The sequence below is a fragment of the Helianthus annuus genome, chromosome 15 (assembly GCF_002127325.2).
Source record: "Helianthus annuus cultivar XRQ/B chromosome 15, HanXRQr2.0-SUNRISE, whole genome shotgun sequence".
In the NCBI taxonomy this organism is placed as follows: domain Eukaryota; kingdom Viridiplantae; phylum Streptophyta; class Magnoliopsida; order Asterales; family Asteraceae; genus Helianthus; species Helianthus annuus.
In genome coordinates, this window is record NC_035447.2 from 19,308,349 (window position 1) to 19,380,437 (window position 72,089).

Genomic DNA, 72,089 nt, shown 5'->3' on the forward strand with positions numbered 1-72,089 from the left:
GTGCAAGGAGCTCCTGTCGCACCAGCTCCTCCAATCGTTCCTGTTGCTCAAGTTCCGCCTCCAATCAACGCACAAATAGCGGAAGAGCATGATGTACAGCTCATGCAACAAGTACAACAGGTGGCTGATGATGAAGATGAAGTTCTTTTAGTTGCTTCTGAATCCAAAACAGACTCGAGTGAAGAAACAGATTCTAGAAGGGAGATAGAGATAGTTATGTCTGATAAGGAAGAAGATGTCGTTCGACAGCCAGTGCCGATGACCTCTGATAATTTAGCAGCTTTGATTCGAAGTTTACAGGGTGGCGATGGAGACCCTCCATCCATCTCCACTGATGGTATTCAAGAAACAGCTGATGTTACTAAAGAATCAGCTCCAAAGAAATAAAGAACCAACACCGCACCTGACAACACTCTCTCTGGGCCTTCGACTGTCCCTGAGTCCACTCCTACCGTTGATCCTCAACCTGATCCACCACAACTGATGCTTCGAAGAAAACTAATCTAGAGGACACAGACTTGTATGTTTTCAACTTCGATTTTGAAACCACCTCCTCACAGCCAGGCAGTTCAAGTGGTGGTATTCATTTTGAAGCAGAAAGTTCTAGTGGCGCTCATACAACTGAGCATGATGAAACAGCATTTCGATATGCAAGCGAATAGAGACAAGTATTGGAAAGTGACAGCGATAGTGATGAAGATGAATATGCTAAGAGATTCAAGAGGTGTGTAGTGGTGCTGGAACAAGATGCAGAGCTAAAGAATGCTCAGATTGTTTCTCTTCAACAAGACGCTGCATTGAAAGAAGCTCAGATCTCTTCATTACAATCTCAACTTACTAACAGAGATCTCACCATAGAACAGCTACAAGGTGATGTGGGGATGCTAATGTCAACTGTCTATGATCTGAAGGCAAAACTTGAGAAGAAATTTGGGAATGAATTCGTGGATAAAGAAGATGAACAGTTCTATGTGGGCTGAACCAAACAAACTCCAGAGCAAAGAGCAGCAGCTGAAGCTGAATGTGCAGCAGCTCTAGAAGCTTATTTGGCTGCAAAACCAAAGAAGCGAAGCAGCAAGTCCAAGAAGAGACGAGAGGAGAAAGAGCTGGAGAAAGAACAAGACCAACAAAAAAAGAAACAACTGCTGGTGATGAAAAATCAAGATATGAATCCTCTTGATGAAAACTTTCAGCTAAAGGATCCCTCAACAAGGCCCGACAGACTTGTGATGGAATTAGGATCTACTTATTATGATGAAGTGGGGAACAAGTCAGAGGTGGCATGTTGGAGATATGATCCAGACAAACGGATGTGGTTGATTACTCGAAAAAGCGGGCATAGGGAATATTGTGGCAAAGAAAGTCAATTTGAATCTTGGACCCAGATTGACTTGAAGACTCTATTACGTGGCCCTTACTATGACCCAGATCTAAGCAAGAAAGGTAGAGGTTGGGCATTCCACTCGCGTCTTGAAAAGGAAGCGAGGACAAACTTTGCCACTTTGAAGACTGTTGAGCCAACAGTGAGAAGAAATCATGGCGTTCGTGATTCTTTTACTAAAAGGACTGTAAAATCCATCATCTGGCCTCCCACTGATAAAGAGAAGATCATTCCACTTACAAGAAAGTTTGAGAAAGGAATACTGAGAAAATTCAAGTTCTGGTCTTATGATCCTTGTTTGGCAAAGGCTGTCATGATTACTGAAGAACAGTCCATCAGGATCCCTAATTCTTACGACCTGATGAGTTTTCATGAAGAAGACATTTTGGTTCTTACACATCATCAAATCAGAACCAACGAAAAGTATGAAGAATGTGCCAAATCTTGGACAAGTGCTGCTGCCAACATCTTGAGACATTACCTGTTTGCTGATCCTCCGCCAGGTCCACGTGATCCAAGTGTTTGATGCGTCTACTTATCCAATAAACCTAGGGGGAGATTGTTAGGCCCTTAAAGGTTTATAGATAAGTAAATAAGTGGATTAGTAGGAGTGTTGGACTAATGGTTGTATTTGGGCTTATTTGGGTAGTTTTGGGCCTAGGGTTTAGGGAGCATCCTCCCTAATCCTTTTCTATAAATAGTAAGTGTTGTCATAGGTGCATGGTTGGTGATTGTTGGTGAATCTTGTATTTGACAAGATTTGTATGCAAGATTTGAATCATTTGAATAGATAATCATCCTTCTTCTTCATCTCTTTGTTTCTTTTACAACTTGTTTGTGTGATTCCGCCACCATACGAGTTGTGCGATATCATTGTGATCTCGGTTTTGGGACTTAGAGGAAGTGTAAGAGAATGAACTAACTGACTTAAAATAAAAACAAAAAGACACATAGCATTAGCAGATAAGTCTAATCAAAGCTAATAAACGCAATTGCTAAAGATTCGTTGTAGTATAGTGGTAAGTATTCCCGCCTGTCACGTGGGTGACTCGGGTTCGATCCCTGGCAACGACGCCAAAAAACTTGATTTGCTAAATTAGTTTAACGAATATTAACTAAGCTAACCCTACTCTAGACACTAAGTTAAACTTGAGACTTTCTAAAACTAAACTACTAACCGGAAAGTGAACAGATCAACTCTAGAATAGCTAAGTAAGTCCGAATATCGAATCCATGAGACTCTATTAATTACGTTAACTAGACTCAATTGACTTATCTATACGACTGATTAAATTGTTTTTTTTTTTTGTGGGGGGGGGGGGGGGGGTTCTAATAACCTAATGACAATTAATTAAAAACTAACTAAAATTGAACTAAGACATAAACTGAGATTTTGGATTGATTCAGATGATGATAAAGACACTACCTAGGTCAGAATCCAACACATATTCGACTAGCTTTCTATCGGTACTGAAACTATTGTGGAACCAGGAACTAAAAATACTAAACTTAAAGGATGACCTAAAGGACCCTTGACCCTTCTCGAGAAGAAACCTATGGAAACCTAATAAGCTGTTAAAGTACTTGTTTTAATGGATTCCCTCATGAGCCTTCCAAGTATACTAGTAAAGTACCCTTAATTGACAATCTATCTCACAGCGCGAAAGTCAAGGGTAACTAGGGAAACCTGATTCGACTCGATAAGAAAGTAACAGAAGGGAAACTAAGGCGGTCTTCTCATAAAGTACCTAACCCTAGCAATCTAACAACCTATACAGGCCGATAATTTCTCACCTCTCGGATATTAAAATTAGTTGAATACCTAGACCTACTTGATTCACGAGAATAACTTCTATGGATACTACGTGTACGAAACCATAAACAAATAAAAACACACAGTAATTAATCTAACATGAACCTACCAATGAAGAGATTCAATAAGGAAGCATGTGAAGTTAATAAACATGTAATCAAGGAAGAATTAAAACGTGTATACACCGGATCAAAGAAACCAAGTCGCTACTTTACTGATCAACCACAAACATGAATCAAAACCAATAAAAATCCAAACTTTAACGTGTATTCATCATTAACCTATGTAGTGTTATAAGTTTTTAGCCTAGAATCATAGTAGAAACAAGAACAAAACACAATTCATATGCAAAGGTCATTGTTTGAATGATTGAAACAAAGAAACTAAGAATTCGAAGCTGAAACCCGTTAATCTTCGATCCTTATGCTTCGATTCTTCAACCTTGATGATACCGGGCAGTAAATTCTGCAACTTTCTTCCTCTTGAGCTCCAAAAATTGCCTAGGGTTTCTCCAAATTCTTCCAAGATTGTGTTCAATAGTGATTTTGATTTAGTTATAACATTGCAATCCTGATCACATTCCAAATTCGTCCAAGATTGTGTTCTTGTTCAATAATGATTTGTGTTTTAGCCTCACATTGCGCCTGGGCTTGAAAGTCAATATCAGTCAACAACCTCCCTCGCGTGAAGCGATGGGTCTTCCCCTTCCTTGTCGTGCGACGCGAAAGGGTGTTTTCCTGGTTTTTACCACTGTTCAACTGTTCAATCCATTGTGCATGATCCGAGGCTTGGTTTTCTTCCAACTTAGCTTGTTTTTTGCATGTTTCATCTTCATGTATCTCCCGAGACATACAATTTACAACTAGATGTATTTTGCAACATATCAATGGTACATTGGTGAGTTTATTCCCAATAGAGTGCAGTTATGTTCCAAAACAACTGCACTCTAGAGGGATGCGTAGTTACTAGGAAAACACTAGAAAGATGCAGGTTTGGTACGTTGTCATCAAACTAGCACATATTGCTAGCTCCATTAGTGTTCTTTAATGCCTCATTAACCTATAAAAGAGCTAGATAAATAATGGGCATCTTCTATTGTTGAGGAATGGGTTGGGTACAAAAAAGAGTAGACACAATTACAAATTGTTCTATATACAACTAACATAACGAACACTAATTATGTGAGTTAAGTATTCAATTTGGTTACATATGCATCATGCTCATAATTTTGTCTACAAATACAGACTCAAGCAACGCCACAAAGAAGGGACGTCAAGAATAATCAAATGGGAAAACAACTTTTGTAAAGTTGCACGGTAGGGACACATGGCAACTGAAAGCTGCCCATAAAGAACCCAAATCAACAACCAAAACGCTCTTGAAGAACGCTTAACAAAAACCTTTTTTTACAAGTTATGTAACTAACAGGCTCGATGTTAGTCACTTAACTTGTAACCATAACATTTGACTTGCCAATAACTAACAATCTTTTGTACGACTCATGTAGCTAGCATAGTTGATGTGACTCGAGTAAACCTCTTTATGTAACAAACAATTAGCTGCGCAAATATATGAATGTAACACCCGCCGCATCGCGACGAGTAATAATACTAGTTTCTTCTATTTTAATTTTGTTGGCACTTGTTTATAGTACTTAATAGGAGATCCTTGTGTCATATTTATGTAAAACAATCAAATAAAAATAATGGAAATGTTGTCTGTTTCCAATACAAAGATACATAAATAAAAAAAAATATTCAACAAAATCACATTTATGAACAAGAACCAAGTAAAACAATAATTGGTTAACTGAAAAAACAAAAATAAATAATAATTATAATGGTTGGGGTAAAAAAATAAAGTAAATGTGGTTTTTGGTGCTTTTGGTTTTCCCAAAATGAATTTAGAACTATAAAACTATTAGAATAAAAGTTCTTATAGCGTTATTAGTATCAGAAGTAAAACTAAAGTTTATTAAAAACATAATGCTATGATTGAAAGAAAATAAAAAAAAAATGTATAATGGTTGATAAAAAACATATAAAGTAATATATGATGAGTTGAAACCGCCCATTCAACACTCAACAAATATTATTTCATCATACATATTTTCTAAAATCTACACTCAATAAATATTATTTCAATCATACACATTTTCTAAAATCTCGAAAACGTAGGTTGTAACGCTTCGCATTTTGCAACTTTCCTTATTTAGAAAGATTAGTTGTATTTCTATTTTTGGAAACTTTTATTCTCTTTGTAATCATATTTCATTTACTGCCTTATAATCCGAGAATTGATCATAATGAAATTCGTTCTTTATACTTATTATTTATACATACAAACAGTCATCTAAATACATGTTTCGATACTCTTTATACGTTCAAGTACTTATATATGCATTCATGACACTCAAATTATGGTTGCATACGTGTTACATCCTTGAAAATGTGCTAACAATGGAAGTTATGACTTAAGATAATAAGAAAATCAAAGTTCAGGGCCCAAAATGCAATAAATTAAACTTGGGGCTGGTAAAATGGGACGCCACGAGGCGAGATACCCTAAGCCATATCTGTCACGGCCCATGAAACCCCTTGATCCGCAAATTATTGTTTCTTGGTCATGGATTGACCACCTTTTTACTCCCCAATCATCTTTAATCTTCATTAAACACTAAACTCTATCCAACCACTATATAAGCAAGCTCCCTATCACTCATTTTCACTTTCCCAACTCATCTACATTCCTAAAACTCTCTTAAATCTGTTGTAATTGCAAGAACAAGGTAGAATCTTCATCTTTTCTCCATCTTTTCTTCCTCTACAAAGCTTAGAACACCTCTAGGAGTGTTTTCACAAGTTTACCATGGTAAAATAAGGTGGAACGTCACCATTTTAAGGTCCAAACTTTCTGTTTTGGAAGATTATATGGATAACTTTTATGAACCTTACTTTTTCTTCATAAATCGCATGCTCAACATCTCCCTAAACCTACCTATGGTTAAGGGACTTGTTAGAGCTTGATTCTTACAAGTTTAGAGGTGCAAAGACCCTCTAAACTTTCTGTTTTGATAGGGTTTAAGACAACCAACAAGTGTTGAAATCATCCAAGTCTACCATAGTTCATATGGCAAGACTTGTGTTGTGATGAAAGTGTGAACCTTGGAAGCCTTGGCTATCCTAACTTGTTCCACACCTCACTTGATGTTTTATCTTGCTATTCGAAGTAGATTACTAGTCCTAAAGTAACACAACCCCGTCTAGCCTCCATGTCACACCCCAACCGATGGCGGAAACATCGGGATGAGACGTACAAACTGTTCAAAGACATCATAACACTAAATGTGACAATATAATTAAATTTCATTTATTAAAATACCAAAGTTTCATACATAGTCATAAGAAAGGAAATAACAAAACATCAAACATAGATTATTTCAAGGTGGGTTTCTAAGCCATCCTATTTATTTCTTCAAATCTTGATTCATCATCCTGCAGTATGCATTTAAAATAAAGTCAACAAAACATGTTGGCGAGTATACAAGTTTGAATATAGTATAATATGATTAAAATAGTTTAACATGATCAAATCCACGTGAATACATGATTTCATATTAACAGTTATACTCGTAACGATGAATCTATGTGTTCAAACCAAAGTTTAACGCAATTAACATAGCCTAACCCTAGAAGGGTGGTAACATGAGTAACATAGAATAAACCTAACAATACCCATAATATTATGGGAGGGGCGTTACAACCTACAGCGCTGCCATTGTTAGGGGAGGCTTGCAAAGTTAATGAACACATAATCATAAATGTTTAACATTAGCATAACATGATTAACATGAGTCAAATAGATTCACATGAAATGTGGATTGACAGTGCAAAAATGTTTAACATAGTGTTTTTGATATAGGAAATGCATACAGCACCCAAAATGTGATAAAATAGAAAATGGGTCATGTATACTCACCTTAGGTTGCGTTGCGTATTTCTTGGAATAATTAAGAATCAAGGATTTCCCAAGAGAACGTGCACAAGAGAATTACCCTATTAATTTTGAGGATTGGTTAAATATTGGAAATTTAGGGATTATTTAAATAACAAGGCAATTATAAAAATAGCATTAACATCCCAATCATATGTCTCATATTTTGTATATTTAATGAAATATGTGACAACTTATAAATAAATGAGTAAAAATAAATATTGATTGTTATATAATATTATAATAATATTATAACTGATTTTACCAAAGTATAATAAATATTATTACTAAAATGTTAGATTATATAAATAATGATTCCTAATTAGCATGTATTTAAATTAAAAATTCTGATATATATATAGATTAATAATTTTGATTTAAAATAATAAATCTGATTATTATATATAAAATAATATTGCTAATCTAAATAAAATAGTAAATCTATTTATTATATAACAATTCTAATTATATATATATATATATATATATATTAAAAATGTTAATTTTGATTTAATATAAATAAAAATTCTGATTTTTCAAAATATAAATTCTGATTTTAAATAAGTAATAATTCTGAAATATAAATTCTGGAAATAAATAAAACAGAAATAAAAATTCTGATTTAAATAATACTTCTGAAATATAATTTCTGATTTAAATAAAATAGTACTTCTGATTTTATAATATATATTCTGATTTAAATATAAATTCTGATTAAAATTCTGATTTTAAATAAAATATTAAATCTGATTTTAAAAATATAAATTCTGATAATAATCTGATTTTAAAATATAATTTCTGATATTAAATAATAATTCTGAAAATCTAAAATAATCCTAAATAAAATCTGATTTAATAATAATGATAATTATATTAATAATAATAATAATAATGATAGTAATAATAATAGTTATATCTGAATTTTAATAATAATAATAATAATAATAATAATAACAGTAATATAAACGAACTGAAAAAGAAAACGGGAAAACGAATCGAAACGGGAATTCGTACCGGACAATGGCGGTGGCTGATGAACTCCGGCGAAGGCGACGGTCGGAGGTCCGGCGAGACGAAGGTGACGATCGGAGACGAATCGAGTTCGAGTTGTTTCGGTTTGTTTCGGTTTGATCGGGAACGAATGAAAGGGAAAAAAAATGGTTTGGTTAACCGGTTTATATAGAAGTTAGCAGTTAGCAGGTATCGGTTACGGGTAATGGAAAGTCGGGTTCCGGTAAGCAATTGAAGGGACGAAGAAGACGATCTGTTCAGGCGGTTTCTTTTGATTCAAATTCAGCGTATTTAATGACATGATATATGAAATGGTTTCTGGAATGTATAACAATAACGAAGACAGCTCAGTTGGTTAATGCGCGTGTTTGAGAACTAGTGGTCGCGGGTTCGAATCCGGTTCCACGCGCATACGGTTCAAACCCAATCTTTTTTTATTAACAGTTAGTCTGAATTAACTGGGTTAGTCACTAACTGAGAAAACTCAGTTAGTGCTGCCCTTAAATAAACTTAACCTGGTTAGCTGATTTAACCAGGATTTAGCTAACCAGGTTAGTTTAACTAACCAAAATCATCAAAAATCAATAAAACTTAGTTTTAAATATTTATTTATTTAGTTTTAATTATAAATTTACTTATTTAAAATATTAATAAAATAATATAGAAATCATTTTAACCCAAATTTTGATATTTTCACCGAATTAACGTATAAATTCCTAATTTTCGTACGGTTTAGGGAAATCTCTTGGCAACGATGAATTTAAGAGCTGAGATTAAGATGTAATTTCACTGTTTTTACGTGTTTTAACATAGTTTCAACATGTTATCAATTGTTTCAACAATACATAACATTCAAACACGAATATGGATAAAATCATGCATTTTCATTATGATTTCAAGTCTCGAGTACAATTTGGGAATAGAATCAAATACTACAAAGGTACAACTTACAAAAATAGAAAGTACAAGCAGACTTGCCAAAAATGGAAAGATCGAAAATACGAGATGTCACAGTCTCCCCTACTTTTGGAGATTTCGTCCTCGAAATCTTAAGAAGAAGACTGATTCGTGTTCCCAAACTTGAAATGAAGATAACGCTCAAATATAAAGTTTCGTTGAAAACGAAAAAGAGTTGGCAACTACCTCTGAGGTAAGGAAATCACCCCTGGCTCATTGGTGAAGTTGAAAATTCAGAGAAGCTAATCGTCAAGGTAAGGAAATCACTCCTATCTTGATGATATTAGCATAAGATTTAGAACAATCCACATGACACACTTAGTTAACAAGATTAACGTATCACTGGCATGTGAATAAACATGTCAACCCATCGTGTACCGCAATTGAAAGACTTAACATGACCACTAGAGTACGGGCGGGCGCTACTCCTATAGCACTACGCATAGTGCTATACATGTTAAGGTGTGGGTTAAAAGACAAGTTCATCACATAAGAATAACCCAGTGATCACGAATCCAGTATAACATATTAGTATGCATGTATTAAATTGAAATTATATAACGTACAAATGTAGAACACATGAAGAAAATGAGATAGCATAAAAGAGATTTAACGTAAAACATAATAATTGAGGTAACATAAAAAGAGATTTATCATAAAAACATGGATTGTCACGGAACGTAACATAAGACTATTCCAAAGTGAATCGAAATCCTTTTTGAATTAAGGAGGCGTGCTTTGGCCTAATAGACAAACACTCTCATCGAGGAGCGACTAACGATGTTTGTCCTTCCAGTTACTACACGTCCTTAATCGATTGGGAAAATCGAAACTTTGGCGAGATCGAAAATCAAGGAATGGGACTAGTTAACAAGATGCGAGTTTCACCTCTAACTTGATAACATCGTACCCTAACGTGGTTGGTACTTATCAAAAGATAAGGGTCCACTAGAATATGAAATGGAAAACTCCCAACAAGGTTTGGATATCACTCCTAACTTGAGGGTAGATTTCGTGCAAAAATCAAAGTATAGCTGAGTGAAAATCATCACCAAGTGTGGGAATCACCCCTATCTTGATGAATCATTTCGATTGTGTTGTAAGAGTGTCTTCAAAGCTTCCATGTGTGTATTGTGTTAGCCTTAGGAAAGGCTTGTATATTAGAAGTCCAAAAGAATAGAGGGAAGCAAGGAAGAGAGAAAGGAATAATGTCTTTAACAGCAAATAAATGAGAAAGCTCCTAAACTATAGACTAGGCAAAACAAGGCATTCCTAATTCCCTATAGTTATGGCTCTGATACCAATCTGGTATCAGAGTACTCCTACTATAGACTAGGGAAAAGTATAGGAATTCTACCTAATTCCCTATAGTTATGGCTCTGATACCAATCTGGTATTAGCGTATTCCTACTATAGACTAGGGAAAAGTATAGCAATTCTACCTAATTCCCTATAGTTATGGCTCTGATACCAATCTGTCACACCCCAACCGATGGCGGAAACATCGGGATGAGATGTACAAACTGTTCAAAGACATCATAACACTAAATGTGACAATATAATTAAATTTCATTTATTAAAATACCAAAGTTTCATACATAGTCATAAGAAAGGAAATAACAAAACATCAAACATAGATTATTTCAAGGTGGGTTTCTAAGCCATCCTATTTATTTCTTCAAATCTTGATTCATCATCCTGCAGTATGCATTTAAAATAAAGTCAACAAAACATGTTGGCGAGTATACAAGTTTGAATATAGTATAATATGATTAAAATAGTTTAACATGATCAAATCCACGTGAATACATGATTTCATATTAACAGTTATACTCGTAACGATGAATCTATGTGTTCAAACCAAAGTTTAACGCAATTAACATAGCCTAACCCTAGAAGGGTGGTAACATGAGTAACATAGAATAAACCTAACAATACCCATAATATTATGGGAGGGGCGTTACAACCTACAGCGCTGCCATTGTTAGGGGAGGCTTGCAAAGTTAATGAACACATAATCATAAATGTTTAACATTAGCATAACATGATTAACATGAGTCAAATAGATTCACATGAAATGTGGATTGACAGTGCAAAAATGTTTAACATAGTGTTTTTTGATATAGGAAATGCATACAGCACCCAAAATGTGATAAAACAGAAAATGGGTCATGTATACTCACCTTAGGTTGCGTTGCGTATTTCTTGGAATAATTAAGAATCAAGGATTTCCCAAGAGAACGTGCACAAGAGAATTACCCTATTAATTTTGAGGATTGGTTAAATATTGGAAATTTAGGGATTATTTAAATAACAAGGCAATTATAAAAATAGCATTAACATCCCAATCATATGTCTCATATTTTGTATATTTAATGAAATATGTGACAACTTATAAATAAATGAGTAAAAATAAATATTGATTGTTATATAATATTATAATAATATTATAACTGATTTTACCAAAGTATAATAAATATTATTACTAAAATGTTAGATTATATAAATAATGATTCCTAATTAGCATGTATTTAAATTAAAAATTCTGATATATATATAGATTAATAATTTTGATTTAAAATAATAAATCTGATTATTATATATAAAATAATATTGCTAATCTAAATAAAATAGTAAATCTATTTATTATATAACAATTCTAATTATTTTATATATATATATATATATAAAATGTTAATTCTGATTTAATATAAATAAAAATTCTGATTTTTCAAAATATAAATTCTGATTTTAAATAAGTAATAATTCTGAAATATAAATTCTGGAAATAAATAAAACAGAAATAAAAATTCTGATTTAAATAATACTTCTGAAATATAATTTCTGATTTAAATAAAGTAGTACTTCTGATTTTATAATATATATTCTGATTTAAATATAAATTCTGATTAAAATTCTGATTTTAAATAAAATATTAAATCTGATTTTAAAAATATAAATTCTGATAATAATCTGATTTTAAAATATAATTTCTGATATTAAATAATAATTCTGAAAATCTAAAATAATCCTAAATAAAATCTGATTTAATAATAATGAAAATTATATTAATAATAATAATAATAGTAATAATAATAGTTATATCTGAATTTTAATAATAATAATAATAATAATAATAATAATAATAATAATAATAATAACAGTAATATAAACGAACTGAAAAAGAAAACGGGAAAACGAATCGAAACGGGAATTCGTACCGGACAATGGCGGTGGCTGATGAACTCCGGCGAAGGCGACGGTCGGAGGTCCGGCGAGACGAAGGTGACGATCGGAGACGAATCGAGTTCGAGTTGTTTCGGTTTGTTTCGGTTTGATCGGGAACGAATGAAAGGGAAAAAAATGGTTTGGTTAACCGGTTTATATAGAAGTTAGCAGGTATCGGTTACGGGTAATGGAAAGTCGGGTTCCGGTAAGCAATTGAAGGGACGAAGAAGACGATCTGTTCAGGCGGTTTCTTTTGATTCAAATTCAGCGTATTTAATGACATGATATATGAAATGGTTTCTGGAATGTATAACAATAACGAAGACAGCTCAGTTGGTTAATGCGCGTGTTTGAGAACTAGTGGTCGCGGGTTCGAATCCGGTTCCACGCGCATACGGTTCAAACCCAATCTTTTTTTATTAACAGTTAGTCTGAATTAACTGGGTTAGTCACTAACTGAGAAAACTCAGTTAGTGCTGCCCTTAAATAAACTTAACCTGGTTAGCTGATTTAACCAGGATTTAGCTAACCAGGTTAGTTTAACTAACCAAAATCATCAAAAATCAATAAAACTTAGTTTTAAATATTTATTTATTTAGTTTTAATTATAAATTTACTTATTTAAAATATTAATAAAATAATATAGAAATCATTTTAACCCAAATTTTGATATTTTTACCGAATTAACGTATAAATTCCTAATTTTCGTACGGTTTAGGGAAATCTCTTGGCAACGATGAATTTAAGAGCTGAGATTAAGATGTAATTTCACTGTTTTTTACGTGTTTTAACATAGTTTCAACATGTTATCAATTGTTTCAACAATACATAACATTCAAACACGAATATGGATAAAATCATGCATTTTCATTATGATTTCAAGTCTCGAGTACAATTTGGGAATAGAATCAAATACTACAAAGGTACAACTTACAAAAATAGAAAGTACAAGCAGACTTGCCAAAAATGGAAAGATCGAAAATACGAGATGTCACACTCCAACACTTGGTTCATTCCTTCCATGTTGAGACGGCGCACCCAGGTTGATCTTACTTGGCTACTTGATGGAATGTTAGATCGTTGTATTTTCTTTTTCATTCATGACCATCCGAATCATCCTTATGATGATTTGTGCATTGGTAAATTCATACAATGAGGTTAATCTTACCTCCATGCTTGACTTATATGACATCTATGATACTCTTGATGGACTTAGCCTTAGGATTACTATATACAATTTATAAATATATATAGATACATAACTGAAGTCATGATACTAAACGGTTTACGATTATGTGTTATGAACTTAGGTTACTTTATCTAATGTTCTAAGTTTCTCATTTTCGATTCTAATGGGCAAACTAGGACCCATGAAATCACATACAAACTTAGTGTCAAAACAACTACTTAGACAAGATATATTTTATGAAAACATACTTTTTGCAATTTAAATTCCAATCCGAATCCTTTGTCAAAAATCTGAATACTCACACACCTTCATTTCCCCATTCTCAACAACTTGTCAATTCGCGGATAATTGGAAAGCTTTGCAAAATTGTGAGTATAGTCGAACATAGTTTTTCCGTGTTACACTTTTGGGTGCAATATGTTTGTTTATCAAACTTACACAATCACACTTATACTTTATACAAACACAAACATTCGAATCATGCATGCTTGGATACGTTATACTTGATTTGTATTCTTTGGGGCATTCTTATGTGATTTACTTGTCATTAACTTCGTACGAGCCTCCCCTAAACATGTATAGCGCTATAGGAGCAACGCACCTCCCGTAGTCTTGTGGTCATGTTAGTCTTTAAAATAGAACGGTCCTATTGTTGCTACAATAGGATTACGCTAGCGGTAATTAGAGGTTTGACTTGTATAATTGCAAGCCAAGTTTACATTAATCTAGTTATCTATTTTTGCCATATGGATTCGTTCAAACATTTTATTTTATACTTATGCTACTATTAAAACTTGTATACTCGCTAATACATTGTGTATTGAACTATTCTTTAAAACGTATTGCAGGATTATGATGATGACGATGATGCACGGAATCTAGCAGGATGCCTAGAAACATACTTTAAAGTTTAATACATGTTGTATTGTATTTTGTTTCAAACTTGTTGTAATTCTATTCTGAACGATATACTTGATGTTAGCAATGAAATAAAATTCGTTTATTAAATTACTTGTTATATTTAGCGTTATGAAGTCTCGAGAATCTCGTTATCGTCTCACTCCGATGTTTCCGTCATCGGTTGGGGTCTGACAGATTGGTATGAGAGCCATAACTATAGGGAATTAGGAAAATTTCCATGCTCTTGACCTAGTCTATAGTTAAGCACCTTACTCGACCATCCTTGATTTATATGCTAATTCTTAAAAAAAGGTCTTTTTATGTGAATATATTTACCTTCTTATTTCAAAACATATGCCTTTCCTAAGGCAACTTTACACGACCAGGTGAAAACACGAAAACACTCGTATCATACAAACGAGATGACTTCACCAAGATAGGCATGAAACCCACAATTTGGTGAACGACTCTTAATCCGTGTTAATCGATTTTGCACAAAATTACGCCATCAAGTTAGGAGTGAAATCCACACCTTGATGGAAAATTTCCAATTCAAACTCTAGTGGACCCTCGCTAACGCGTCGGAATTAACCTTCTTGACCCGTTTAACTAGTACTAACCACACTTAGGGACGATGTTGTTAAGTTAGGGGTAAACCCGCATTTTGTCAACTAGTCCCACTCCTTGATTTTCAATCCCGCTTAAGTCTCGAACTTTCGATTAACTAGGGACATGTAGTAACCGGAAGGGTGAATACCATTAACTGAAATTTCGGCAAGAGTATTTTATCTATTAGGCCAACGCATGCTTCCCAAACTCATAAGAACTTTCAACCACTTTGGTTTAGTCAAAGTTCCGTTTCGAAACAATCCAAGTTTTAAATGAACCACCATTTTACTAATATCAATTTTATGTTTAACACGATTCAAACTTTTTATTTTCAAAATTTAAATACTTTCACGATGGTTACACACACATCATACTAATCCTTTTTATATACTAATACATTATTTATATGCATGATTTCAAAACGACACCGCAAGATAGACCGTACACATTTTCTCAAAAATGGAAGCATTATCTTCAAGATAGGAGTGATTCCCTTAACTTGATGATTAGCTTCGTTCCTCTCCTCCTTACAACGATTTCACCAACGAGTTAGGGGTGATTTCCTTACCTTGGTGATCGTTACCAATTCTCCTTTCTTGAATAAACTTTATCCTTGAGTTAGGAGTGATGTCCACATCTCAATGGAAAATTTAAAATTGCAACTCGACCACTTTCACGATAACCACTCGATTTGAAACTTATGCTTAAACCTTTTATTATTTTGCCAAATTTTCTCATTTATGCATAAATCTCAAACTTTTTTAGTATATCAAACGTGTTTCTTACCCTACGAGCTACTTACGTAAATTACTTACGCGAAATTCCTAATTATGCTTTAAATGTTTTCTTAACTGATTTTCAAAAACTTATGAAATACTACTGACCAACCTATTCGGTCTAATGAATCTCTTGCCCAAGATTCCCACATTTCGTCCAATCACTAAAGTACGCTCATATTATACTATCATCCTAACGATATTTTGTTCCCAATAGGGAACCAAAGAAAACTTTCTCTCATGTACGTATAAATCTTGTAGATGTCGCTTTGTTAACCTCGCTTAGTTGATAAAACATAATTAGCCCATAAACAACCTAACCGACAAACGTAAGTGACCAACCATACACCCTCGAGACTTCGATTTTCCATAACATATCCTAACTTAGTACTAGCTCTCCTACCGGAAAAATCTATTTATACCTTAACACATGAATATCTTACAATCGTCACCTACACTCACGACATAAGAAACCCGATACAAACCACACCTTCCAATGCCCATGACTGTTAACCCACTCGTACACCGTACCATTAAACACCAAGCATCATACATATAGGTATTTAGTCGGAACCAGACACTTTACCATCAACCTACCATTCGATCAACCAACCACAACAATCTTACTGGCCAAACTAACTCCCAATACCTACACTAGACATAGTAACCCTATACCTACACGACTATACCAACGAAGTGCGACTATCTATAAGTTCATTTTGCTAAAGTTCTTTTCAAAACCATAGTTTTTCAACAGGAATTTTCGAAACACAACTTTTTCATTTCCATACAAAGTACTTTCAATGAAGCAAGTTCACTGTTTTAAATCTTTTTCGAACATCACTAATACACAATTATAAATCCAAACACGTGGGCAAGGAAACTTCATAGGAACAGACAATCTACGACATACGCGAATCTCAATTTTTGAAACAAAAGTTGCATTTTCTTCTTACAAACCACCACTCGCATAACAAATTGATACTTCATATTCTCTCGACATTCACAAATCTGATTCTCCACTTCCGACAAACTCAATTTATTTTAAATTCAACAAACTCAATGCTTTACTCAAACAACTACACATGCATGTCATCGTACACATTTTAATCGATATTTCATGACACACACACATATTATCATTACACTTCGTTTTTACACACTCAAAATTTCATGATCAATTTATATGCTTAAACTCAATATGCTGCAACTTATACACTCGATACTATATACTCAGTTGTCATCAATCATACTCATACTCATACATTCTCACTACACGATAGTCATACTTGAAACCTATATGTAGGCGTAACTCAAGTGGTTCTCCTACATTAGTCACATGCATACTTAAATACAATCAGGCTTATACGCTAAATTTTTATACGCTATCACACATGCACATTCTCATTTGTAATGATAAAACGTACCCTGGCTCATGCACTACTAGTACAAACTATGCGGATCATGCAATGACCAATATAATCACCGGTGCACACGGGATTATAGTGGTAGGCGCATGAAAACCATAGGGTGTTCTACTGTGTATGGTAAGACACGGAACATAACATGACACCAAATAGCGAAACGGACGTAACATTGTTAGAACATAGTGGATACGCCGTTGGTACTTCCTATATATAAGTGTTCCTACCATATTACCAAACTTTCAAACTTGTTGTAATTCTATTCCGAACGATATACTTGATGTTAGCAATGAGATAAAATTCGTTTATTAAATTACTTGTCACATTTAGCATTATGAAGTTTCGAGCAATCTCGTTTTCGTCTCACTCCGATATTTCCGCCATCGGTTGGAATGTGACGTAGAAATAGAAATGGATATTATAAAATCCTATCAAGCAACATTATTATATTGCCATTTAAAATGCACATGCACATAACGACACAAATTCACATATAACATAGCTTTACTTTGTAAACCAACTTTTACCATGGGTTGGAGTTTCTTAAGATTTAATTTTAACTAAACATAAATTGCGTTCTTGTTTGCTGCTATAATCTTACCAACCTTTTTAATATCAAATATAAATTGCGTTCTAGTTTGTTGAAACTACTTGACCATATTGGTTTGTGTCCATTTTCCTATTTGCAATTTGAAATAAAAATAACAAAGTTATAGTCTATCACTTTTATATCAACATAAAATAGAATATAAGGATGAAAATGATTGTTACCAACCAAATGAATAAAAATATTACAAACCAACAAAACTAAGGTCATATATAAATATTACATCAACACATGATCACGACCAAGGTTTATAAAGCTTAATTGTTATGCCCTATGCTTTAAACCAAATTGGACATTTTGATAACTGTAAATGCTTTGATCCTCCGATGAGTCTGTGATTTTGATATCAGCAAAAAAAAAAAATAAGACAATATTAGAAAGAACATTATTCAAATTAAATTAAAACAAAGAAAACATTTTGTTCATTAAAAAAACAAAGAAAACAATTAAGACTTCTAATCCTATGTAAATTTACTAACATAAAACATTGCATTATAAGGATCCATTCCGTTAAAATTTATATTATATATGTATAATATTCCCTTTATTCAATTCTATATGCTTTCTAATTCAAGTCTTTTATTTCTGTTTCATGTGTGGATTGGGTTTATTGGTCTCATTTATGCTGACGGGTTTTGCTGAGTAATGGGCTTGCTTGGGCTTATTGCGCGTCGGACTTAAGTCTCTTTGTCCGGCTTTATATAAGGTGTTTTAGAGCATTGGGATCATTCAACACACTCTAAAAGTCTCTGCATCTTCTTTCTCTCTCTCTCTCTCTCTCTCTAGAACATTCATCAAACTAGGGTTTCTCCATTTGTGGTTCGAGGGTTCTGTCATGGTCTTTATGACCATCGTGAAGAGCAGATCATCATATTGATGCTCTGCATAGGTTGAGTGATACTACTTCTATTTTATTTTTATATTTGTTGGCAATCTGTGCTAACTGAATATTAGGGTTTCTTGATTGTAATAATCTGTGCCGACTAGTGATTAATAAAGTGTTCTTCAATCTTGATATTGAGTTCTTGACATGGTATCAGAGCACTAGGTGCTCTTGGGTTCATATTCTTCCGCTATGGTTCGAGGGTTTTCTTTCAAATCTGGTTAGATCCTGACTGGTTTCTGGTTATCTTTGGAGTCTTGGTAGTCTGGTGGGTTCTGCCGATTCCAGATCTTGTTGTTCTTGGCTTCTTGGAGTTCGTGCCTCTCTTGGAGATTGAAACCCTAATTTCTAGGGTTTGGTGGTTATCTGCAAAGTTTCTCGTTGGTCTCTATTGTTAGGGCAATTAGGGCAAACCAACAGAACTTGTGTGTTTATATTCTAATCAGGTGCTTCTAACCCTAAGTGAAGATTACAGGTCTGATTTGCTAGAGTTATACGCACCCATTGTGAGATTGTTCTATCTCTTTCTTATTTTTTATTTGTTGCATCACTGTGTCTGTGTGTCTAGGAATTTGATACCAGGTTTAGTAAGACTGTGTGTGACAACTTGCACGTTTCACTTCATATTGTTTTCCTTTACGTTTCATCATACGTCTATTTGTAAATTAATTTAAGGACTTGATATTAATAAAAGTGCTTGGGTATTTGAATGTTTAAAAATATACATATAAGTGTGCACAAAGGGTTAAAATTATTAGTTATGTTAGTCACACCACGTGGGCAGCCGCACACCCCACCTACACTCGTACACCCTCATAGTGGGCTTAAAATCTACTGAGCCCATGTGTACTGGACCGCACACCAGTGTGGACTGAGCATCAGGTCACACACACATTCCCCTTGATTAGCCGGGTCGCACACACAAGAATATACATGTGTGCGACATGTTGTACCACTCCTTCGTGTGCGGTATCCTTGTGGGTGTATAAATACACACCTTATCCAAAACCCTAATACTCTTTGCCCCAACACATTCCCTGCAGCCGCATTCTCTCTCTCTCCCTTCTCATTTTGGAAACTTTTCCTCTTTGGGAAATATTCTCCTTCAAGGCAGACAACATCAGCATCATCATCATTGAAGTCTCTCATTTTCTTGAAGAATCTTCTTATCCATCTTGCACACTCTTCCCTTTTTTGATTCATTCATTCTAGGTTAGCATCCTCACTGTTTTGATGATTATTTTGTGAGAAAATTGTATTTCTTGTTTGTGTGATGTCTATGATTACTACTCATGCTAGAAAGATGTTAGATCTAAGTATTGAAACGATTTTGAATGTTAATATGACTTGGGAACCTCCCTGCTATGAAGGATAAGTTATAACTTTTATAGATCTAGCATGTTATGAAGAATGATAATATGTATTGTTTCATCTAAGGGTGTCGTATTGACGTTTAGTGGATTCATGAGTATGGAAGAAAGGATTATATTGTATCATGAATGTTGTGCTTGTTCGATGGTATGATGCTCATGATGATTTGGTTTTATTAAGGTATGAATGGATTGACTATTGGTAACCCTGAATCTGTGAATATATAACGTTTTGATGGCTATGAAAGTTGTAATCCCTGTTTGATTAAGAATATGTTGATGTGAGGATTCATAGATATTATCGCATAAGTTCCATATTAGGATGAGATGAATTAATCAAATGGTTGATGCTAGCTACATGAATCTTCTTGTAAATTATGTCAAAATTTTAAGTTTTATAACTATTATGAAAAGTGGCAAACTTGGATTATTGATTTTGATAAACTGAAAATGTTGAACTGTTTATTCTTGTCGCACACTCACGTATAACCTAGACTGCATAATGTACACTCAAGATATGCACACCGCACACTCCCAGTGACCGCACACCTTGGCTGTACAACCTTTGATGCACAAAGTACAAGAGGGATGTGCCAGGTCGCACACCTTATGATCTGTACATTCGTCCTATACAAGTCACTAAAGCACATTGTACAACTCAGTCTTGCATGACCGCACACTTGTCAAGCAGGTCGCATACTCCCATGTGGACCGCACATTGACAAGTGGGCCGCACACTAATTTAGTTTAGGCCATATTCTAATGGGCCACACACTCAAGTTGGGCATCACGCTAGTTAATCCCAAATCTTATTTAAACCACACACAAACACTGTTGTTGAACTTTTATACTATATAATGTTTGAGTATACGTACATGATTTATGTGTCATACACTAGTTGTTACTTGTATGCTACGATCAAAATACGTGTAAAGAATATGTGATATACTTGTGTACGATCCTAATATTGGTAACCATAATAGGACGTGGTTAACCAAAACTTAGGATAAATACTCCATCCACCGAGCAATCAAAGGTGAGTTCACACTAACACATAAAGCATGTATTCTCAGTGGATTGGGAACCTTATATTCTGGGGGAATGGAATAGTAATTAAACAATAACTTTAATTCATTTTTCTAGTGTACTAAATGAAACTCTATCATGAAGCCCCTAACATTATACTGATTAGTCGCCGGATATGGCGAACGGGATATTATTTGATAACGCTATTAGGTTTGATAAACCTTACACCGGGCCTTGGAGGACGGTAGTGAACTAGTATGGCGTTAAAACTGATCAATGATGATAGACACTAATTAAGGGTAACTGCACTTTAGTCTCAGTTTCGGTACCACACAGTTTAGTTGCCTACATGGGGTAGCTCCCCGTGGCATGTTTTATAACCGGAAACTTAATTAATTAATGTTTTGGGATAAAACAAGAAAACTCTTTTTAAACTATGAACTCACCAACTTTATATTAACATACTACTTCATGCTTGAAGGTCCTTAGGTGCTGCGCTGGAGTCTGCTTGGTGGGGTGTTGTGGTAATCTAGAATCCGTTGTTGGATTCCTATTTTGAAAACTCATGTTTCGATATTAATGGATTTTTGTACTTAATGCTTCAACTTAGTACTTAAACTTTATTTTAGACTTTAAATGTGATGTCACTAATAGTATTAGAAATGTCGATTTTGCTTTAATTATCTTGTTTGTTCAATATGATTGGTGGAATGATTCGGTCAGTCGCACGCCTCAGGGTAATACTCCGCGAAGTGGAAAAATGAGGATGTGACACTGCAGGTCCCTATCACGTGGATCGTAATGAGATTGACAATCTATCAAGGGTGTGGAATCCCCTTGACAAATCAAACACAAACACAGAAACAAGAAAGATGAAGAACACAAAGCAAATCACTTACAATCCGGTCTTCTATAGGTTATCTAACACAAAGTTTACAATCAATTCAAGACCCACACGAGATCTCTCAGCCACTCTTTGTAGATCTCTCACACAGTCTCACAGCCACTCTCTGTCTCATTGAAATTCTGTAACCATCCATCCAATAAACCCTAATGCACACATTTTTATATACTCCGTGTTAGCATACTGGGCTTTGGACTGGGCTTGGCCATTTTCCAAGCCCATTACAATAATAAACCCCCCTAACCAATAATGTTAAGCCCAATACAAAACATCTAAAGACTAAATAAATAAACTATTAAGTTGTTGTCACATAATATGCACCAACAGATCCCTATCACATGGATCATAACGAGATTGACAATCAATCAAGGGTGCAAAACCCCCTTGACGGATCAAACACATATACAGAAACAAGAAAGATGAAGAACACAGGAAGAACAAAGCAAAATACTATTAAACTAGCCTTCTTTGATTATCAAAACGTCTTTACAATTAATCAAGGTCACAAGAAACTCACAACCAATCTCTGTGTATTCTCTCAATCACTGCTCTCACTCTAAATGACGCAGCTAATCATTCTCTCTAACCTTTTCTCTGATTGCTATGATTGGTGCCTAAAACTCTAGTGCACAGAGTTTATATGCCACCCATGCACACTGGGCTAGGCCCATATACAATATAACATAAACCCGGACTATTACAAAGAACAATAAATACGTACTACATAAAATCTCACAAACTCGGACAGCATGTTCTTATTCACCATAAACTCGGACAAGCTTGGAAGCTTCACAAACTCGGACTTCTTTATAACTATCAATACTTGACATGTTTAGTCCTCAATGTTCTCCAAGCATAATAAATATATCCAAAGATCATAAAGAAGCTGTTATCACATAATCTGCACCAACAAAGACCGGTTTGATTATTGGGATACAGAGAAGGTTCACTTTGTTGCATTTTTTTTATTTGGTCTTGTGTGTCTATAGCTTCCAGGATATTGTCTGCGAGGCACCTTTTGAGTGACAAACCTCTGATCGGACCGCTATCCTAGATTCGCTGGTCATTATTTTTGTGACTATTCTGTTTTTTATCTTTTTGCTTCTTGATTGTTTGCTATGGCTGGTGATGATTTTGTGACCCTTTGTTTCTGCACCCTAGTGATTGTGCTAATCTGATTATTGTTACTGTAAACTTAAAGGGACAGAAAATTATACGGTTTGGGCAAACTCAATGACTTTAGCTTTACAAGTTAAGAATAAAATTGGGTTTGTTGATGGTTCCTGTCGTAGGTCTACTACTAATGAAGTATTAGGTAGATAGTGGGATAGGTGTAACTCAATTGTTCCTACTTGGATCCATAATTCTGTGTCTGAAAACTGTATCTTGGTCATGTGTACTCTAAGCTACCTTCTGAGGTGTGGAAGGATTTAAAGGAAACTTATGATAGTATTTAATTTATATCAGAAAATTAATTCGTTTACACAAAATGGCATGCATGTTTCTAAGTACTATCATAAGTAGAATTGCATGTGGAAACAAATTGATCAGTTACTTGCTTTACCTGCTTGTACTTGTGATGCATCTAAACAATTTAATGATTTTAATCATCTCATTAAACTGATACAATTTTTGATGGGTCTTGATAGTATATGCCAGTCTGTGAGAACTAATCTTTTAACTAGAGAAACACTTCCTTCTATGAAGGATGCCTTTTCTATTATATCAAGAGAAGAGTCACATCTTCATACTAAATTTTTTTCTGAAAAGGTTCCTAATAGTACTGTGGGCTTTGCTGTTAAAACAAATCAAGTTTTTGATTCAAAGAAAAAGGGTATTAGACCTCCTAATCCTAGTCTTAAATGTTCTCATTGTAACAAGACAGGTCATACTGTTGAAAAATGTTTTGAACTTGTTGGTTATCCTTTATGGATGAAATCTAAAAACAATGGGAATAAGGGTGGCATGGTTAGTAATAATGTTATAGTTGAATCATCTGATACTGCTTCTCCTTCTTCTATTGCGAGTTCTTTGACTAGTGACTAGGTTGCTCAACTGCTTAGCCTTTTGAATGATAAGTCAAAAAATGATCCTCAGTGTAGTGGTTTTGCTGGTAGGTGTGTCAATTCTGTGTGTTTAAATAGTTTTGTTGACATGTTTTGCAGAAGTTCATGTGATTTGAAACATGCTTATTATTTCACCAATTTCTTAAAGGATGGGAAAAAATTGGGTGGATTATTAACTATGGGGCTAATCAACATATGGTCATGACTGATACTGGTTTTATTAATCAGATTGATGTAACAAAATATAATACATAAGTTAAACACCCGAATGGCACTAGTGCCTTGGTTACTAAAATTGGTGATATCAAGTTAAGTGATAAGGTCATTTTATATGATGTTTTCCTTGTTCCTGATTATTGTGTCAATCTTGTTTCTATTCATAAGTTAGCTAAAGATTGTAAACTAATTGTGACTTTTGATGAAAATAACCATTATATTCAGGATTCTCAAACAAAGAAAGTCCAAGTGATTGGTAATCAATTTGATGGTCTCTATTTATGTGGTAGTTCATCTGTTAAGGTGTGTAGTGCTAGTTGTGATGTCAATTTGTGGCATGCTAGATTAGGTCATCCTGCTGAAGTTGTTTTACATGTCTTGAAAAATAAATTAGATGTTAAAAATGTTAGTCTGTCACCTTGTGAGACTTGTAATAGGGCCAAGCAACATAGAGACCCTTTCCCTTTAAGTGATCACAAGTCTAAAATGTTGGGTGAATTAGTTCATCTTGATGTTTGGGGTCCTTACAAGGTTCCTAGTAGAGATGGTTTGAGATTTTTCCTTACTATTGTTGATGACTATACCAGGGCTATATGGGTGTATCTCATGAGACACAAACGTGAAGTTTTCCATAATACACAAGGGTTTTTTAATTGGCTTAAAACTCAGTTTGGTAAACATGTTAAAGTGTTTAGAAGTGATAATGGAACTGAGTTCGTTAATAACCAAATGAGTGAGTTTCGTTATAATAATTAGATTGTACATCAAACCTCTTGTGTACATACTCCTCAACAGAATGCTATAGTCGAAAGAAAACATAGGCACCTTCTAAATGTTGCTAGAGCTTTACTTTTTCAAGGTGGTTTTCCTCTTAAATTTTGGTCAGAGTGTGTTCTGACTACTACTTATCTTATTAACAGGACCCCGTCATCGGTGTTGAATGGAAAGTCTCCTTATGAATGTGTGTATGGTTTTGAACCAGTGTTGGGTCAACTTAGGGTGATAGGATGTCTTTGTTTCAGTATGGTTTTAAATAAGCCTGACAAGTTTAAAAGTCATGCTGAAAAAAGTGTTCTGATTGGTTATTCAAATGAGAGGAAGGGTTATAAACTTTGGAGTCTTGATCACAGGGTGATGTTTTTTCCAGGGATGTTAGGTTTTACGAAACCATTTTTCCTTTTAAAGAAAAGATAACTTTACCTGATCAGCAATATACTCCAAATGTTAATACAATTAATTTCTTTGATTTGTATGATTCAATTAGTACTCCTCATCCTAAAGTTGGCCCTACTCCCGATGATGATATCAAAAATGATCCTATCTCTGATCATGGGTCTCAGCAGTCCAATGTTGAGTCTAGTGACACTTTAGGTAAGGTTGTTTCTCAGCAACCAAGTGTCACTGATGAACATATGGATAGGGCTAATCATGATACTGAGGTTGAGACTATTTTTAATAATTCTGAGGGAGATGATGTTGGTTAAACCAACACTATTCCTAGGAGATCTTCCAGAAATACTAAATTCCCTTCTAAGCTTGATGATTACATTGTTGATGGTAAAGTTAAATATGCTCTTGAAAAGGTGCTAAACTATGCTAATTTGGGTCCTTGAAATTTATGTTTTGCATCCGCGTTAAACAAAAGTTCCGAGCCTTAAAATTTTTTTGAGGCAAAATCTGATAAGAACTGGGTTGAGGCTGTGAATGTTGAGTTAGAAGCTTTACATAGAAATAATACGTGGGAAATTGTAGATTTGCCCCCTAATAAGAAAGATATAGGGTGCAAATGGATTTACAAGATTAAATATAAAGCCTCAGGAGAAATACAAAGGTATAAGGCTAGGCTTATAGCCAAGGGTTTTAGTCAAAAGGAGGGTATATATTTTTTTGATACTTTTTCTCCTATGGTAAAAATGGTAACTGTCTGATGTGTGTTTACCGTTGTTGTTCATTATGGTTGGAGTTTATATCAACTTGATATAAACAATGCTTTTCTATATGGTAATTTGAATGAAGAAGTTTATATGTGTCTTCCTGATGGTTATTGATCTTGTCAAAGGGATAAAGTTTGTAAATTAAACAAGTCTCTTTATGGCCTTAAATAGGCTCCTCGTATGTGGAATGAGAAGCTTGTTAATGTGTTGATAGAATTAGGTTTTGAACAAAGTAAATGTGACCATTCCATGTTCGTTAAAACCATTGACTCTGTTTTTATCATCCATCTTGTATGTGTTGATAATATTGTCATTACTGGTAGCTGTTCTACTGAAATTGATAAAATCAAATGTCTTCTTAAGTCTAAATTTTTAATTAAAGACTTAGGTATGTTACAATATTTTTTATTGAAGTTCTTAAAACCACTGAAGGTTTATGTCTTTCTCAGAGAAAGTATTGTTTGGATTTACTTGTTGAGTTTGGTATGACTGGTTGTAAACCGGTTCATAGTCGCAATGAGGCTAACCATATTCTGACTCATTTGTGCGAGAAAGATTGTCAGGTCTTTCTTGATATATCTGTTTAACAAAAGATAGTAGGGAAACTCATTTACTTGCCTCACATAAGACCTGACATAGCTTACGCTATGCATTATTTGAGTCAGTTCATGTATAGTCCTATTGGTGCTCATTTTAAAATTGTTTTAACGCTTTTGAGATAACTAAAGGATTCTCCTGGTAAAGGAATTTTGCTTAAAAAGGGGACTCTTTAGATTTAAGAGCCTATGCTGATTCTGATTGGGGAAAAATGTGTCAATTCTAGAAAATCAGTCACTGGTTTTTGTGTACTCTTGGGGAATTCTCTTGTGTCATGGAAGAGTAAAAAAGCAGTCCACTATTTCTCGTTCTTCTACTAAAGCAGAATACCGTTCAATGTATGCTCCTACATGCGAATCATTTGGTTGTCAAATATTTTAAAAGAGTTGCAGGTTAATGTTAAACTTCCTGTTCCACTATATTGTGACAATACAGCTGCTATATCTATAACAGCTAATCCAATCTTTCATGAGCGCACTAAACATTTTGAAATTGATCTGTTTTTCTTGAGAGAGAAAATCTCTAAAGATGTTGTTCAAAGTGTTAGAGTTACTTCTGAGGAGCAAACTCCAGATATCTTTACAAAAGGTTTGGTTGTTCAGGCTCATGAAAAGGTTTGTGCAAATCTAGGTCTTTTTAATATTTTTTGCATATTGAATTGAGGGGGAGGTGTTAAAATATATATTATATATATAGTATTCTTTTATTTAATTCTATATGCTTTATAATTCAAGTCTTTTATTTTTGTTTCATGTGTGGATTGGGCTTATTGGTTTCATTTGTTCTGATGGGCTTTGCTGAGTGATGGGCTTGCTTGGGCTTATTGCGCGTGGGACTGAAGTCTCTTTGTCCGGCTTTATATAATGTGTTTTGGAGCATTGGGATCATAGAACACACTCTAAAAGTCTGCATCTTCTTTCTCTCTCTAGAACATTCATCAAACTAGGGTTTCCCTATTTATGGTTCGAGAGTTCTGTGGTGGTCTTTCTGATCATCTTGAAGAGCAAATCATCATATTGATAATCTGCATAGGTTGAGTGATACTGCTTCTGGTTTATTTTGATATTTGTTGGTAATCTGTGCGAACTGAATATTAGGGCTTCTTGATTGTAATAATCTGTGCCGACTGGTGATTAATAAAGTGTTCTTCAATCTTAATAGTGTGTTCTTGACACATTCTATGTTTCTTGATATCTTTTTAAGATCTCACTTGATAAAGCATTTTTAAGAGCGTTAAACGACACTTCTACTTTACTTTACACCAGTAAAATATTTATTTATAAATCTTAAAAGCGATTTACTATTGGTGTTTGTTAACTAGAAATCACGGACACAAGGTTTATGACTTACTTCACCTAATAGATACTTACCCTTTATTTATAAATTAGATTAATTAAATGAAGACGAGTTAAAGATCTCATATGACATCATCTATGGGGAAATTAAATAAACTGTTCTGGCCATCTTCTTGCTCGGCAACATTTAATCTTTCCCCCTCAACAGAAAAACCTCGCAAAACAGCCATAATAGAAAAAATAAATATGTAAATCTTTAGGCCATTTTGTTTGTTCTTGCTAGAGCCAAATAGCAAGACCAAAGTATGTCACGGGGTAACAAACACAAAATAAGCATAAGGATGGACCTAGTGCATCTAGTTGTCTTCAACACCTCAATGATTCCTGTAATGTCTTCAATTTGTTTGCGGGTCTTCGAGTCTTCAATGTTATAGTATAAGAATATAATAAATTTGAAACCTTAATCTATTACAACTTTGAGCCACAAAGTGGGCCAAAAACCATAAAACAAACCCAAAGTAAGAACTAAAAAATACAAGTACAAGGTCGGCAAGATTTACATATTTAACACAATCAAATTTATGCAGGCAATTTTTTGGTCAAATAAAAAAAATAAAAAACTTTTGACCAAATAATTTGTTGCCCAAGAAATATTTAGATCTGAAACTTTAAACAAGTTAAAGTTTGAGATCTATAACCGGTTAAAAGGACTGCTTCCAATTTGCATGTTGTAAGTGTGGCTCTGATACAACTGTTGGGTCTCAGTGGTGTCAATTTTACTTTTATCAAAACATGTTTGATATATTTTATTAACTAAATATATAATTAATAAATTACATCGGAATAATATAATAATCAACTCCAAAAACGAACCGAATAGGATAATGGTTACAAACATGCAAACACGATACATAATATTAATTAATCTACTAATGGGATTAAATGTACCTTAGTGGTTAAATATTAACCGTTTGAGACACCGAGAATACAATGAACGAGTGCTAGACACGAACACAAACAAAGATGAAGTGTTGCGGCTCGTAAATGGTGAAGTCGGATGGCTTTGAGTTTGGTAAAAAGAAATCAAAAGGTGGACGCACCTCTTGATAATGGTGATTAGCACCTTTTCTTTATTTGGGGTGTATGGAAAATCACCAAAGAAAAGTGGTGATACTACTTTTGTTTCTATGGCAGTTTTATAAATTGAGTTGTGATTATATCACAAAGTCAAAATATAATTCTAGACTAGTAGCCAGGATACGCCTACAAGATAATTAGATATATATAATAGTTAATTAAGGTTTATCTCATAACTCCTATGAACTATTTATAATTATCTCTAGGGCCCTCAAACTCCAATACAAGTAGTACAAGCCCAAACGTGATACGAAGCCCGAATACAAAGTTTAATTAAATAAATAATTAAATATGAAATTATTTATAGCGTGTATAAATAATAAATCTCGTTTCACGAGAATATATAATTATTCGAGATAATTATATATATTTAGTTTCATTAATTGTTCCTGGTCACCAGTTAACCAAGCTAAATAACTTTAATATTCGTTGCCCAAGGTGTAACTTTTACGAGTTATAGCTCGGTCAGCAACGTTGACTTATCGAACCCGTACATATAAATACAACACGTCAAACGACACTTCTACTCTACTTTACACCGGTACAATATTTATTTATAAATCTTAAAAGAGATTTTAGAGTTTGTGTTTGTCAACAAGAAATCACGAACTCAAGGTTTATAACTTACTTCAACTAATAGATACTTACCCTTTATTTATAAATTAGATGTATTAAACGAAGACGAGTTAGGATCATAACTGTTCTCAAAGAACAAGATCCCATATCACGTCATCTATGGGGAAATTAAATAAACTGTTTTGGCCATCTTCTTGCTCGGAAACATTTGATCCTTCCCCCTCAACAGAAAAACCTCGCAAAGATAATCCAACTTTGTCTCCCATTTCCTTCTCTCGATCCAAATACTCGTTGATCATGTCTTCAAATAGAGTAGAAGACGAGAGTAACCTTTGGGAGTTATTTGATGATGTTATCAAGTTACCTGTGTCATGAAATCCAATGCAAGGGTACACATTTGATGTTTTAATGAGGGTATGTGGTTGCGGCTTAATAGCCAAGTGCGTGGCATGTTGTGACGGTTCAACTTTGTGTTTTTTTCGGCTTATACGGGATCGTAGATTTGTGTTCCAATAGTTCTTCACATCGTTAGCCGTTCTTCCAGGTATTCTCCCAGCAATAAGTGTCCATCTAAAATTAAAATCAAAGTTAATCTTGGTATTCTAAATATATTACATTGTTACTCTACCCAAGATATATATCACCCCCTTGTGTAACAAGAACGGATGAAAATACTAGTAATGTGTACAACATAAACCATCTAATTATATAATCTGTAAATAACTTCATACAATTATCACATTTTTATTATCATATGATAGTTCACATAACTAATTTTAATTTATCACAAAAACTAGCATATTTAAATTAGTAACACTGAAATATCATAATAACTCGTGTATACACGGGTTTGTGTATCTATACTATATTAGAATGCATGAGGGAAAGACGTTTTAATATACTCAAAAGTTAAGAGCTTTTTTTAGATTAATGCATAAGCTAGAACTCAAAATTGTAGCTAAATTAGTATGTTAAACAATAACTAAATCGTTTACCCAAAACAGATGAAATCGAACCAGAATCAACTAAAATCTGAATTAATTGAAAAATGATTGGTCGAAAACCAATTAGTCATAAACCAGATTAACCAAAAACCGGTTATCAGTTTTTGTAAACTAGTTTAACCAAAATTAACTGAACTGAAACGATCATGTATTTCATATTTTATACCTTCATTTCATGTATTTATACTTACATTTCATGTATTTACATCTCAGTTTCATGTATTTATAAGCAAAAGTTTTAGTCCAAGTTTTGTTTTGCTATTAACTAAAATTAAACGAACCAAATAAAAAACCGTAAATCTGACCTAATAAATCGAACTGATTAATCGAAACCGATTGGTTAATAAAATGGACTAAGCGATGACTTCAGTTCAGGATAATAACTTAATCGATCGAACCATGCACACCACAATGAAATAGACTAACCCATTATTTCTCTTATGGCGTATATCAAACACAATAATACTACAATAAAAATTATATGAATAATAAAAGTACAAGAAACAAGAACCACAATGTAAAGTGTCGTCCCCAACGCATCACGTGGGTATTCTGCTAGTGTGTATATGGTAGAGTTAGTCTACAACTAGTGATTTCCGTAAAAAGTCTTACGGGCCATTATATTGTAATTTTTTTTATGGATAACATTTATTAGTGACATTTTTATAAATTGTTTTTACTGTTAATGGTAGATTTAATGACATAGGGGTAAATATATAATTTCAGTATGTCTTAAATTCAAAACCCCACATGCGACTTCCCTCATCTTTTTTAAACGTAACTAACTTTCTCATACATTTTTTTAATAACACTATAATAACGAGCATTTTTTAAATCTTTAACATGAGTAAAATATTGTTATATAAAAAAGTATGTTTCAAACGAGGATTTTAATCCATGGTGTTTTATTTGTCTCATGTACATATATGGTGTTTTATTTTGTAGGTAACAAATGGTTCATTATCTAGTGTTTTATTAGTAACATGTATATTGTGTTTTACTTTTAGTTATCAAATGGTGCATGGTGTTATATTTTACATATAGCAAATGATATAAGGTGTTTTATGTTGTAGGTGTATGGTGTTTTTTATCATGATTGACACATGTCAATCTCTTAAACCTTCTGTGTGTGTATATATATATATATATATATATATATATATATATATATATATGTGTGTGTGATGAAACAATGGTTAACCGGGCAGGGTTAACACACTGGTCTCGTCAAGAAGGGTTAATCCCTTCCTCTCGAGGATCGCTGGCTGGATCACCGGTGGTTGATCTCCTGCACAAGGAAACAAGCCGTGACTCGTAACAAGGAGGATGGGGTGGGGGGTGCTCCTTGTTACCACTCTCCGGCGTGAGAATCAGTAGTTTGCTTGGGAAGCAAAGTAAGATAGTAGTAGTAGTGAGAGAGTTGTGAGAAGATACCTCAAACCTGGTTTGGGGTTGGTATTTATAGCCGAGGAGTGAAGGAGGATGATGATGGATGGACTGACGACGTGCTGCACCCTTTCAGGTGTGTCAGGCTCGTCGGTTATGGAGGTTACGCCACGTCAGTCCATTGCTTACGTAGCTCTGACAGGTAACTGCCATTGGTGCCACTTGCACTGTGGTGTCAGTACCACTTGCTTGAGTACATAGGATGCGGTGCAAGCCGCATCGCTACGTGCGGTAACATCTGAAGTTACCGCGTCTCCTACTTGTGATCAAGGGATACGCGAGATGCGGTGCTAGCCGCATCGTCGTCTTGCCTGCATCCCTTGTCGTGACGAAAATGTCCGTATGGTGCGGTGTCAGCCGTACCGCTACGTTCATCTTCTTCTATGCCTAAGGTAAGGCTTTCCTGTATTGATAGAAGTGTTCACTGGATGCGGTGCGATGCCGCATCGCTGTGAATACTTCCGTTTTCATACACCAGATGTGATGCTATGTCGCATCACTCTACCGTTCTCATGTTCCATGTAAGTCCTTCTTTGTCACTAGATAGATTGGATTCAACCCTTGTGTCGACGCGTTCCCGCGTGGGCACAAGTAGGTTGTTAGTTAGTGGGGGTTTTGATAAGGGTAATGGTCACTCGCGGTCCATGCTGACGCGATATCTGGGACCATACCCCTTCAAGTCCCCCCAGTCTAGTGTTGCTGCCACATACAAGGTGTATGTGGGAGGAGTACTGGACTATGGTGTTTGGAAGGTAGTTTGGAGTCTGGAGAAGATCCTAGACCATGTGTGATCTTTTCTGTATGTAAATGAAGCTGGAGATCCGGAAGGGTCATCTGACGCCTCTTCCGTATCGGTGAAGGAATCTCGTCTGATGCGAGATTCTCAGCCGATTTATGTCACCAGGTGGCCTGCCACCTGTTGTTGTGCCGAAGGTCTCTTGGAGACCTTGTTAGTAATGCTGCACAAACTTCGAACCAACCTCTGAGATGGTGGTTCGAAGGTATGTGGAGGTTTCCCATCCTTTAAAAGTGGTCTTTTCTTCATACCAATTGTTGAATTGGTGCATGAAGAAGAAAAGAAACTTTTGGACCAATCTTTGAGACTGGGATCAAAAGTTGTTGATGCTTGCAAGTGCTTTGCTCAAGCTCTATGTTCAGCATCGAGTTATGAGACGACGATCCCTTTTTTGTTGGGTTTTCGTGTTTATCGTCATAGCTCTCTAGTAACCGCACGTTCTTTGCGGTTACCTCGTTGCGTCATTGTTGGCCATGTTTGGTCGAACAATGTATATTCGTATTATGGGTAAATAAACATGGTCATAGGCAAGGGTATGCCCACCATTGTTTATTCTATGCGGCCCATAGTCGGGCTAACAAAGTCATAAGCAGACTTGTTACCGCTGTTCGGACGCTTGTTGTTCGACGAGGGTTTATTTAGAGCGCTGTTCTGCGTTCGTTTTGGAGCCACTTACCTTCCCGCTCCAATACCGAGTTTGCCTTGCAGTAGCATTGTTCGGTGATGTGGAGTGAGCTTGGCTCTTCCGTAGCAACCACTCTACGGAAGCTATGGTTATGTCCGTAGCTCCTCGTGAGTGTCTGTGGTTTTGCATTACCACATTTGCTCAAAGCGGGTGTGGCTCGGACGTAGCTCTTGAAGGTTCAGGAGACAGGGTTGCTGATGTGCGTTCGCGTGCATTCCCTTCCTTCCTTTTGTTAAAGAAGGTGTTCATGTACCCTCTGCGGTTGTGAACTGGACAGGAGGGATTTGAAGCTTGAAGAGAATGAAGGCAATGCGGTTCCCCTGTGTCTGAGATGCGGTTCAGTCCAACGGCCAGCGCTGGTTCTGAGCATCTGACACACCTGAACGGGCTCGTGTGTGGCATGTCCGCATATTCCACGTGTGCTCGTGGGTAGTGCGGATAGGTATTATACCCCCTTATAGTGTAGAGATATATATTTTTACCTATTTTTAGGGGTATGTTAAAAAACGACATGCGGTATGGGTTATGGTGCGGTATACCAGAGAAACCGCATGCCGCTTATAATTGGATAATGTAGTCGCTTTTTGTTGCATACGTGGCTGGACGCACGTGTGAGTTGGTGGAAGTTGGTGAGATCTTCCTGGCATGTGCTGAAATGAAAGGACGTTTGCACTGCCCGAGGCATTAAATGCACTGTAGCGAAGAGTGTAAACGTCTCTTGTGTCAGGCGCGTGGGTGGCCACGCGCGCGTGATAACCGTCAGCGGAAACGGCGCTCGACACGTGGTGTCATACGATTCGCCCTTTTTGAACGTGATCATTTGTTTTCTCCCTCCGCATTAATTGCGATGGGTATATAAGGGGAAACCGTTCGTGGTTTCCCCTCACTTGTTTGAAATTTTCAAAAATTTGCCGGTGAGAGAAACTTGTTCTTTGTCTTCTCCGACGAAATTCCTTGAAGTTCCAGTGAGGGTTTTGGTTTTTGCTGTTCACCATCTTCTGTTTCTTTGATATTCTTGATGGCTGAACCATCTAGTCCACACAATGTGGAGGGTGAAAACCCTGAACAGCCGGTAGTATCGGCTGATGAAGACGAAGATGATGACGTTGACGTTCCCGGTGGTGGGTTACCGGTGTTGAAATGGTCCAAGGGTGGTTTTAAAACCCTGATGGCCACTGTGCAGATGGCCAAAGACTGGAATGCTACTTACCCACAAGTGGGGGACACCGGTGCCGATGCTCCGGCCGGTTATATAACCTTGTGGGCGGATTTTTTCAACGACGGCAACCTTAGGTTGCCGGTGACGGTGTTTGTGGCGGAGGTATTGGAGTATTATCACCTCCATATCTCCCAACTTAGTCCTTTCGGAATGTTCCGAATTCGGAATTTTGAGTACACATTCCGTGCCCATGGCCTGCCATTACAGTGGAGAATTTCCGGCGGTTCTACCAGTTGACGGTGAACACCGGTTTTTTCTCGTTTACTCAAAGGCATGGGAGTCTGAAGTTGATGACACCCCCTAAGGGTGTGACAGGCTGGAAGAAGAGGTTCTTCTTCGTGAAAGCCTGTGCGGTCTATGCTAGCATGTCTTTCAGGAATGTCAACGTTGGAGTTTCTGATGAAGACATTCCTGTTGCTTCCGCAAAGACCGTGGACTGGTTCTCTAGGCTGCGGCCTATTGAACTCAAGAAGTTGGATAATGATCAACTGTGGATATTGCGGATGATGCTCTCCAGACCGGATAGGAAGGAAAGGTCCGTGTTGCGGGAACAGGGTGGTGGTAAGCTCGTTACCCTTTGTTATTTTCCTTATTTCCTAAGCCTTTGTAATAACCTGCATGCATGTTTCAGCGGATGCGGTTGGCTTGTGGAGGATGTTTGAGCCCGATTTCAAGGGCCAGGTTGAACTGATTGCGGTTGAGCTGAAGAAAGGTTTCAACCTTGAAATTCTGAAGAACTTCCGCGTGCCGTCGAAAGCGGTGCTGGATGCCCCGGTTCCGGGAAACGCAAGAGGTACGTCTTACGTGGCATTAGTTTTTTCAGTTTATCTTTTTGACTGGTTCTGTTGATTGTGTGAATCCAGGTGTCCTTGCGGATTTGGGGAAGTTTGAGAAACGCGTCCCCAAAAAGACTGTGGAGAAGAAAACGGTAAAGAAGACCGTGCGGGGTCGTGGCAAGGGGAGTGTTGAAGGCTCAGCTGCCCCTTCTTCAGTTTTTGAAGCCGCAGGTACCTATCAATCTTGTTCTCGGGGATATACCGATTACGTCGTAGTATCTGACACCCTTGAGGGTTTGGGTGTTATAGGTAGTGGTGCGGCTGCGGGTGGAACTGCTGTGGTTCCCCCCGTTGTTGGAGAGAAAAGGGGACCAGAGCAGAAAGCTGCTGGTGGTGGTGAACCGAAAAGGCGGAGACTGCAGACCAGGAGAGTTGCTCCGGTGCAGAAGAAACCTGCAGTTGCTGCTGGTAAGTATATCCCTTTTCCTTGTTTTGTATGTACAATGGGTTGGAAACTCATTAAATGCTCTTTGTATTGCAGAATCCCGAGATGCGGGGTATTCTTTCTTCGACTTCCCTGCGTCTCCTCCGCATACCGCTGCTGCGGGTGCGGGTGTATCGAAGGAGACGGTCGCGCCCAAGGAGCCTACGGCCCCTTTTGTTGGGCCGGTTCGCGAGCCCCCCTTGGAGAAGACGGTGGAGACGGCTGCTGACCGGATTTTTGACACTGTGGATTCCTCGGACAATCTGATCTCTCCTGATGAGGGTGATGGATTGAACTTGAGGTTTTCAGATGCCGGTAAGCAGAAGTCTGATACTGAGGTGCGGCAGCAGGATGCTGAGCCGCAGAAGTCTCCTGCTGGGGAGAAGGGTAGCGGCTCGTCTGCTGGTGGTGCGGGTTATGACGGGCCTCCAATTCAGCCTGGGGAGTCTGAATTGGAGTATTACTACCGCACATACTCCCCGGGTCGCAGTATGGTGTATCACCGACCCCCCTGGACTGTTATGCAGGGGGACGATATTTCTAACGACCCTGCGGCATGTAGGGAGATTTTGGGTGGTCTGGGCACCCCTTTTGAAGTCGAGCGTGCCCGTGCCGCGCCCCGAGAGCTGCGTATTAACCAGCTTTCATCAATGCTGGTAGGGACTTCCATTGTGGCAAATGCCATTTTGCAAGATTATAAGGTGCTGGGCCGCCGCGAGGAAGAAACTGCTCGCATGCGGGCCGAGGCGGAGAAGTTGGTTGAGGCTGCTCGTGCGGGTGCGGAGCAGCTCGAGAAGGACAAGGCTGCTTTTGAGCAGCAGAAACAGACTTCTGAATGGGCTGCCGCTGCCCAGCTGAAACAGGTGCATACCCTTGCTAAACTTCTTGCTGATGAGCGCAAGAGTTGGAATGAAAAAATGTCCAATGAGCGCAAGAAGTGGAATGCATCGTGGGCTAAGCAGAATGACATTCTGTTTCATGCTCGGCAGGAGCTGACAAATGCCAAGGCAGCGAACGCTACCTTGAGCCAGGAGAAGGCTGCGGCTGAGGCCATTTCTGTTAAAGCGCTGCAGGCGAAGGCCGACGCCCTGAAGGCGCTTGGAGAGGCCAAAGAAGCCGGGGCTCGTGCCTCAAAGGCCCTTGAAGAGGCCGCAGAGAAGGAGAGCCGTTCTTCCAAGGCTCTTGACGAGGCGAATGCGGAGCGCATTCGTTTAGGCAAAGTTGTTGACAGTCTGCAGGTATGTTTCTTTAACTTTGTTGCTTTCGTCCTTTATTGTTTTGAAAATATTTATCGAGTGAACTGTTTGCTGTTTTTGTAACAGGCTGAGGTTCAGGCCCGGGAGGTCGCGGTTGCAGACCTTACTGCCCGCGTGTCTGTTGCGGAGAAACGGGCTGACGCCGCTGCTGAGGCCAAGGATGCCTTGGTGTCCCCTTTTAACCAGCTGGAAGCTGACCGTGAGTGGTTGCGGACTCACAGCATCGCGCGTGTAAGTATCCGTTGTCTTTGCATTTGCTTGGGTTAGTATCCAAGACTTATGATCCCTTTATTGCAGATTGTTGAGGCTATAATGAATGCCCCTGAGACCGCATCTGGTTTGGACCTGGTTAAGGAACGTGCGCGCGATGCTGGCTTCAAGGCTGGTTACAACCGCTGCATTGGGCATATCAATGTATTATCCGCAGGCGGTTATACTGATCAGGCATCCGGGTTCCGTGATGTGGATACCGAAGGTCGTCTGAAAGCGGTCGTAGCCTCCTTTTATGACACACCCCTTGCCTGTGTAGGGGAGCTGGACGATTGTTTGGAGGTTGCGGACTATGTTGACCGCTTGCGGATGCTTTATCCGGATGTGGAAGAGGAAGAACCCGCTGGTGGTGCCGGAGGAGATGCGGGGACCAGCGGTACAAAATAGGGTTTAGGTTGGCGAGTGTGCCTCCTTTTTGTATTCCTCTTGTATAGAATAGGAACTTTATGTAAATTCACTAAGCATCATGTGGATACTTGAATTTTTTGAATATAAAGTTTCTTTGTTCAGTTTGTACAAGTGTTTTTAATTCTTGCATGTCTGAACGTATGTATGCGTAACTTTACCCATTTATGAACGGGGTCAAGTATACTCCATACTTTTGTTGTATGGGTATGCATCAATTCTGTTATTTACCGTGTGAGGGTTTTAGAATTGCTTAAGCTTTGTAAAAGCTTATATTACCGGAACTCTACCCATTTGTGAATGGGGTCAAGTGTACTCCATACCTTTGTCGTATGAGTCCGCGTCAATTCCATTGTTTGCCTTTTTTGGGCTCAGGAATTGTGTCAAGTGTTTGACAAAACTTGTTTATCCGGCCGGATGAACATGCAAGTCTTTTTGCCTTTTGCTGGCCTATTACAATATTTGTGTGTGGTTACCACTTTGTATGGGTATCTCGAATGAAGATTTTGCCAATCTGTTTTTGGGATACCGCAAAGTGGAACACGCATTTGTAATAGTAATAACAAACAATAATGTATAAAATTGCGTATTTATTTATTTGCAAATGGCCTGCGGCCCGATAGGTTACATAGAGAAATGTAAGAACATGGCTTACATATAACAGCGTCGAAGCTGTTGTGCATTCCATGTGCGTGCGATAGGTTCGCCTTCTAGTGTTTGCAATCTGTACGCGCCTTTCCCTAAGACCTCTTTGATGAGGTAGGGTCCTTCCCACTTGGGGGCGAGTTTGCCTGGGCGCTCGGCATTAGATGCCTCGTTGTCGCGTAGGACGTAGTCTCCTGGGTTGAAAGTACAAACGCGGACGCGCGCGTTGTAGTACTTTTCAAGTTTGGATTTATATTTGGCCTCATTGATGACAGCGTTTTCGCGCCTTTCTTCCAAGAGGTCCAAATCGATCCTGCGTTCCATGTTGTTGTCTAGTTTTTCAATAGCCAACATTCTAGGAGAGGGGAGACCTACTTCTGCGGGGATCACCGCTTCTGAACCGTAGACTAGGCTGAAGGGTGTTTCCCCATTGCTTGTTTTTGGGCTTGTACGGTGAGCCCATAAGATACTTGGGAGTTCATCGACCCAGCCACGCCTGGCCGTTCCCAACCGTGCCTTGATCCCTTCGACTAGGTTTTTATTGATACTCTCGACTTGGCCGTTCCCTTGCGGGTGTGCGACTGATGAGAATATGTGCTCAATATGTAGTTCCTCTAGCCATTTTTGAAATTCGTCAGCAGCGAAGTTGGTGCCGTTATCGGTGACAATGCACATTGGTAATCCGAAACGGCAGATGATGTGTTCCCAAATGAACTTTCTTGTTATCATAGCAGTGGTTGAGGCGAGTGGTTTTGCTTCTACCCATTTGGTGAAGTAATCAACCGCCACTATGATAAATTTAACCGCACCTGGAGCGTCAGGGAAAGGTCCCACAACGTCAATTGCCCATTTCTGAAAGGGCCATGCGGTTGTGACGGGGACTAAGTTGTTTTTTGGCCGCAAGGTTTTTGGAGCATGACGTTGACAGTCGATGCACTTGCGCAACTCTTTGACGGCGTCCAGGTGCATGCCGGGCCAGTAATACCCGGCATTCATGATTTTGGCCACTACCATGCGTGGTCCAGCGTGTATGCCACATATGCCCTCGTGTATCTCTCGAATGAGGTATGTGGCATCCTGGGGGTTGATGCATCGTAGTAGTGGCCCGAGGTATGATTTGCGGTATAAGATACCGTCTCCCATTTGATAATGGCACGCTTTGTATTGTAGTTTGCGTGCTTCTGATTTGCTTTCGGGAGTCACACCTGATTGTAGATATGCGATAATAGGTGTCATCCATGATGTTGAACCGTATTGAATGACGTTGACTTGGCGCAGGGGTACCGAAGGATTTTGCAGGATTTTGATGCGTATCTCCTTTGCCAAGTGTTGGAAGCTGGTAGATGCAAGTTTTGATAGTGCATCTGCGGACTTGTTTTCGCTTCGATTAATATGGCGAATATTGAACGAAGCGAATTTGGATTTTAGTTGCAGGACTTGCTCGAGGTAGAGGATCATGATATCCCCCTTTGCGGCATAGTCGCCGCGTACTTGGCCTGCAACTAATAAAGAGTCGACGTGGGCTTCCAGATGTTGCACGCCGATTTTGACTGCTAAACGTAGCCCCGCTAACAGAGCCTCATATTCTGCCTCGTTGTTTGTGCTTTTGAATTCGAGGCGGATTGCATATGTAAGTTCTTGGCCGTCAGGGCTGACGAGTCGCAGACCTGCACCCGCCCCTTCGTCGTTGGAGGCACCATCTGTGAAGAGTGCCCATGTCTGTGAGGAGGGTGGCGTTGGTGCAGGAGTTTGTGCTTCTTCGCATTCTTGGATGCGATTCACCGGTACTTCGGCGGCGAAATCAGCTAAGATCTGGCCTTTAATCGCGGGGCGCGGCTTATAATGTATCGTGTGCGCGCCCAGCTCGATTGCCCATTTCGCTAATCTCCCAGAGATGTCGGGTTTGGAGAGGATCGGGCCGATCTTGTAATTGGTTAGCACTGTGATGACGTGGTTTACGAAGTAGCGTCGCAACCGTCTTGAAGCGTGCACTAATGCTAGCACCAATTTCTCCATTATTGAGTACCTCGTTTCTGGGTCGTTGAGCATCTTGCTGATGTAGTAGATGGGTGTTTGAACCCCCTTTCGCTCCACAATTAGTACCGCACCCACCGCGTTGTCCGCGGCGGATAGGTATAGTATGAGTGGCTCATCCTTGCGTGGTGCGGTTAAAGTTGGGAGTTGTATCAAACACTCCTTCATTTCCCGGAAGGCCTGTTCAGCCTCTGCGGTCCATTGGAATTGTTCTTTCTTTGAACAGCTCCGCAGGGTCTTGATGAACGGATAAGACTTAGCTGCGTGGTTGGCTAAGAATCTGTTGAGTGCCGCTAGCCTGCCGGCTAGCCGTTGCATATCCTTCATCGATGAAGGCGATGGCATGCGCTCGATCGCCTGGACTTTCTCCGGTTTACCTTGAATCCATCTTTAGTCACGATGAACCCAAGGAATTTGCCTTCTTCCATTCCAAACGAGCATTTCCCTGGATTGAGCTTTATGTTAACGCTTCGCAGAGTTTGGAATGTTCTTTCAATATCTGTGAGCATGGTATCTTCTTCCATGCTCATGACGACCAGGTCGTCCATGTAGATTTCGACACTTTTGCTTATTTGGCCGCGGAAAGTGTCGTTCATCAACTTTTGGTAGGTTGAGCCCGCGTTGCGCAACCCAAACGGCATTTTGGTATAGCAGTAATTTCCGGTGGGAGTCCGGAATGCCGTTTTGTCTTCATCCTCGATTGCCATTTGTACTTGATGGTATCCTTTGTAGCAATCGAGGAAACACTTCCACCTGAATGGTGCGAGATTATCGACCTTTTCGTCGATTTCTGGAAGCGCGTAACAATCCTTGGGGCAGGCTTTGTTAAGGTCTTTGTAATCGACGCACATGCGCCAGCCCCCGGACGGTTTTTCTACCATGACTGGGTTGGACAACCAAGTCTGGTATTGAACTTCCCGCAGGATGCCTGCGGAGAGCAGTTCTTCGATCTGCTCTTGCATCGCCTGATTTTTAGCTGACCCAAGGTGGCGTTGGCCTTGGATCACTGGCTTGATACCTGGCATGGTATTCAAGTGATGTTGCGCAATATCACGTGGGACCCCGGTCATGTCTGCGGGTGTCCACGCGAAGATGTCTTGGTTCCTGAAGAGGAGCTGCTTCGGTTGCGCTTTGGTGGTCGGGGACAAGGCGTGACCCAATGTGACCTTTTGTTCTGGGTATCTCGCGTTGAGAACCCATTTTTCTGGCTGGTCGTTGGGGGTGGGCCTTGCGACCTTGGTCGGACGTACTTCGTCCGACATCATGACGTCCCTGCGGGCATAGATTATCGCGACCCCCGATTCGGTTGGGAAACCAACCGCAGAGTGGGGGACCGACGTAATCATATTGAAATCTCCTTTGGATTCTCTCCCGAGGAGTACGTCATATCTGGAGGTGTGAGGTAAAACCATGAAGTTTACCTCTTCTATCCTTGTGCGGTTTCCGCTGGAAAGACGCACAGGGAAAGTAATCTGGCCTAGGGGAAAGACAGTTTCCCCTGCGAACCCGGTTAACGGGTAATCTACTGCTTGCAACCGATCTTTGTCCTCCTGGTCGAACTGGTTGAAGCATTGTTCGTAGATTATATCAGATGTACTGCCCGGGTCGATGAATAGACGCTCGGTGCAGTAGTGTGCCAGTTGGCCTGAAATGACGACGGCGCGCCTATCGCGCGGTCCGCCTCGGACCTTTGGAAAGACGACTTGCTCGTCCTTCCAGTCACATTCCGGCCTTCTTGCCACTTTTCGCGGCCTGCCCTTGCCTCCGTGGATCATGTGGGTGGAAGCCACGTGCATGGTTCTCTTCCCGGAGGAGGTACCTTCGCCATGAGGGGTAATGCGCTTGGTGGGTTTTTGCCCACCTGGCAAAAGATGTTGCAGTTTCCCCTCCTTTAAGGCGCGCTCAATCTCCAGTCGGAGACTGATGCAGCTGTTGGTGGTGTGGCCCGAGTCCTTGTGGTACTCACAGTAGAGTGTGAGGTCCTGATTTTTCTTGGACTTCATTGGTTGGGCCGGTCGCAAGAACTGTGGGTCCGCAAGGAGGACCTCTCTTGGCGACATGGTGATCTCGGTCCAGTTGCGGTCCCGAGATTCTTTCTTTGACGCCCGACTGTCTCGGGCGGGGTAGTAGTTCTTTGGGTCGAACGTGTTGGTTTGCGGGAAGTATGGTTTGGAAATATCGCGATTTCCAACGTCCCGGTTACGTTTATTGTTACGCTTGGACCCTTGTTGGGATGTTTCGGCTTGGGGTTTTGCCTTTGTCACATGCGGTTCGAGTGACCGCTGTGTCTGGGCGTATTTCTTGACCGCAGTCATGACATCTTCCCATTTTTTGGGCAAGCCCTCCTTGCCAGAGATGGTCATGATCATCTCTCTGTCTTTGACGGCCCGGATGAAGTGGTTTCGTGCCATCTGGTCTGCCACGTCACCTATCTCCAGGCACTCTTTATTATATCAGACGACGAATGCTTCGAGCGATTCGTCGTTCCTTCGCCAGATGTTCATGACGTCACACGAATCTCGTTCGTGGCGTCGCTGCTGGCAAAAATGTGCGAGGAACTTGGTACGCAAGTCCTCGAATGAATCCAGTGATCCCACTGGCAAAGAATCGAACCATGCCCTGGCCAGGCCCGTAAGGGTCTGGGGGAAAAAATTACACCAAGTGGGTTCGTCCCACTGGCCGTTGATGCCCGCGCCCATGAAGACGTTCATGTGGTCGTCCGGGTCGGTCGAACCACTGTATTTCCCAACGTTGAATGGGAACTTTGTCGTGGTGACATGGGCGTTGGCAATCCGCGGGCCGAACTTGGAATTTTCGGCCGCTGCCTTTGGCCTGTATGGTTCGTTCGCAGGGCGCTTTGCCGCCCTAAGGTATGTGTTGCGGGGATGACTGGGAGGAACATAGTTGCGTCCTCCTGGTCTGCTACTGGTGTCATGCGAATCACCGCGGTAGCTGTGGTCGTCAGGGTCGGTATGACCGTACCCTTCGGTGTATGGTTGTGGGCCCAATCGGCTCTGAATGCCTGGGCCGCGTCTGGAGGTTGATCGCCTCCTGTCCTCGCCATGGGGGCCAAGGCGGGTATGTACCGGTCCTCTGGTGTGGGACCCGTATGAGGAATCATCCTCGTTGAGGGTGTGGACCGAACAGTAAGACGATCCCCGTTCTTCACGTCGGCTTCTTGAAGCCGGGCGTGAATGTATCCTGCCGTCGTATTGTAAAATACGCTCAACAGGGGTGTGCGGTGCTGGGGGAAGCCCAGCTCGTATATTCGCTTCAGTACAAGCGCGGTTGTATGCTGCAGTCAGCGTGGCTGCCTGCTGCTCATACCAGGCATGAACGGTCATGCCTGGTGGGATCACAGATGGGAACTGTGATAAGTCATGTCCGAACATAAAGGAGGGGCTCCTTTGTGTGGACGTGCCAATGTGTCCGGGTTGGGAGGTCGAGGCATTGACCCCTACCGGGTTTGGGATTGGAGGATTTTGGTTATCCGCAGTGTTGTTTTGGTGATCAGTCATGATCGTGAGAGAGGAAAAAGGGATGGTTTAGAAAATGCTAAGAGTAGCGGTGGGCGCCAATGATGAAACAATGGTTAACCGGGCAGGGTTAACACACTGGTCTCGTCAAGAAGGGTTAATCCCTTCCTCTCGAGGATCGCTGGCTGGATCACCGGTGGTTGATCTCCTGCACAAGGAAATAAGCCGTGACTCGTAACAAGGAGGATGGGGTGGGGGGTGCTCCTTGTTACCACTCTCCGGCGTGAGAATCAGTAGTTTGCTTGGGAAGCAAAGTAAGATAGTAGTAGTAGTGAGAGAGTTGTGAGAAGATACCTCAAACCTGGTTTGGGGTTGGTATTTATAGCCGAGGAGTGAAGGAGGATGATGATGGATGGACTGACGTGCTGCACCCTTTCAGGTGTGTCAGGCTCGTCGGTTATGGAGGTTACGCCACGTCAGTCCATTGCTTACGTAGCTCTGACAGGTAACTGCCATTGGTGCCACTTGCACTGTGGTGTCAGTACCACTTGCTTGAGTACATAGGATGCGGTGCAAGCCGTATCGCTACGTGCGGTAACATCTGAAGTTACCGCGTCTCCTACTTGTGATCAAGGGATACGCGAGATGCGGTGCTAGCCGCATCGTCGTCTTGCCTGCATCCCTTGTCGTGACGAAAATGTCCGTATGGTGCGGTGTCAGCCGTACCGCTACGTTCATCTTCTTCTATGCCTAAGGTAAGGCTTTCCTGTATTGATAGAAGTGTTCACTGGATGCGGTGCGATGCCGCATCGCTGTGAATACTTCCGTTTTCATACACCAGATGTGATGCTATGTCGCATCACTCTACCGTTCTCATGTTCCATGTAAGTCCTTCTTTGTCACTAGATAGATTGGATTCAACCCTTGTGTCGACGCGTTCCCGCGTGGGCACAAGTAGGTTGTTAGTTAGTGGGGGTTTTGATAAGGGTAATGGTCACTCGCGGTCCATGCTGACGCGAGATCTGGGACCATACCCCTTCAATGTGTATGGTGTTTTTTTATCATGATTGACACATGTCAATCTCTTAAACCTTCTGTGTGTGTGTATATATATATATATATATATATATATATATATATATATTGATAGAGAGAGAGATGATCTGTTAGAAACTAACATTTAGGTCGAGAACCCAAGAGCTAGTGTGAACACAAACAAAACTACCTAAAAAGAGCTTAAAAACACACAAATATATATATATATATATATATATATATGTATATAGGATTAGGATCCGTTAGAAACCACTCTTTATTGCGAAAACCGCGAGAACCAATGTGAACACAAACAAAAATACCTAAAAATAAAAAAACACACAAAATTATTTTTTATTTATAAAAAACGCTACATTTCGTCATTAAAAAAATGTACAACAGTACCGATGCACATGTGCATACGCATGCACATGTACAGCCGTACTGTTGTTCTTTTTTAGTGATAAATTTAGCCTTTTTTTATAAAAAAATGGTGGGTGGTGGGCAGGGTATTAGGTTTTTTTTGGGGTTTTTGGTGAGGTATAGTTTTTTTTAGCGGGGCGGGGGGTGTTTAGGTTTTTGGGTTGTAGTGGGGTGGGGTGGGTGGGTTTATTTTGTTGTGTTCACATTGGTTCTGGGGTTCTCGCAATAAAAGTGGTTCTCAAATGAATATATATATATATATATATATATATATATATATATCCTGTAAAAAGGAATTTTTTTCGTGAGAAGTGTGAGAAGTTATAGGAATTGACATTTGGCATCATGTTTTGGACTTAGGCATGATGTTTTAGGTTGTTTTGTCAAGAAAAACACCAAACAGAACAATTTAAAACACAATTCAACGTATTATGGGCGTGAAATTTAAAACACAACAAAAACATACTGCTTAACACTTAAAACATACTACTTAACGTTCTTGGCATAGTGTTTTATGTTTTAAGTCTAGAATTCATTACATTGTGTCTTATAGTGTTATGTTTGGTGATTTTCTTGCCAAAACATCCCAAAACAGCTTAAGTCCAAAACATGATGTCTACATATGAACTCTTATGCCTTCTCACGAAAAATGTCCTTTTTACAGGACCCTGAGACTATATATATATACACACACACACAAACATACATACACACACACATAGGATTAGGCTCAAGACTGAACACTAGTGTATTTGTGAACTGAGCGAAGTAATACTGACCATACATGTGTGAAAATCGATGGCTAGGATTTGATGATGAAATCGTAGCCATACACGTGTGTCAGTCAATGGTCAGGATTTGTTCACTCAGTTCGCAAATACACTAGTGTTCACTCTAGAACCCCACCATACATATATATAAATATATATATAGAGTGGGGATCCTACGGAAAGTGTGTTTTTCCTAAAAAATGTAAAAAGTTATAAAACACAATAATTTCAGGCATAAAACACACCTAAAACTCACAAATAATAGAATGAATATTACTAAAACACCATATTCAAACTCTAATAGTCCATAAAAACTTCAAACACACCATCGTAGAACTATGAATATAAAACACACAATGCTAAACAACATAAAACACAATAATATTTGTCATTCCACAATCAGAGCCTTAACATCTAAAACACAACACAAAACCCACATACATGATGTTTTAGTAATCTTCATCATATTATTTGTGGGTTTTTGGTGTGTTTTATGGTTGACATTATGGTGTTTTATGACTTTTTACACTTTTTAGGAAATTTGGACTTTCTGGCCAACTCCTATCCATATATATATATATATATATATATATATATATATATATATATATATATATATATATATATATATATATATATATATATATATATATGTAAGGATCCTGTAAAAAGGGTTAATAGTGTGAGAAGTGTAGGAAATAATATGGTTTTGACATGTGTCCTTCATTTTAATTAATTAAAAAGGACAATAAGGTAATTTACCTCAAAGTTTAATTAATTGATAAAATAATCTTTATAACCTCCAGTGGGTTATTTTAGGTTAGTGATATAATTTTATTTTTTACCAAGATTTAAGAATTCGGTTTTATATACCAACTAGGATATTTTATAATTCTTTAATGTTTGATTCATAGAGATCGAAGAAAATTACGGTTCGTATTTTTTTGAATCATTAGTTCTTCTTTTTTTGAATCACCAGTTCGTATAAAACACTATACGAATTCAAGAAAACACCACAACTTGAATCGTAATACAACATGGTGTTCTAACATTTGGAATGATTTTTGTTATTTTTGTAGATATAAAATACCATACGAATTTCAAAAACACCATGAATTGAATCATAATACAGTCGTAGTGTTTTAACATCTAGAATGATTCTATTGCTATTCCAGATGTTAAAACACCATGATTGTAATCATAATACAATGTCACAGACTCTAGATGTTAAAACACCATGACTTGAATCATAATTCATTATTTGCAATGTTATGGTGTCTTATTTACGTTCATGGTGTTTTACTGTAAAACACAATGGCCTAAATCAAAATACAGTTAAAACACCATTGTATAAACATAGACAAAACACCATGGACTAAAACATCCGATCGAAACGTAATTTTTTTCTCTATATAAGTGTAACAATATGGTACTCATATTAAAGATAAAAAACACTCGTTATTATGGTATAATTTTTTTAAAGAGTTACGTATAAAAAGATATTGATGTTTAAAAAAGAATGGTGGAACTTGCATGTGCATTGCATGAGCGTTTCTAAATTTAAAAATGTTAAATTTACCTGTATACCCTAAATCTAGAAAATTAATTATTTTAATGGTAAACACTTTTTACAATTTTATCATTTTTTATATCTGATTTTATAATTACACATATGTAAACTAATTTTTTACATATATGTAATTAGTTATAACACATATATATAATTTTGTCAATTAAACATATGTAAACTACTTTTAACATGTATGTAATCAAAGAAATACATATAATAGATGATAAAAATATCCTAAATATAAAAACTTATATATAAAATAAGTGTTTATTAGGAGTTCTGAAAGTTCTATAATTATTTAGAGTTTTGAAATGAACTCAACCCTATATATATATGATATAGATGGGTTGAAATGAGAACCACCTTGAGTTGTGAGAACCGTGAGAACTAGGCCATCCAAAAGGTTTTTCCGAAATTTTTTTCTCAAAAGTCATAAAAAACCACTTGTTTCAGCAAAAAATATTAAAAATATGTCGGATACCCACATTTACATGAGGCGTAAAAAAATATTTATCTTCGTACAAAATATACACCAGCACGTAAAAAGAACTTGCATCAGTCAAAACTACCGACTTGACAATTTTTTTTATTTTTTTTACAGATGTGTTTATAATATTTTCATCTACGTTTGTGCAAAAAAATTTGGCCTAACTCGTACGGGAAGAAAAAGTTCTCACAGTTCTCGCAACTCGTGGTGGTTCTCATTTGAATCGAGCCCTATACGTATATAGAGGGCTGCGTTCAACGGGAAACACGAAAAAGTGGTGAATCGTGAAACAATGCATTTAACATATAAAATATTTCATAAAAAATAATTTTTTTTAGATTTTGCATACTTAAAAAATAGTTATAAAACGTAATTTAAAAAAAAAACTGATTTTTATATAGTTTCTAAACATTCTTATATGCAAAATCTATGAAAAAGATTTTCAAAAAGATATTTTTTTAATATTTTAAATTGAATTTTTATGATTTATTTAACAAGTTAAATCAACTGTTCCACAATTCTCTACTTTTTTAGTGTTCTCTATTGAAGCTCACATGCGAGTCTGACTACCATTTTTTTGCACAATTGTAAATTAAAATTTTACAAAAACATCTGTATAAAAAAAATTTGTGTCAATAGCTATTTCTTGATGGTTCTCAAAACTAAAGGTCATTCTCATTATATTTATATATATTGTCTATATGACAAAAATTGCATCTTACATTATATATAATCTGAATATAATTAATATTATTTTTATTATTATGTATATTTTAAATATAACTTTTATTTAAAGGAGGAAATAATTTGTTGGTATATCATAAATTATATTTACTATTTTTATTAATATTTGTTATGCGGATTTAATTAATAATTATTTATTATAAAATTATGATCTAAGTTAACGGTTTATATATGACTAATAAAATATTTTCCCAATTGATGGAAAATTTATTATGTCACAAGGGGTAAAAAATAAAAAAAAAATATTAAAAGTGGATTAAGCTATTTTTAACAAGTTTATAAAACATTTGTTTATTTAGGGTCATAAAGGAATTTAAGCGGGAAAATTTGTGAAATAAAATATGGTGATAATATGTGTGCGACTTTGTATTCATTTATTAGCTAGTGGATTTACCTCACCTGTTACCTAGAAGCTTGTGAAGCCTAAGTATGAGGTCAACTTCATCTTCTTGAAAATCTCCTCGTTTAATATTCGGGCGAAGATAATTTACCCATCGCAACCTACAACTTTTTCTACATCGATTTAGACCTATAATTACATAGACATGTTAGAGCGTACACAATTATAATAACTATAACTACAAACAGATTTCAACTCAACCTTAAATACACCTTTTTTTCAATCTCAAATGTCACATCATTGTCATTTGTCAAACATGACACTTATTGTATTTGTTTCATTACCACCAATCTTTTTTTTTATAATAAATGAAATTCTTATAAAACTAATTAAGTTGTTATAATTGTTATAATAAACAAATACTTTGTACAAATCAAATTATCGTATAAAAAATATTGTAAGTATTATGTACAAGTCAATGGTACAAGTTATAAACTAACTCCACATAAAATTAAATAGAAAGAAAACAAGAAACGAAGACATCACTCTGTACTTCGGACAAATTCTTGGAAAACCCTCGAAGGCAGCCGTTCGGCCACATCCGATGCAGAGAGGATCACGGTAGTTCCGCATAAATAAATGAACATAAACACGATATGTTCTTGTTGCTCGAACACAAAGAAATAATGAGATAAACATACTGACAAACCGAACGTACATATAAAATGTATGTTTACCTGCGTTAAGAGCTACCAGGTGCCATTTCCCTTCTCCATATTTCTGTATATAGTTCTTCAGAAGCATATCTTCTTGGGCTGTCCATGCACCTTTTCTAAACATCGTATTACCACCTGGTCTCATGCTTTTGTACTCTATGAGAGGTTTGTTGTGAATTTACTTAAGCAGTGAATATTGTTTTCACCATTCTATAGACATATATATAGAAATACATGTAGTGCCTTCCCCCTCCACGTACACAAATGTCCATGTTAGAGTCCTTAAATGTAGACATCTATAAGTTTCATTTTCTGTTGTTGGTTAAAAAGTAGAAATCAAATAAAAACAGAAGTATAGATTAAGGGGGCACGTTAGTGATATGTATTAGGAAGAACGTAAACTGGTTAGGGTTTAATGTATAACTAGTATTAACCCCCTCGTGTTGCGGTTGGGCGTAAAAATGTGCAAAATAGCATTAATGCCACACCATCGCAACTGATCATCAACACCGAAGTTGTGGCATGTTAATGCGAAGAAATTTGACTAAAACGTAAAACAAAGAAAATAATAACTAAGTCATTTGGGGGCCCGCATGTTGCAATAAACCTGTCAAACCGGAAAAATAGACGACGTAAAAACATTAAACCTCAAATGCATGTTCCGTCATTTTAACTCACAAAATTTAGAGAAAAGCGTAAAACGAAACGTAAAACGCTGAATCACACTCGCACGTTTTGCCGTGTTAACTTGCAAAATTTAAAATGAAACGTAAAACGAAAAATTTAGGAAGGATGAAAAGTATAGAGGGACAAAGTTGAAAGTAAAAAGTTGTGAGGTTAAATTGTAAAAGATGAATAGTTTTAGGTTGAAAGTAAAAAAAATACTTTGGATTAAAGTAATTTATCAAGTACTGCAGCGATAAAGGTAAAAAATCGATTTTTGTTTTCGAAAAACCCCAAAGATTAAGTAAAACAACTCTATACACAAAAAAATGTTGTTAGTTTATATACATATATATATATATATGTATATATATATATATATATATATAGGAGAATGTTCGATTAAAAACCACTAGTTAGAGTGAAAACCAGAAAACTAACTAAAAAAGTCAAAAAAAATATACCAAAAAAATTTCTTTTTACCAATTTTCGCTACTTTTTATATATAAAAAAACTTTTGCATTATAATACACATGTGCACTACAATTTTTTTTTTTTGAAAAAAAGGTTTTTTTATACATAAAAATAGTTATTTTTAATAAAAAATTGTAAAAAAAAATAATTCGTATGTTTTTTAGTTAGTTTTTGACTATTCACTCTAACTAGTGGTTTTCAATTGAACCCTCCCATATATATATATATATATATATATATATATATATATATATATATATATATATATATATATATATATATATATATATATATATAGGTTGAGAATCATTATAGAACACTAATTATTGCGAGAACAAAAAGAACAACTCTAAATTACTAAATTTTGAGATTTAAGATTCATATTTTTTAAATTTTATGTTTGTTACCTTCATATGTGTATTATATATACATAAAAAACCATATATTTTTAGCTACACATAACCTACACATATGTGTAGGTAATTTAACCTACATACACGTAGGTTATATAGAAACTGAAAATTTACCATATTTTGTTTTGAATTCTAGTGTGAGAAACAATAAATGTTACATTTATAACATTTCCATTTACTTGTTAGGTTTTTAGGATTAAAAAAATGGGTGATTCATTGTGTTCTGCGTGCTCTCGTAATATTTAGTGTTTTGCATAGAACCTTCCCCTACATATATATATATATATATATATATATATATATATATATATATATATATATATATATATATATATATATATATAGGGGACCGCTAAAATGAGAACCACCCCGAGTTGTAAGAACCATGAGAACTACACCGTATGGGGCGAGGTGGACCAAAATTTTTTTTCATAAACGTAGATGCGTGTATTATAAACACATTTGTAAAAAAAATTCAAAAAAATGTCGTGTGTGTAGTTTTGAGCACCACAAGTTTGTGTTTACGGGTACCGTAAATCTTACCGGAAAATTTACGGTACTCATAAACACAAACTTGTGGTGCTCAAAACTACACACACGACTTTTTTTTTTGAATTTTTTTTACAAATGTGTTTATAATACACACATCTACGTTTATGAAAAAAAATTTGGTCCACCTCGCCCCGGATCAAAAAGTTCTCACGGTTCTTACAACTCGAGGTGGTTCTTATTTTAGTGCAATTCTATATATATATATATATATATAGGTAGAGGATTCTGTAAAAAGTGCTCAAAGTGTGAGAAGTGTATTATAACACTATATATAATAGTATATAACACCATATAAACACCGTATACTATATATAATACCATATAACGCTATGTAACACTATATAACATTATATAACAAATATAACACTATAGTTTTTCTGATAGCATGTCTGTGATAGATGTATAGTGTTATATATTGTTATATAGTGTTATATTGTGTTATATGGTATTACATAGTGTTATACGGTGTTTATATGATGTTATATAGTGTTATATATAGTTTTATAATACACTTCTCACACTTTAGGCCCTTTTTACACTATCCTTACCCTATATATATATGTGTGTGTGTCTATATATATATATATATATATATGTATGTATGTATATATATAAGGGACCGCTAAACTTAAAACCACCTCCAATTGAAAGAACCATGAGAACTACACCGTACGGGGCGAGTTGGACCAAATTTTTTTTCATAAACGTAGATGCGTTAAAAAAATTCAAAAAAAAAATGTCGTGTGTGTAGTTTTGAGCACCACAAGTTTGTGTTTACGGTTACCGTAAATTTTAACAAACTTGTGGTGCTCAAAACTACACACACGACTTTTTTTTAATTTTTTTTTATAAATGTGTTTATAATACACGCATCTACGTTTTTGAAAAAAAATTGGTCCAGCTCGCCCCGGATCAAAAAGTTCTCATGGTTCTTACAACTAGAGGTGGTTTTCATTTTAGTGGTCCTCTATATATATATATATAGGGGATGGTTCAAATGAAAACCACTTTTATTGTGAAAACTCGAAAACTAACTAAAAAAGGACTAAAAAACACACCCAAATTTTTTTTTCAATTTTTTTATAAAAATTCGCAGGATTTTTTATATAATTTTTTTTTTCAAAAAAAAAATTTGTATTACACATGTGTAATACTACACAAGTGTATGTGTACTACACATGTGCACTACCAAAAAAAAAATTTAATTTTTTTTATATACATAAACCTGCTAAAATTGGTATGCAAAAGAAAATTGGTATGTTTTTTTGGCTTTTTTAGTTTGTTTTCGAGTTTTCACAATAACCAGTGGTTTTCATTTGAAACTTCCCATATATATATATATATATATATATATTTATATATATATATAGAGAGAGAGAGGCCAGTTAACGTACAATACGGCTTAACGTACATCACGTACGACAGATAATTACGCACGTTTATTTTAAAATCATGCACGTTATAAACTAAAAAACCCAAATCACGCATGTTGGAAAACATTAATCACGCATGATGAAAACATTAATTACGCACGTTATACACATAATCACGCACGTTGTCGTACGTGATGTAAGTTAAGCCGTAATGTATTTTACCCAATTCCTATATGTATGTATATATATATATATATATATATATATATATATATATATATATATATATATATATATATATACACGTATATGTATTTTGGGGATGGTTCAAATGAAAACCACTTTTATCGCGAAAACTCGAAAACTAACTAAAAAATCATAAAAAACACACAATTTTTTTTTCTTTTTTTTTCAGTTTTATTATTAAAATCGCTAGTTTTTTTATATAAAAAAAACTTTTTTCAAAAAAATAAAAAAATAAAATTTACACATGTGTCACACATGTGAATTATTACACATGTGCACTATAAATTTTTTTTTTTTTGAAAAAAAGTTTTTTTATATAATTTAAATAGCGAAAATTGGTATGGAAAAAAATATTTTGGTATGTTTTTAGGCCTTTTTAATTAGTTTTCGCGATAACTAGTGGTTTTCATTTGAACCTTCCCCTATATCTATACATATATATATAGCGAGAAGATCATGCGAGAACCACCTCTTATTTCGAGAACCGCGAGAACCAATGTGAACACAACCAAAAATGCCTAAAAATAGCTAAAAGTCACACAAAAATTTTTTTTAATATCTTTTATATAAAAATCGCTACTTTTCGAAGCCAAAAAAAAAATTTTTTTTTTAAAAAAAAAAAATTTTTGGCAACTAAAAGTAGCGATTTGAGCATAAAAAATATTTAAAAAAAATTTTAGATTTTTTTTTATTTTTTTAGTTTTTTTTTTTAAATTTTTTTAGGTTTTTTTAGGTTTTTTGGGGGTTTAGTTTTTAGCATTTTAGCTTGAGGGGGGGGGGGGGGGTTAGGTTTTTTTTATGTTTTTTGGGGGTTTTAGTTTTTAGCATTTAGCTTGGGGGGGGGGGTGTTAGGTTTTTTTTTTTTTTTTTGGGGGGGGGGTGGGGGTTAGGTTTTTTAAGGTTTTTTTTAGGTTTTTTTAGCTATTTTAGGTTGTGTTAACATTGTTTCTCGCGGTTCTCACAATAACGGTGGTTCTCGCATGAGCCCCTCGCTATATATATATATACATATATATATATACATATATATACATATATATATATATATACATATACATATACATATATATATATACATATATATACATACATATATATACATATATATATATATATATATAGGGGACCGCTAAAATGAAAACCACCTCCAGTTGTAAGAACCGCGAGAACCACTCTCAACCAATCAGAATATGACAACTCAAAAGGTAGTTTGGTCATTTCCTTTTAATGTCTAATCTCTCCTGTCTCTCTCCTCTCTCCTCTTTTAAAGTTGCTTTATTCTCTCACCTCTCCTCTCTAGTTGCAGACTTCTCTCATCTTCAAACAACCCTACAATCTCAACCCATCCTCCATCCTCCTGCTCCGATCCTCCTGCTCCGATCTCAACCCACCCCTCCATCCGGGTCACCTTCAGTGATGACCGGCTGTCTTCCACCACCGTCGTCTCTATCATCTCCGCCGTGTGCGGCGGCGGCTTCGTCTTCCACCATCGCCGGGTCACCTTCATTGATGACCGGCCGAACTTCTTGTGTTGGCTACTGGTTGAACTGAAAAAATGGGTTTTAACGGTATGTTTTTTTGGATCTTGTGTCTCTGTTTTTTTGGGTTTTGATCTTGTGTCTCTGAATTGTAAATTAGGCCCCCTTGGTTGTCGGCTACCCCCAAACACCACACCCTTTTGTCTCTAAACCCGGTGGTGTCGTCGATGCCGGTGATGCCGTCGATGTCGGTGGTGCCGGCGATGTCGTGTGGTGCCGGTGGTGCGATCGATGTCGGTGGTGCCGGTGGTTGGGTGGTGGCTAGAGGTGGTGCCGGTTTTGGGGGGTGAAGGAAGAGGGTGTTTTTTAGGGGTGGTGGCTACTGGTTTTGTGAAAAACAGTGATGTTCATGTTCCTTTTTGCTGGGTTTTAGTTGAATGATGTTCATGTTCATGTTTTGTTTGAATGATGTTCATGTTCCTTCTAGGTTTGATTTCTGTTGAATCTGGGTTTGAATGATGAACATGTTGAATCTGGGTTTGAATGATGTTTTTGGGGACCTTTTTGATTCTGTTGCCTTATTGAATATGGGTTTGATGTTTGAATATGGGTTTGATGTTGAATCTGGGTTTCATGTTGAATCTGGGTTTGAAATATGTTTGAATGCTGTTCTAGTTTCGTTTTGAATGTTCAAATCGTTTGAATATGGTATTTGAATATGGTGCCTTATTTTGAATCGGCTGTGATGATGAAAAAAAAACTGACGATTTGCGCAGCAAGGATGACGGAGGGTAGGGTTTTTTGAACCCGCAACCCCACTTTGCAGCCTCTGATTTATCGGAAAATCTGAGCCAAAACTTCGTTTTTTTTCGAGATACACTTTTGTTTTGTTGTTGTTGTTTTTTTATATTCTTTTCCCCCGTCGATGACGATAAAAATCTATCCGAGACACCTACCGGCTTTGCGATTTACGGGTGCGTTCGTCTTGCGTAAACAAGTTTTCGTGTAAAAAAGTTTTTGTGGAAAAAAAGTTCAACCGTAAACTTTATGTAAAACGTAAAAAGTTTAACGTAAAACTTAAAAAAGTAAAACGTACAAAGTTTAACGTAAAACTTAAAAAAGTAAAACGTAAAAAACTGGGGCGTAAAACGTAAAAAACCGACGTGTAAAACGTAAAATAACATTAACGTAAAAACTGGCGCGTAAAATGTAAAAAAAACGTTAACGTAAAAAACCGGGGCGTAAAACGTAAAATAACATTAACGTAAAAATTGGTGCGTAAAATGTAAAAAAACGTTAACGAAAAAAGCCGGGGCGTAAAAAAAACGGATCTTCAAAACGTTTTTTTTAAACAAATCTTTAAAAAAAATATACTAAAAATTTGATTTCAAAAAATTTGTTTAACAAAAAAAATCAGTTTATAAAATAAAAAACAATAAAGTAAAAAATGTAATTAATGAATATGACAAAAAAGGTAATTTAAAATTAATATATACAAAAAGACAAAAAAGACAATTTTACTTATATACCCTTTAAGAATAAAATATTAAAAACATAATAAGACAAAAAATACTTAATATTATTTTTTAATACTTTCAATCTCATCCATCCATCTACTTGATCTAATGGCTAGAAAGTGGTTCTCGCGGTTCTTACAACTGGAGGTGGTTTTCATTTTAGCGGTCCCCTATATATATATATATATATATATATATATACATATATATATATACCAGTCGTGTACCCGCGTGATTCGGCGGGAAACCTATCACTTAGGTTGAGTTCACTACTCTTTCACCAGCATGCGTCTCGGAGGGACAAACCCTTATTCCTGGGAGGAATACTTTTTAAATGTTGTAATTTAATTTCGATGTCAGTGAATAAATTCAATCTCTATCATGTAAGTCCCTACTTGTTAAGCATTCGATGCTTGTTACCTTTAGGTTTGACTGATTGATTGTAATAGATTTACTTTATTTAAACTTTATTTATGATTCATTCAATTCCTGAGAGTGCTAGTAATTGGGATATATTTGATATGGATTAGTGTTAGTAATTTCAGTTGATTGCTTGTATGATAACCTTTCGTTGTTTTATAATAGAAGTAAGGAGTCTTTAGGTAATCACAACCAATTAATTGAATTAAACAATCATGTTTATGTGATTCTCACGATTAAACACATAGTTGACATTGCTTTGCATCTAAAATCCGGAGGAACCATTGTTTTCTCCATTGTTTACAACTTCGTTTTTTTATGTTAAACCAGCAAAAGTGGAGGCCGGAGTTGACGCCGGAAAATGACTCTGGTGATCGGAATTGCAGGGAGGGGTGAAGGGTGTGGGGGTGTGTTGTGCGGCTAAACGATTATGAGTGTATTTAGGGTTTATTATTATAAAAAGAGATGGAGGTTTATAGTTAGGGTTTAGGTTTAGGGGGTTGGGTTGGGCCAGGCCCAAACATGTGAACTTGTTAAATAGCTATGTGTCTCGCTCGAGCGGACTGGCCCGATTATATTAATACTAAAATATGACGGTAACTAAAATAGATAGATATGCATGCCTATTAAATTAAGTACGCGTAGTCCACGTTATCAGTTAAACGGTGTGCTCCCCTCGTCGTAGTTTATTATTAAATAATAATAATAATAATAATAATAATAATAATAATAATAATAATAATAATAATAATAATAATAATAATAATAATAATAATAATAATAATAAAATACCCTTCTCTCGATGATCGGGATCGAGAGTACGGGTTATCACACAAACACTCTCAAATCACTCCATAATCTGCTGGAATTGCATGAAGAGACAAAATTGTCTTAAGTCTCAAAGTGAGTTCAAACTCACTTTTCTTCATCACTTCTTCATCTTTTCTTCCACTACAAAGCTTGGAACACCTCTAGGAGTGTTTCCACAAGTTTACCATGGTAAACTAAGGTGGAACATCACCAATTTGAGGTCAAAACTTCTGTTTTCGAAGAATTTTATGTAAATCTTTAGAACCTTTAGTTTTTCATGTGAATCTTGTGCCTAACTTATCTCTAATCTCATCTATGATTATGAGACTTGTTTAAGGTTGATTCTCATAAGTTTAGAGGTCCAAGAACCTCATAAATTTTCTGTTTTGATAAGGTTTCGACAACCTACAAGTGATGAAATCATCCAAGTCTACCATAGTTCATGTGGCAAGACTTGTGTTTTGGTAAAGGTGTGAAACATGGAAGCCTTGGCTATCCAAACTCATTCCACCACCTCACTTGATGTTTTATCATGATATTCCAAGTAGTTTCTTAGTCCTAAAGTAACACAATCCCACCACATCTCCAACATTTTCCATGATGGGTGTGAAACCCTTGGGTTGATCTTACTTGGCTACTTGATGAACTAGTTAGTCTTTATTTTGTTTTCATTCATGACGAACCGGGTTTAACAACCATGTAAGTAAACTTTGTGCTTTGGTGAATCATACAAATAGGTATACATACCTCCATGCTTGACTTACATGAATTATATGACAATATATGATGGACGATATTGTATAACTTATAATATACAATACATATATAGCCGAATTTATAATACTAACCGAGTTATGGTTAGATGTTATGAACTTAGACTACATTATCGTTGTCTTTTATTCCTCATCATTGATTCTAATGGGCAAGTTAGGACCCATGAAATCACATTAAACTCAGTGTTAAAACGAGTGTTTAAGACATGATATAATTTCACATACATATACTTGTACACTAAACTAGGTTTAAAGAAGTTCGCGGCGTTGCGGCGAATTTCTTTTGTTATTTAGTCTGTGTTTAGATGTGTTTTTAAATCACTATGAGCGTGTTGCGAACGGAACTACTGACAATAAGAAAAAGAAAATGTAGAAAAAAACACTAAAAGATAACCGAGAGAAAATCAACCAAAAAAGTTGTATGGTAACGATGTTGTTCGTATGAAAACTGTGGTCAGAGATGAGCAAATTGTTCTGGGTACCGATACCAAATTTGCCGAACCGAACGATCTTAAGTACCAATTCGGTACCTGCTTTTGGCGTTCCTGGTACCGATTTACTACCGTTTTTTACCTTCATATACCGGTACCGTAACCGGTATTTTCGGTATCAGTACCGATTCTGTATCGGTTGGCACCAAGCTCATTCCTACCCATGAAACTAAAAAAAGAAAAAAATTAAAAAAGTTGAAGAAAATCAACAAAAAAAAAAGTTGTATGATACCTTTGTTTGTACGGTAACCGTGATCAGGGATGAGCAAATGGTACCGGGTACCATCACTAAATTTCCCGAACCAAAAGATTTACAATATCAATTCGGCACCAACTTTTGGCGTTAGCTGTATTAGTGCCGGTTTTTACCTTCATGTACTGATATCGAACATGACCGTACCAGTATTTTCGATACCAGTACTGGTTCGATACCGGTTCACACCAAGCTTATCCCAACCCCTAATATTAAAAAACGATTAAAGTTAAAAAGTAAAGAAAATAACTATTATTATAATATTAAAATAATAAAAGTATTAAAAAACTATATATTATTATAATATTAAAATCATTATTCATTTCAATTCGTTTATTAATATATAAAATAATATATAAAATAATTCTAGCTCCGAACTATCCTCCAAATCCAAATACTCACACACCTTTGTTTCCCCATGTAGGGTAACTTCGGTGTTCCCATCTCAACGACTTATCAACTTCGCGGTTCAACTCGGAAAGCTTGCAAACCGTAAATATACATGACCCCTTTTCGTTTTATCACTTTTGGGTGCAATATATACATTATACCAAAAATTCACACAAACACTTATACGCAAACACTTTATTTATGCAATTGAATCCAACATACATACTTTAAACGTTTATACTTAGAAATACATGCATGCAAGAAAATTTACTTGCAAAATACTTTGTCATTAACTTCATACAAGTCTTCCTTAACATGTATAGCGCTATAGCAATAACGCACCGCCCGTATTCATGAGGTCATATTAAGTTAATCATAACGGTCTTGTCGTTGGTACGACAAAATTACGCTAGTGGGAATCTTTGGGTTGACAAGTATGAGTTGCATGCTTGATTATATATGTTATGCCTTAGTATACATTATTGCCATGTGGATTTCGTTAAACTCTTTATAGTTATGCTAGTACACTTAAACTTGTATGCTCGCCAATACTTTATGTATTGATATGTTACTTTACTATATATTGCAGGATTGTGATCATGACGCATCGAACAGAATCTAGTAGGAAGGACTTGAAACGCACCAAACGTTAATTTGTGTTTATTAGATTAGTCATACATACTTGTTGCACTTTTGTTTCCAAATCATGTACTTGAACTGTTAGCAATGAAAAGAAAATCTACTTTTTAAATACTTATCACGTTTAGTCATTAAGAAGTCTCTTGCAATCTCGTTTTCATCTCACTCCGATGTTTCCGCTATCGATTGAGGTGTGACATAAATAAATTAACCCACCAAAATATTTTTCTCTTTAACTAGATATGTCGATACTATCGTTGATAAACACTTGTTGAATTTTCTTTACGTATATGAACTGATTAGTTCACATGAATTTATATATTTGACGGTGATCCCGAGAATTTAGGTGACCTGTCCGAGCTCGAAAAATGTGCACTATAGGCCTTAACAAAATATAACGCGAAATAACACGCAAAATAATCCCTAACTAATCAACAATTAACGCCAAATAACACACAAATAATCGACAATCACACGCCAAATAACACCTAACTAATTATACATGGTCAGTGCCACGGAACCTTGCCATTTGCGAGTCACCAAGACAAATTTGCATGCAGTGACGGAACCAAACTTTTATGACCAGGAATGGCAATATAAATTTCTATACACGTTTTTTATTTATATTTTTGACGATTGATGTACTATAATCACTATAATGACTTTAAATTGCTAACGCTAAGCTAGATATTTTAACAATTACCATGTTTTGAGCTTTTTTATACAAGTTTATTATAAGATATAGATATCTACATTAACTTAAATAATGTATTAATTAGAAATGGCAATAAAGTAGTTAAATAGAATAAAAACTATCCTAAACAAAAAAAAAATATACTTTTTAATACTAAATTTAAGAAAGAAGTGAGTAAACATATAAAAGTAAAAAATTTATTTGATATAAAGCTGTTGTTTTTGGGTGTTTAAACCCCACACGTTTTTATAAATTTTGAACTGGGGCACAAAATTAACGTTTACAAAACCCAATACTAAAAAGTCATATAGGGCGTGGCATATTGCTTCCTTCATTATCAACATTCAAACCTTAATACTGAAACTTCAAATACACCTTACCGGGGAAAAAGTTATGATCACCTTACCTTCTATTATCTTTCAAATATGATGATAATTAAAGGGCCAAAGTATCATAAACCTCATTGTTGGATCTTGGTTCAGCGAAAAAATTGCTTCACTAACCCACCCCCCTCCCTAGTTAAAGAAAGTTATATGCCCTAAAATCACGGGCCCTGTCTGGTGGTACTTCCCACCTACCACTAGGGCCCCTCTGATATATTCGATCAATATTTGCACATATGTACAAGTGATGCTTCCATTTTGAAAACAACGTTTGACATGTGATCAAGTGTTTTGGTTCACATCTAAAGCAATACTTTCATTTCGAGTTAGAAATTTTCCTTTTGAGTAGTTTTGCATTGGTGATAACCGAGTTTTCAAAATTAAAAGTTATCATCATCAAAACACGAATATGGTTAGCAGATGATACTATGCGGGGCGTGTACGGCACCATCTAACCCGAGCTTTCAAGAATCAAAATGAAGTTATAATGTTAACGTCATTTTAAAAACACAGCATTAACCAATCACTTCCGTCTCTTAATTTAAATAGTAATTTTATTAACAAACAACACACCCATTTCTTTCTACCTACCTTCCCCACTCATCAATTCTAATATTCTGTTAAATGAAAATTATTATATATAAATATAATACATTTACTAATATTCGTCCAATAATAATAAATTGGACCTTTTTTATGTTCACATGTATAATATAATAATTTAACAACTTTTGAATTTCATGGTCCATATAAAGTAGATAAACTATTTTTATTGTTCACCTTATACCTCTTTTAACACACTTATCTGTTTTTACTAATTTAATTGGTTTTTCTCTAATAACATAAGTTTTGTTAGATTTTTTAACAAAACAGAAACAAGAAAACACAAGTGCTTCTAATTTTTTTTTCTTGATATTCTTCTATATATTTGGTTGAAAACATAGTTGAGTTCAAAGGTACTGCTATTAATATTATCAAAAAAAAAAAAAAAAAAAACATGTATCATATTCGTTTTATGGGTTTCAATTGATATTAAATATGACTTTATTTTGTGTGTTACACATGGCAACTTTATTTAATGAAACCATTGTAAATATAGTTTTGCTTTGTATTGTAAATTATACGAGTACTGGCATCATAGCGAAACGAGTTGTTTTTAGAAAATATATTTTTAGTGCCTTAAACTATACTAATTTTTGGCATCGTACCAATAATGAACAATATCAATGCCGATATTGGTATTATCAAAATTGATGTTTGATAATTATTTTTGTGGTTTTGATGAATATAACATATTTCATTTCCTTTCAAATGTATTGTTTTACAAAACTCCAAATATACCTTTATGACACCCTTATATTTACATACATCTTGATATATAATTTATTCGAAGAGAAGCACTACAACATATATATAGGGTCAGGATTTAGAGAAAACAGTGGAAAACGTGAGAACGGCGAGAACGCTTATGGATCGTCAAATCAAAACAATCTATGAACTAGATTGCGCGGTGACGTTTTCGTAAATAACATCAATTTTATTATGTGCGAAGCGCTTTATTAAGGGTAAAAGTGTCTTTTACCTCTCAAATTCAAAACGCCAACAATGATAACACGCCATTCAAAAAAATAAAACGCCATTAAAAACAAAATGACAAAAATTAGTGATAAAACGCGTTGGATATTACAGGAAGAGGAAACAACACAGTAACTGAATTTCAGTTATTAACATTTATTAGATAAAAATTCTCTCCTAAATTACGCGCCAAAAACATCCTTATATAAACTACGTAAAACATCGCTTCCATAATCATTTCAAACTATCCATTTCTAAAAAAATCTTTAACCAAAAACGCCAATTAACCAAAATGCCAAAAATGGCAACAATCATTTGATGGAGATACACTCTGGCAATCAGGCGATTCGTCCTGCATTTTGACAACAGAAGGAGGGTTTATGTTAGGACGATCAAGGCAATTTTGAAGATGGAAGAAGAGGTACAGAGGGGTATCATATCTCTTGGCATCGCTCTGGATAACGAATACCATGAAACACATATGCTTATGAAAGCATTAACAAGGAAATTTGGACCAATCAAAGCAGATGTAAAACCAGACCCTGTCATGACATCATGGCGTTCTGATGATGAAACAGACATGATGACCGTTATATACGACAACGGAGAGCAGGAAGACTACTGGCTTGAAAACATCATGATAAAGCAGGGGCTTGGGTTCATGGAAGAATTGCATAACGCCACTTGTTTAAACACAGAAATGGACACAAAATTGGCGTTAATGCAAAACATGTTCAAATGGAGGCTTCTGAATCTTCAGGAACAAGAAGCCGATGAAGGTGAAGGTGATGACATGGATGAAGATCCAGATGAAGACTCCGAGGAAGAAAATGACGCAAGTGATGGATACTTTTCGGATAAAGTACCTTCTGATGAAGGGTTTTAATTTTTTTCTTCTATGTAATCTTCTTTTTTTAAGATAATTAAATGATATATTTCTCTATTTATTTGCAAAACGCAAAAAAAAATAAATAAAAAATAAAAAAGGTTATTGCTCACAAAACGCCAGAAATAATAAAAAATATTTTTCCTGGTTAATCCTTATTTTCTCCGTTATTGTATTTTGTCATCTTAGTCTCCATAACACCATTTAAAAAAAAATGCGAAACTGGGAAGATGTGACGTCTATCACCCTAGAAACTTGACAAAAGCTGTTCAAAACAGTAAATACAAACAGTAACTGAAAAGACGGTTACTTTATTACTATCATTTATTACAATAAAAAAATCTCGCCTAAACTACGCGCCAAAAACGTCCTATAAGAGAGGGGTCTACACATAATGAATTGATCACACCTAGAAAAACAAATGCCATGTTCTTTAGAAACCACTCACTTTAAAATGCCAAAAGATGTTAGTTAAAATAACCACAGATGGCAAAGCTTTCACTGAATCGATTCTTCTCTGAGTGGGTTATCTCTATAATCTTTTGTTGAATGAGATGGAAAAATATTCAAGAAAAAGAGACCGATGACAGTGATATGTCATCATGTGAGCTTTGTTCTTGATGAATACATGCATGACATGAAGGGATCAACACAAGTGTAAAATGGTATTTTGGACTCCATTATTATAAATAGTATTCAAGCAAGAGTTAATCTTTAATGACATGCCACCAAACAAGAATATCACATCAAAACACAGGATGCCACTAACAAGATTCGTCTAAAAAAATGGGGTTTAGGTAGGAAAGTTGGCATCTAGCTAAGGTATTTAAAGGTTCAAAATGCCAAAACAAATTCAAGAAGAAGAGGCTGATGACAGTGAAGATTCGAAAGAGAAATTAGATTACCATTTTTATTTTTTTTTCCTTTTTCATTTTATATTGTTTTGTTATCAAATTATCTGTTGTTTGTTATCTAATTCTCTACAAATAAAATACATTATTAGATAAAATGCCAAAAACTACAAACACCAAAACGTTACTAGTATGAAAACTGTGAGAACGGGTGCTGGCAAAGCACCTTGTCAAATGTATTAAACGCCAAAAAAATTCACTAAACGCCATAAAAAACATTTGTTCTTATTGTAATCTTATGAAAATATTAATGACTCGTAGTGAATTATTATACAACGCCACAAAACGGTAAAAAAATTGACCAGAAAATGCTATAACGCCAAAAAACTATCTATGTGACACACAAAAAAAAATTAATTCAACGCCAAAAAAGTTTAATGAATACAATTAACGCCAAAATAATCTTAGACACCAGAAAATGCTATAGCGCGTTGGGAAAATAAAAGAAGATTAAAAAGACAAAAAAAACCTCTCACCCCAAATCATATCCCGCGCCACGTGTTGGGCCAGGATGCGTTCTCACCGTTCTCACACTTTTGGGCGTTTTCTCCTGATCCTGTTTCCACATATATAACCCACAAATTATGTTACAGTTTTTTTTCCAAAAACCTTGGAAATCTATCTTTCATTGACTTCTTGTTTTTTGAACTTGTTTACAGATACATGCTTGCTTACACATTCAAATCACTGAAAATTACATCAGGTAGTGATTGTATATGTGAAAAACTAGTGGCCTTTCCTCGCGTGCTATGGTAAGAATTCGATCAGTATTGGTTTAGTTTATTAAGTTACTTGTAAATGAATATTGATTAATAACAATATAATTCACAAGTAGAAAGTCATCATCAATTGATTGCTTTTCAATTATAATTCAACGATTAAAATATGTTTTACAAAAGTTGACTCTACAGACTCCCCCTCAACCGATCACGTAACAAATCAGTTCGTACAAGAGAAAAGTTGATGAGTGTGAAAAATGGGTAGAATCAGGTACTGGATATGAGATGCTTCTTGAAAAACAAATCAAGAGCAATGTGAAGTTTGAAGTTGGGTCCAGAAAACATGATAATGAGCAATCTTTCACAAACAACACTCACATTGAATCTCAAATGGTTGAAGTAAAACCAACCAACGCAGGTGGGGAAGAAATCAAGATCATAGAACAAAGTGGTAAAAAGATCAACCTTGAAAAACCAAAAACTTCACTTCAGACTGGAAAAGAAAAATATGAAGTCAAAGCAAAATTTGGTCTGATGATGAATGTGATGTGCTTGAAAACTTCAAACCCATGGATTTCATATCATATGTTGGTGCAAAAGTGCCAAAGGTGAAAATTATTCCTATACAACCCAAGAGGACGGCACAAGTTAGAACTCCGAGTTCCTTAAGCCAAACTACAGACGAACATGGAATGGTAAGCGAGGAAATAAGAACTTACGCCCAAAAACCGGAAATCATGATACAAAGGTTGGCCGAAGCAAGAGAACAAAATATCCAAACCTTTACGACCTTGATTAACGAACAACACGAAAGTGTCGCCCAAGCAGGGAGAGATAGAGATTTTCAAACATTTATTGCCCATCACGAAAAACTCCCCGTCGAAGTGCAACAACTCTTTGTAGCACGCAAACGAGAGCTAGCGGAAAAATGGGGTTGGCCGATAAGCCATTTACCGGATTTCTAGGATGTTTTATTATTAAAAATTTGTAATTTTTTTAATCCCGGTTTTTTGTAAAATTTTAATTAATTTATTTTTATTTTCAATTTAATGAATTTTATTTAAAATTAAATTGACATTATTTAAATTAAAAAAATTGTGTCTAGGGTGGCGCTGCCACCACTTACTAGTTAATAGATAAATTGACTAGTTAATAGGTAAATTGGTCACTTTTTGAGTTGTCGAGTCACTTTTTGAAGAAAGGGTCATGTTAAAGAGAGGAAGTTGTACCTGTGGATTTTTGGACCCCAATTTTTTTTTATCTGTGTATTTTTTTTTTATCTGTGTATGACATCTCATCAAGTGTTGAATCTAAATTAGGAGTTTAAGGAGCTTATATGTCAAAGATGGAGATTGCTAATAATTGATCAATTTACACATTGTGTCGTTAAGTTGATTACTTGATTTGGAAGTTGATTACTTTTGATTACAAACACATGTTTGTTTTCTTTCAGCTTGTTGCCCGTTTACCATCTATCTCGATGTAAATTCATAACACGGTAATAAACGTCTTGCTAAAACAAAAAAAAATGATGGTTACCTAAACATCTAAAATTCTTATCGATGAAGATCACACAGTCAAATGCATGAAGATAAGATCCCTGTTTAACTTTGCATTCCAGGTATAACTCGCCTGTTTTCCATCTTATTTGCGATCTTTTTGTTTTGGTTGTATGTGTGTGGTAGTTTTTCGGATTTCTAAAGTAATGATTTTTGGTGAATTTTAGTTATTTGGTAGATTTTTGTTTGCTTTTTTTCATATTTGTGTGAATTAGGGTTTCTTTGTTGCTTTTTATGTTTTATAGGATTTTGTTTGTGATGATCTAATGTAGTATTTTGGTTGATTAGTTTGGCTCAAGTTTAATATGCAAATTACCATCCAATGAGTTGCAATTTTTTGTTTTATTATTTTGCTGATTTTCTACAATCGGATTAAAGATATTATTAAGATTAAAAGGATATGTAAGCAGTGAATAATTTGACATATGAAACTAGAAATTTTTTTTTTTTCTTTTTTTAAGTCCTCGAGTAGTTTTACTATTGCTATTTTTAACCAACCTTTTTATATTAATAATAATAATATGCTTATTCAATAGCTAGGGAGGGATAATGTAAAAAGTGGGATGTTTCTAGAAATTGTAGGAAGTCTTTATATCCGTTTGATCAAGTGGTTTATGGCAAAGATTAATCGGTGGCATTAATGTAAATTGTGTCTAATAATTATAAGGCTAGAGGGTATGGTGATGGTTCTTCAAGGGAGGATGATCCGCCACGTAGGCGCCACGTCATAGTCCTCCCAAGGATGGTCCATCCCACTAAACTAGATGGTATGGGAGGATGGTGCTAGATGATCCTACTCCACAAAACTATGTACAAGTATTAAAGTCGAATGTACAAATCCCATTCACAAACAAACAAACAAAGGGGGCCCACCTGTTTTGGATCGTCCTGGACGTCGAGAAGAAGACGGAGAGGACGGGGACGGGATGAAGACGGGGGGGGGGGGGGGGGATGGGGTGACGCCGGCGCCAGGATAGAGGACGGGACCATACCGTCTAGCCTAATTAAAATGACATGGATCAAGGGTTATTGTGTCTTTTTCCCCTTTTTAATTAATTAGATTGTGTTAGGGTAAATCACTCTTGAATGCTCAAAGCCTTTTTCAACTAATAAGTGATAGAAATCTGGGATTTTTTTTTTTTTTTTTTTTTTTTTTTTTTTTTTTTATCCTGGAGCTTATGTTAAGTGAAAGAAATCTGGGATATTTTTTTGGATTGGTAGATTACTCGGTTAGGCCTTTGGCCTTTGATCACCCAGGTCACGAGTGGGAATTGCACGGTTGACATATTATTGCCGTTTGAACTGGTGTCACAGTTCGCCCCTCGTAGGATTCGACTTTGAGACCTCCCGGGTAGGAACCCCACATAAGTGGGTAAACCTTTCCACCTCTCCCTAAACCAATTGGTCTGCGGATCATTGGCAAATCTGAGATTTTTTATTTTGGAGCGTATTCATATATCTTAAAGAATATCGGCCAACGATTTTGGGAGATATCATGGTATCTGCTGAAAAAGTCGAATGGCTCTATAAATTTATGATAGAACGCGACAGGGTTTCTACAATTTCACCAAGGGTTCAAGCCTTCAAACATATTTTCTTTTATTTATGCACACGGCAGGAATGAAGAACAAACAAAAATCTTCACAAAAGGTTCGTGTTTCTGTAATTGTTGTTTTTAAACATAAACGAACAAAACCCATATGTTCAAGGGTTTTATGCTAGTTTTGTGAAATCAAACAGTTGAAATTTTGATGTATTTAATTGAAATGGTGTGTAGAACATGTGGTAATTCAAGTTAGGCTATTTGGGCAGTTATTAGCCCATCTGCAATTATTGTCTTTATTTTTCAACGGGACACACTATGTGATTACCTAAATATTCAATCCCATCCAAATGGGATTAGTCTGAAAGGTGCTGACCCGATTAGAATGGAGATGCCGTGGTGGACTTTGCATAATGTAACAGATTGTGGTGTCTTTGTCATGCGACACATGGAGTCCTATTTTGGTGACGCGGGTGCAAATTGGAAATGTGGACTTTCAGCAGAGTCTGAAGCGCAAAGACTGGAGTTAAATGATTTAAGGCACAAGTTTGTGGCAAAGATACTACTCAGCGATGTAAACACTACAAAGGAGGTTGTCGCTTCTGAAATTAAACGATTTGAAAAGATGGGTGCTTATGAAAAACGCATTTTCAACGAAACTTCATTCAAAAGAATCACAGAGCGACAAGAAGGACATGTCGACTAGTTTTACCATCAGTTTTTTCTTTTGTCCTGTGACATTTATTTTTTTTGTTTTGACATTGAACTTTTGCTTTCGTATTGTTTGTCATGTTATGTTGACATTGAAGTTTTGGCAAAGTTATTTTCTTATTTAAATAATTTAGAACTGGTAGTTAATTTAATTTAATTTAATTATAAGATGCATGTTATAAAAATTCCACCAAAATAAATTGAACACATGCATCTTGTTACACACTAAATGTCTACTACACTGTCGATATGTGTATTAAACGCCCCTTGTATCATGGAATCATCCTTTAAACTCCCTGACCTTACCCATAATCTTGTGTTTAGTGAATCACAAAACACAAAGATAAAACATTATTGAATATAGTTAATCTTGTGTTTAGTGAATGATACATGCTCGGCCTGTAAAAATATCCACATTTTATTGACTATTATGATGGACGCCCATCATCACATGCTTTATAAACGCCCAGTCATCACATGCTCCATCTGATGAACATAAGTGAAACATCATTAAGTGAATTATCATTTTTACAGCCATTGCCATTTTAACTAAGCCTTTTTAGAAAAAAACATATACTGTTTGCGACTCATGGTAACTGAAAACATAAAATTAAACACCCTTTTAGCTCGTTTAAGTGATATAGTTAATTTTGTGTTTAATGAATAATGAATAATACATGGCCGAGCTGTAAAAATATCCACATTTTATGGACTATTATGAAGGACGCCCATCATCACATGCTTGATAAACGCCCAATCATCACATGCTACATCTAATGAACATAACTGAATTATCAATTTTACATCCATTGCCATTTTCAATAAGCATTTCTAGAAACACATATATTGTTTGCAACTCATGGTAACTGAAAACATAAATTAAACCCCTTTTTGCTCATTTATGTAATACTAAAGCGAGCTCGAGCCGATCTTTTAACTCGTTTTAGGTTTTTTCAAAATAGCTCAAGCCGAGCCGAGTTGAGCCCGAGCTTTGGGTTTTTTTTTTGTGAGCTGAACTCGAGCTCAAATAAGTAGGCTCGAACCGAGCCGAGCTCAAGCTCGAGCTTCATAAAAACACGACGAGTCGAGCTTAAGCCTAGTCAGACAGAGGCTCAGCAATGTATTATAGAAATATAACTAATAAAATGGCATTAATGAACAACCTGTTGAATATATGGCTAACTCGAAAAACACAACCATTTTGTAAAAACATGTCACGTCCCGACCTGTAGCGGAATAGGTGACCAGGGCTTGTTTGGTTGATCCAAAGCTTTTGACTTGCTATTAAATGTTTTAAATAGTCATTAATCTATATTGAATGTTTCACATAGCAAATAATCCAAATAAAACAATTACATATGAGACATTGTTCGAGCCTACTTATTTGAGACATCGAAACATACAGGTTCGGAGCAGTCTATGCCCTTTCTGCGGGATCGGGGATGAAACGACGGACCACATTTTCACTTCATGCGAGTTCGCTCAAAGGTTGTGGGAGAATCATTATAGAACACTAATTATTGCGAGAACAAAAAGAACAACTCTAAATTACTAAATTTTGAGATTTAAGATTCATATTTTTTAAATTTTATGTTTGTTACCTTCATATGTGTACTATATATACATAAAAAACCATATATTTTTAGCTACACATAACCTACACATATGTGTAGGTAATTTAACCTACATACACGTAGGTTATATAGAAACTGAAAATTTACCATATTTTGTTTTGAATTCTAGTGTGAGAAACAATAAATGTTACATTTATAACATTTCCATTTACTTGTTAGGTTTTTAGGATTAAAAAAATGGGTGATTCATTGTGTTCTGCGTGCTCTCGTAATATTTAGTGTTTTGCATAGAACCTTCCCCTACATATATATATATATATATATATATATATATATATATATATATATATATATATAGGGGACCGCTAAAATGAGAACCACCCCGAGTTGTAAGAACCATGAGAACTACACCGTATGGGGCGAGGTGGACCAAAATTTTTTTTCATAAACGTAGATGCGTGTATTATAAACACATTTGTAAAAAAAATTCAAAAAAATGTCGTGTGTGTAGTTTTGAGCACCACAAGTTTGTGTTTACGGGTACCGTAAATCTTACCGGAAAATTTACG

The 72,089-nt window shown here is 36.2% G+C and overlaps 2 protein-coding genes and 1 long non-coding RNA gene across 3 annotated transcripts; 2 read left to right on the plus strand and 1 right to left on the minus strand.

Annotated features, from left to right (window-relative positions):
- The first annotated feature begins 23,601 nt into the window (after positions 1 to 23,601).
- LOC110913532 lies at positions 23,602 to 25,837 on the plus strand. Its single transcript, XM_022158351.2, has 3 exons — positions 23,602 to 24,039; positions 24,579 to 25,066; positions 25,618 to 25,837. Exons 1-3 carry the CDS (start codon positions 23,602 to 23,604, stop codon positions 25,835 to 25,837), a joined length of 1,146 nt encoding a protein of 381 aa, XP_022014043.2.
- A 4,108-nt stretch (positions 25,838 to 29,945) lies between these two features.
- On the minus strand, positions 29,946 to 50,645 carry LOC110909561 (transcription factor WER-like). Its single transcript, XM_035983695.1, has 3 exons — positions 50,495 to 50,645; positions 49,817 to 49,946; positions 29,946 to 30,462 (listed from the first exon to the last, which is right to left on the minus strand). The coding sequence occupies exons 1-3, from the start codon at positions 50,616 to 50,618 to the stop codon at positions 30,021 to 30,023; spliced, it is 696 nt and encodes a 231-aa protein (XP_035839588.1). The 5' UTR covers positions 50,619 to 50,645; the 3' UTR covers positions 29,946 to 30,020.
- A 4,865-nt stretch (positions 50,646 to 55,510) lies between these two features.
- On the plus strand, positions 55,511 to 56,277 carry LOC110909516. The gene is made up of 2 exons (XR_002575416.1): positions 55,511 to 55,762; positions 55,833 to 56,277. It is a non-coding gene; the product is annotated as an uncharacterized LOC110909516 (long non-coding RNA).
- The last annotated feature ends 15,812 nt before the right edge of the window (positions 56,278 to 72,089 follow it).

What these genes read in the sequence shown, in the direction of transcription:
- LOC110909561 (XM_035983695.1), bottom strand. Translation starts at nt 50,618, where the DNA reads ATGAGACCAGGTGGTAATACGATGTTTAGAAAAGGTGCATGGACAGCC. An exon ending in CCTGGTAGCTCTTAACGCAG is followed by an intron (nt 49,947 to 50,494) that starts GTAAACATACAT and finishes ATGTAATTATAG; the next exon opens with GTCTAAATCGATGTAGAAAA. An exon ending in CACAAGCTTCTAGGTAACAG is followed by an intron (nt 30,463 to 49,816) that starts GTGAGGTAAATC and finishes TTTTAATTTTAG; the next exon opens with ATGGACACTTATTGCTGGGA.
- LOC110913532 (XM_022158351.2), top strand. Translation starts at nt 23,602, where the DNA reads ATGTGGAAACAAATTGATCAGTTACTTGCTTTACCTGCTTGTACTTGT. An exon ending in ATGGGAATAAGGGTGGCATG is followed by an intron (nt 24,040 to 24,578) that starts GTTAGTAATAAT and finishes CATTATATTCAG; the next exon opens with GATTCTCAAACAAAGAAAGT. An exon ending in AGAAGTGATAATGGAACTGA is followed by an intron (nt 25,067 to 25,617) that starts GTTCGTTAATAA and finishes TGATTCAATTAG; the next exon opens with TACTCCTCATCCTAAAGTTG.